The sequence below is a fragment of the Corvus hawaiiensis genome, chromosome 2 (assembly GCF_020740725.1).
Source record: "Corvus hawaiiensis isolate bCorHaw1 chromosome 2, bCorHaw1.pri.cur, whole genome shotgun sequence".
Classification (NCBI taxonomy): domain Eukaryota; kingdom Metazoa; phylum Chordata; class Aves; order Passeriformes; family Corvidae; genus Corvus; species Corvus hawaiiensis.
In genome coordinates this window covers 2,773,765-2,845,853 of record NC_063214.1, presented here as the reverse complement: position 1 = coordinate 2,845,853, position 72,089 = coordinate 2,773,765, and the positions used below count along the sequence as shown (strand labels likewise).

At 40.9% G+C, this 72,089-nt stretch overlaps 1 long non-coding RNA gene across 1 annotated transcript; it reads right to left on the bottom strand.

Annotated features, from left to right (window-relative positions):
• Window positions 1-38,445: 38,445 nt before the first annotated feature.
• LOC125337050 lies at window positions 38,446-47,397 on the bottom strand. The gene is made up of 3 exons (XR_007207930.1): window positions 47,292-47,397; window positions 40,108-40,267; window positions 38,446-38,739 (listed from the first exon to the last, which is right to left on the bottom strand). It is a non-coding gene; the product is annotated as an uncharacterized LOC125337050 (long non-coding RNA).
• Between the last annotated feature and the right edge of the window lie 24,692 nt (window positions 47,398-72,089).

The following is a 72,089-nucleotide window of genomic DNA, read 5'->3' as shown; positions in this document are numbered from 1 at the left end:
ATAACTGTCTTGCACTTTCAAGTTACAAGCCTTTTTGTCAAAGCACTCTTTAAAAGTTACATTTCGAATTTCAGCAGATATTGGAAGCTTAAGAGTGGGGACTCTGAACAACATGTAAACTAATTATTGATTTTCCCTCTTAAGATAGCAAGCTCATTTAAAGGAAAAGAGATAATCCTCTTAATGTTTTGCTCTAAGAACCTCTAGGAACACAGATAAAATAACTTTATAAATAGGTATCCATTGAGAATTTATTTACATTTCAGAGAAACAGGGCCTGATGGAGGGTCTGAGCAATGCTTTTCTGAAACACATTATTTGCTGAAGATCTGCTGCCCATACAGTTTTAAAATATTGCTGTATGAGCAAGATCTCACATGTTTTGTGACAAACTGTCTAGTATTTAAAACTGGTTGGTCCATTTACTTCAGTCAGGTTAATTCTAACGCCTTGAAAACGCGCTTTTGTCACAGTAACACCTCATTGCTCCAGAGGTGGTTTGCTTGTAGCAGATGTTCAGCTCTGTTTACTAATCTAGGAGTGAATATATTTCAAGGACTGGAAGATATTCTTCCAATTTTTTTTGCCTTCCAAAAGCCATCTGTATTTTTTCCTACCTCACCCATCACCTTCTCTGCGTCTTCTCTAATGTATATAATTACTGAAGCACTAAACCCTGTGTTTACTGTTGCTCAGAATCAGAGACACTTATTCTTACATATCCTGTTCTTTCGGTCCTGACCATGAACAAAATCAATAGTTTATTACAGGAACAATTTTTCATCTGTGCCACTTTCAAATTGCACCTCATAGTGCTCTAATATACAGAGATATTTCCTGCCACCTTCATTTATTAGTGAGGGAGTCTCAAAGTGGAGAGAAAAGGTTTAATGAAAGTAGTTTTCCACTTGCAAATGTCAGCTCACTGCTTATTTTCAGTGAAGTATCTCACAGTGTTTGTCAAAACAAAGAACTGAAGCCTGGCCTGATGACACCACTTCATCATGGTGACACCACTTCAGATATACTCTAAACCACTGAATACCCACTGACTTTTCATGGTGTCAATAGAAGGCACAGAGAGGGGAGAAGAACAATGAAATAAATAAAATTTTTAAAAGTCCAAAACCACAAAAAAAACCCCTAGCAAAACCAACAGTTTACAGATGGCTTAGCCTGGTTTGTTTAACACCGTATAAATCAAGTTGCAGTTGACAATAAGACTTCCTGATTAGCTGCAAATGCAGTAATTTAACATGAGATAATGAAATAATCACTGTTTCTGACTGGTGACAGCACTTCTAGCAGTCAACTAACACGTAACAAGTAGTCTGAACTTAGATATTTCTAGCAGTGTCTAAGGAATCAGTAGTAAAACCTGAGTAACATGACAGCCAAATAAACACAGTTGTTGCATCCTCCTTTGCTTCTCTTGGCTTTTCAGTGAGACACCAGGGGCTATTTTTCCCTTTTCCCATTACCTCAATACTACAAGAGTGCAAGGAGTCATTTTCCCCGTGGACCTCCTGTTCAAGTTACCCTTCTGCTCCATGAATTCAGAACCAGACCAAGCCATATCTCATTCAAATAAATGAAAATATCTGCCCAGAATAACAGTTCTGTTCTTTTAACAGGAAAGGGAACCTCCTACCAACATATTTTTTAAAGAAAGAATTCTTTCAAAGGTGTAAAAAAGTGACACTTACTCTGTAAAGACCAAAATGAAACAATTTTTCAAGGTTCTTGGGAAGAAAGCACCTCTCTACCATTTTACCTTTCCTTCAAGAAATAAAGACCAAACAGCCAATCAAGCTGCAATTTCCTCCCCTGTACCTGAGGTGACTTTTCACTCACAATTAATTCTCCCTCTCTGATCAAACTAAGAACTTGCAATTGCTGATCTTTATGAATTAACGCTTCCCTTTTCAGCCACAGAATTTCTGAGCCCACTAAATTCTTTCATTAGATTGACAACTTGAGGGTGAGATCCACTTTAAGCCCACAAAAAATTCACAGTAATATGAGCCAGTTGCCCAAGTTTTCATATTTGTAGCTAAAAAATGTAGTCCATTTTTGTTGTTCAGGATAAGTCCTGATTTCTTACTGAAGATTCTATTAATAATTTATCAGACAATTGGGCAAAAAAGTTATCATTTTGAGAGTCAAGTCAAAGTTCATCATGTCTGTAGCAGTTTTTAATAATTTCTTAATCCCTTATAAAGCCTTTATTAGCAAAGAGTCTAAGCCAAAGGTGCATTAAATTATGTTTGCTAAGTTTGCTACACTGGATACTGGCTGCCCATCTTACATGGTTTTAATCCCCTTTGTCAAATAAAACCATGAAGATTTTTCTTTTAATAGAAAGGCATCTGACACTACCAGGAAAGCACTTCACACAGAACTTCTCAGCTGAATCGTTGCTTATTCCCTAACTGCTTAAGGTTTCAGTATTTACAAAAAAAAGTTCAGGAATATTACTGTCAGAAAAATATTTAAACAACAAACCATGTGGTCTTTCCTATCAGAGGATTTCCATGTTTATGCACAGTTATTTGTAAACTACCTCTGTCTTGCCAGCTTTACATCCATTCCCCAGTAGCGATTACAGAGAGGAAAAAGAAGCAGTGACTGAGAGCGGCACAAGCTCGCAGGCATCTGGTAATTTATGTGTCATGTCTCCCCTCCTGAGCAGTGTTTATATTATCTTTCCAATTCGTTTTGCCCGGGCTCTTAAATTCTGTAGACTATGTGGGGCTAGAGATTATTCTGCTAGACAAAGTGAGTCAATTGGAAAACAAATAAAGAGGAGAATATCAAGTTAAAGAATGCAGAGATTAAGAGAGACAAGGTTACTGAGGCAAAAGGATGTCAAGGGAAGAATTATAGTCCCAGACAGCAGCTCCAAAGTAGTTCCTAAAACCTTCTGTTGTACTAAAAAAGTAACTCCCCACAGTTTGTAGCTCTGTAGAATGCAAAGGTATCATGCTCAAGACATGAGATTTATTTTGTCTGGAGGCTGAGAAGATAAAGGAGCAATTTAAATCTGTTTAAATACACAAGATGGGTGGGGGCAGAGTATGAAGCAGAGAGTACCAGCAATTTAAGGAGCAGGGTTACCATTCCACAGAAATTTGGTATGCACTCAGCCCAGTGGAATTCTCATCCCAGACACAGATAGCACATTCATCATCAGATTTCAAAGGTGCTCTTTCACCGTGCGTGGAACGTGTCAAAGTCATTACTGTAAAGAAGGCAGCAAATTGGTGAAAAAGAAACAAAGTATCTGAGTTATTCTGGACTTTACATGGCTACAACATGCAGATTTTCAGTTTTTACCTTTTCATATTATAACCTAGGGCATCACTAATGAAAAATAGATATCTTGACTTTTATTACAGCTGAGTCTTGATCTGTGCCATGCCCGTTCTGCAGGCTGGCATCCTACTCTGGATGCCACAAAGTGGAAATCTACAGCTTGTGGACAAAACTATGGTGACTCCTTGTCCAGCTAAGTAGAAAATATTGCTCATTTTCGTTACTGAACAACTGTTATACATCTTATTCAATCCAAATTTCGGCTTGGATTAGAACATCTTGGTCTGTAGCATTTCATTTTGAAAAATTTATTAACATTGTTAATGCCTGCCTTTTTTTCTTTCCAGTCTTCTCTCTTTTAGGCAATTTATCAAGTATTATATACTGAGATAAAATTCATCTTTCAAAACAAATATTCCCCAAAAATCCAGCTTTTCCATTTCATGCTGCCCAGCAGTGGAGTTTGCTCTCAAGTCCTGCATTTGCTGGTGCTAAATTTCACAAATGAGGTGTGTGGCCAAAATGTGTAAAACTTCCTAGTGGTTTACATCTGAGTTTGTTCTATAGTACCTTTGGTGTGGGGTGTAGGGTGTCTTATAATCACACACTTTGATTTTTGGTATCTTGTGTTCTTGACAAAATAGCACCTCCAGTGCAAAACCTGTAACACAAATACTGTCCTCTGAGCTTTTTTCTTCTCATCCTGAGGGAAATATTTTTTTATCCTCGTGGCACAGATTTTGCGTCATTTGACCACTTTGCAAGTTTTCAACCACAATGCAAATAGAGTTCATTGATGCTCATGCTTTCAGCCCCATTGTGTGCCTTGCCAGCCCCCTAATGTCAGATGTTAAGGTCAGAGTTCAGCCGGTGTCTGGCTGCTGAGTGGTATTTTGTCCTCTGAACAAAACAATCGCCAGCAGGATCTCATGTACTCTGTATCCATCATGTTAGCACTTTTCCAGCATCCTTATCTCTGCCTCCAGGAAGCCGTGTTGATGATGTTCTTTCATTATCCCAAAGCAACTGTGGTGAAAGGTGAGCGAGTCCTTGATGAGGCTGAGCACACAAGGGGGCCCACGCTGAACAGATACGCAGGATGCCGCACAATTTGCTAAGTAGGTTTGTGTCACGAGGCAATTATTCATTTAAAGCTGTCTGAAAACAATAGCCTAAGTATATTAGGAGGCTCATTTTTTACAGCTTTCCCAGGGATAGGGTCACATAGCCAGAGACTCTTGCAAAGCATTATTTTGTCTGCATGGACTCTGGGCTTCCTGTCCCTTACCAGCCTCTAAGGAATATTTAATGTTGGCAGGACCTTCCCTATCTTCCCTATCTATCATAGTAGATTTTCCAGAGTTCTTCACATATGATTCTTCACAGAAGATGGAATTCCCCAGAATTAAACATTTGTCACCTCGGATGTATCATAATATCTGAGAATATCTTTTTATCTTGTCATACTGGGAAGGAGGCTGTAATCATGCACTCAAAAGATATTTTCTCATACTTGTTATTGGCAGGGACCTCTGATTTGGAGAAAGAAGTCTCTGAAGTACTAGGACTTTCATGGGAAGTACTGGAGCAAATGGGATATAATCTGGTTGTTTGCTTTAACTGGTAAAAAGAGTTTGTCCCACTCTTTCCACCAAAAAAGACTCTTTTAGTATTGGGTTAAGCCAATGGCAAACATATTTTTCACTCAACAAACTTAAAGTGTCCTTTTCTATGTTATTTTTTTTCTTTGCATTTCTCATTGTCTCACCATCTCCATATAAACTATCGATCTCCTGTACTCATCAATTCCTATCACAATCAACACCACATGCTATAAAAAATTTTATCATTACAACATACCTGAGGTGGGAAAGGGAGTGTTGTTCCCTGTTATCTAGAGAAGAGATAGCAGCATGGATAGACAAAGTAGTGTTTTACAAAGGAGAGATGAAGTCTGCAAACATAGAAGGGTATGAACTTCAGTTTTAGGTCACTGGACCATTGAATTATTTTTCTCTCTACCATTTATTTAACACAGTATTATAAGTGTGCTGAATAGTGAATATAATCTGTTGAAAAGTATTTGAACCTTGATAGTGTACCCCACACAAACCATTTTTGGGTATTTTTACCAGAGCCCTCAGAGTGGGACCAGGCTGGAATTACCCTCACTGGCCTCACCTGGCCTTTCCACCTTCAGCTGCAGCACATCAGCCCCAAGAGGGGTTTCAGCTCCAGTCTGAAGGTTCAGGGGGAGAGGTGGGACAGGTTTATTTCTGCTCCCTGGCCTTTGCTCTCTTGTTGTTTGGATTTCCTGGACTAACTTGGCTGCAGAGCACTGGATGGGTTTTGTTGCTGCCATCATCTCGATGCTGCTTGCCTGGATCAGGAGCCCCACCTGTTAGAGCCCTCAGGAATTCATCAAGGACTGAAAGGTAAACTGTGCTGAACTGGGAAAGAATTGGGAAAGGAGAGGCTGAAAAACTAAATACCAAAGCAGCAAGGAACAGATAAAAGGGACTGTGCTGCACTGCATTAAAACCAATCATATTATCAGAAAAGTGTGTGTGGAACTCATGGACAGAATGGAGAAACCAATCCAGCACTGTGAGGTCTCATGCACAGCAGTTGCAAAATGTATATGGACTGTATCATGTAAAGGTTGTAGGATGTAAAAGTAGGTACAATGTGTAAGTAAGTAAAATGCATAAGTACTGTGTTATATAGAAGTTGTAAAAAGTTTAAGTGAGAAAATGTATAAGTAGAGTGATATATATATGTAGTATAAGATAAGCAAGTGAAATGTATAAGTAGGTAGAATGTGTAAGTAGGGTATGATATCAAAGTTGTGAGATGTGTGAGCACAGGGGTATTTTAAACAACAAGATGCTTCTGTGTAATCAGATTGATTCATTGATCAGAAGACAGGAGTTCCTGCAATAGTCTGCCATAAAAATTATTGAATGCTTCCAGATTTTAGATAGATTTCAACTCAGAAGAGTTCAGTGAAAGACCTGCTTAAAAATTCCACATAATACAGTGACTCTTTTATATTTGAAACTTTCTAAAGGGTGTTCATAACCATGAGATGATAGAAATGTTATTGGAAGTGCATGTATATAGCACTGAAAATTTAGGAGCGTTTGGAACAAGTGTTTCAGTTTTAGTCCCTGTCCTCTTCTGCCTCCTCTGTAATTTAGGATTTTATCAGTCTGATTTTATAAACACATGCAACTTCATCTTGTGAACAGGGTTGCTTTCACTGGTGCTTTGAAATTTTGCCAACACCTCCCTTATAATGCCCCTGATAATCATCAGGTAGCACTGTGACTGTTACTGTCGCACCTTCAGCGCTTTGCAGGCATTAAAATTTGGGAGACAGCAATCATTGGACTGAAATTTTCAGGTTAGTGCTATTGCTGTGGGAGGAGGGTCACAGCTTTCACACTGATTTTGGTGGATATGGAACCTAGCACAGAATACTGTAAGATAACCTGCAGTACTGTCAGCTGCTACCTACACACAAATGTAAGCATCTGAGATGGGCCCCTTTCGACTGAATAAAGTTTTTGACGGGGGAGTTAAATATTGTTGAGACTTCTAAAATAAAATTGTTTTCTAGCAATAGAATTTATTCTCTACAACTATAAAGCTAACTTCTAATTTTTTTAAGTAAAAAAATTAACAGAGCAATGTAAATCTGAAGACAGGAAGCCCAGGGCTGGGGTTTGGTAATACCGAGAGACTCATACAGAAGTGATAGCCATGAGCTGTAACATGCCTTGTTTTGACTTCTAGAAGGAGAGGTCTGTGCCTTATCTCTGGAAACCCTGTAGGGATCTGTAGGTGCCTTCTTTTTTATTTTTTTGCTTTTGAACCCCCTATCACAGGCTGAAGAGCAAATTGCTTTTTCAGATCCTATAAACAAATTCTGCTCATGAAATCACGCACTGGAAAGTACCAGAAGACAGTCCTCCTCCCAAATGTTAAGTGAACTGCTTGTATAACATTCACAGACCTCAACAACCCAGTAAAGGGGTGTCTGGCACCTGGAAATTGTTTCCTCTTATATTCTGTGGCTCTGCAATAGGAGGGTGGGACTTTAATAGTATAACCAAGACATGGATGACTTACAGCCCTCTAGTTCTGCCTCTCAAAAATCTCTCAAGTATTCATGATTAATTAATTGGCATGTGCAGTTTGCTATGCAGCACAGGAAGAAAGCCTTAAGCATCACAGACATTTATTTTGGAGTCTGGAGAGAAAACAGAAAGATTATCATTAGGTTTTGAGGTGCATTTGAGATTCTAGTGAGGCTGGAGTGTTCAATTCTGGTTGCTGGTTTAGAAGAAGGAAGGACACTGTTGAGATTGATAAGGGCAACAAAATGATAGTAACTAATTCAAAAGCAACATGTCAGTGACTGAAGTTATAAGGAAGGGATTAACCTATAAGCAATTTAGGTGGAATGTGTTTTTCAGTACACAAAGGGTAACTGACACACAAGATGAAATAAATTGGCAAGGTCAGCATCAAATAAGCAGAGAAATCAAGAAGAAATGGGATAACGCTTCTGAAAAACACAAAGTAAAACAATGCCCTGCACTGGGGGAAAGGCTCCATAACAACAACAGATCACATTCATTCCAAAAATTGCCAAACATAGGATAAAAGTACAAGGGAAAGGTACGGGGTGTCCTTGTTTTTCTGGGGAACATAAAATTATGGCTTCAGATTACAAAGCCTTATAACCAACCATCTGTGGATTGGGATACAATTTCTAGGCAGAGCAGGTGCTGACAGATACTAGGATTCTTTTTACTATTCTATATTACAGCACAGCAGAAGATGCTCATTGTTTCTTTTCCATTGCAGTGTCAGCCAACAATTGAGAGAAAAGTCTTGTGGAGAGAAAGGATGAGAAGAAGCCACTTTTATAATACTGCAGAGAAATAGACTTTGGTATGAGCCATAAACCTCTTTTCACAGAATAGCAACCCCTTTAAATCTCAGACACCAAATAAAAGGCATCTCTGTCATCTCTTTGGTAGTGATTAACATGTGGCATTGAATATAAAAGACACATTTCTATTAACGGAAGGTAAAGTGGACAATGTTTCTAAACACTATGGGGTAATCTAAGGATGAAAGCAATTTGTGGAAGTTAACTGTTAAAAAGGAAATGACAAAGATTTAGAGGAACAGCGAAAACACTCAAACTCCATTGAAAGAGACAAAATTTGTTTCAAAATATTCATATTAATTTATCTAAACAAAGGATGTTTCTTCTCGTGCTAATCCAGCACTGTGATGTGACAGAGAACTTTAATGATTTCCAGAAAGAGCTGGGATTTGAAAAAAATTCTGTGATTGTCTAAGTTGGAAAGAATAAGTTATATTACAGGGAACAGCATATGTCACAGGAATCACAGGAAATCAAGGCAATGCCAACATTTTGAATAAGATATAAGAATTACATCTTTGGAAGAGCTTGCAATGTACAGCAGAGGGAATGAGAACAGCAGAATCAGCCCAGAGGAATTCTTAGGAGAAGTGGGGTGTGCTAAAGCATGTCTTTCATGCTGTTTGATGTGAGAAGGCAAGACAATGTTGTTAATTTTGAAGCAAACAAAGGTAAATGGATGCAAGTCAGGGTTTACTGCTGTGAGAAAAGTTCCTATTAAAGGTACAAACCCCAAACCTAAGTACAAAGTTACAAGAGGCAGTATTTGTAAAAAATTTAAAAAAAAAAAGGGAAGAATATTTACATTTTTATAAGGCCAACCCCAAAAAGTCTGCCCTGCCCGTTGCTTGCAGGAGCTTTCTGATGGCCATGAGGCAAAGAGCAAATGAGTATTGGAAAAGATGGCTGCTGTATTCATGGCACAAGTGGAAAAATTAATAAAAAAGTAGAAAAACTAATAAAATTGCTACAAAGTGCAACACAGCTAAAGAGGAGAAGTTACAGAGGAGATGGGTAGCTTGGATGCATCAGCACTTGAGGCAAACAGCATAAAATTACACATGTTCAATTCTTACTTTGAGAGGATCCTGTTTCTTCAAACTGTCTCTTGGATTCTGATAAATGCATGAAGTATTCTGCTAAAAAATAAAAAAAAATTAAAAATTCCACAGCATAAATATTATGGTTTACAGAGGGACTGCATCATTCTGTGGGAAAAAAACCCAAAACAGTAGAACATAATCATCTGCAGGAAAATCCAATAGGCCTGGGTTAAAGTTCATCCTGTAAAACACATATCCATATTTTGGAAATGGTGTTTGGGGGACAGATGTTAAAAAAAAGACAAGGTAAGAATGATGCTGGTCCAAGTATGCCTGTCTCTAGAGACAAATATAAGCCCAAATAATTTGCAAATATATGTTTGAGGTGATAAAAGAAATCAGTCGCTCCACATTTATGATCCTTTCTCTAAGTCTGTAATTGCAACAATTGCTTCTGCTAAAAGTGAGCAAGAATTTGTTGGGTTTATTTGCTGTTAAATTGAAAATTCTTCGGGGTTTTTTTGGCTGGTTTTTTTTGGGGGGTTTTTTTTGTGTTTCACTCTGCTTATACTTTCTGTATAATTGGCTAGAGAATGATCAAGACAGTTATTGTGGTATGAATGTGGGTTAGGTTGCCCAAAAGTTCCAGCTGAATAGAGAACACATCAAAGGTGAACAGGAGCAAAGAGAAGTGACTTTTCTAATGTCATAGGCCAGGTCAGGCACAGCAGCAGGAATAGCATCCTGCTCTTTGAGCCTTTAGCCTCACTCTGTACCTCCCACACTTCACTGCCTCAAAGGCAGAGCTTTTTACACTTTTCTCTCAGATATGTCCATATGCACATTTGGGCTTCACTTGAAACTCGTGGCTTTCAATGGAAGTTCTTATTCTGAAAGAATACAATTCTGTCAATGACATAGTGTGCCCCACATTGCTGTGTGTGCCATCACTCTGAGCTCATCAAGTCTTACTCCTGCTTTAAAAAAAAACTCAGATGAAAAATATTGCCAGGACTGCTGCATGGTTTTCAAAATATTTTTGGAGTAGTCAAAACAGGAGGGTAAAAAAAAATAATTACTAAAAAGCAGTCCAATAAAAAATGAAAAAAAACCCTGGATTATCTCTAATGAAAACAGACATTCCATAGTTAAAAAAAAAAATTAAAATGAAGATATCTTGAGCAAATTAATAATGTTGAATTCTTCCAAGAATATCTGGCCCACATATATATAATAAAGATGAGACACTGGAGGTGTGATGAGCCACAATTCAAAGTGAGTGGATTTGGTAAACTTTGGGGGGCTTCAGACTGCTCAGAAAAATGAAAGTCAAGGGGAGGATGCTGAGATGGGTGGAGTTACACTAATTGAAACCAGCTAACAACATGGTGGGAAGGAAAGTAGCTGTCAAGACAAGGGAAAGGACCCAAGCGTCCATGAAAAGTAGAAATTAGTAGCTAATTGTAATAGACAAATGCCCAGGTCACTTTATTCACTGCTCTGCAATTTAAAGATTGCCTAATTTAAAGCCAGTATGAGATAATCTATTTTTTATTGAAACCAGAAAGGAGTCATGTACTCAACACAACGAGGCATTTATGTTCTCGTAGCTCTGCCTCAGGTTTTTTTTTCATGTGACCTTGGACAAGTCACAATCTTTCAGTTCCTTATCTCTGAATTGGGGATTATATCCCACTGCTTCACAGAGGTGCCGAGAGATAAACATTTGTTGAGATAACGTGGTGATAACATCTCAGATACAAAAATAAATTAGAGCTATTATCTCCAGGGCAAGGGTAGAGACCTTGCAGGCATTTGCACTGCATTTACTGCTGCACAGGCTCAGTCCTCACCAGGGTCTGTAGATACCATTGTGATACAGATAATTAATAGTAGAAATAACAGTTCCAGTACAGGCAAGTCACTAATACAGAAATAAGACAGGGATGGCAGATGAAGCCCTTCACCCTACAGAGAAACTCTTCACAAAATGTCATTTTAAAAAGTAGTTGTCAAATCAAAAGGTAAAGTTAAGGCCATTACGAATGCGAGACTGAAAATTGTTACCTTCTGATAGAGTTTTATCAGGCTGCTAAAAAAAGGCTTCAATCCCAATTCATAATCAGGAGCCTGTGAGGTCACAACTGTGGGAGCAAAGCTGTACTGAACCATGAACCCTCTTGGATTTGTTCAGGTTATGAGCAGCCAAAGGGATCTGGCCAAATTTGTCTATCCCATCAAAGGCACCGTGACAACTGGCAAGGGTTGGCACACCATGGGGGGCACCAACCATGAATTAGTTATCACAGTAACTTCAGGCAGCAATTTATTTTCAGTCCATTTTCAGAAATACTCCCTAGGTTAGATGTGGGCCCTCTGAAGAAAAAGTTTCAATGAACTAGGTAGATAATAACCTTCATTCCAGCACTTAGAACTACTGAATTATACACACTGGTTCATAAAACCTATAGAAAAAATTGCATAGATAAATTTATCTATGGCCATATTGGTTTCCTCTGCAATAAATTATGCAGGACTTTTGCAGAATGGGCAGTGAGAAGCTATTTTTCTGTTAATCTGGCACAATTCACGAATACTAAATTCACACTGCAATAAAGGACAAGAAAGACTCGGTGTACAATACCTTGGATGAAGAAAATTCAAGAGGTGCTGTGAAGAATGAACCTGTTCCTATAACATATTCATGTGCAGGAGAGCTTAATGTATCTCTGTCTGTAATATACTTAATTTCTTCGTGATGCCAGTCATATGCTAATATTGTCAACTTAATTTTGGCCATTCATAAGACATGGCATCTGGATAAAAACATTGAAAGATTAAATCTTTATATTGAAGGAATCCTATAAATCACAGTATTCAACCTTTTCAAAGGTGATTACTGTCCATTCTGTCTAAGCATTGTTTTAATCCTTAAAAGACTAATATTAGTGTTTCCACAACATCATAAATCAAGTCAAAACCAGAATGAGGCAGACAGCAGATATTTACTCTGATGGCTGAACCTGTCATGATAAATACTAATGCCTCTTCAGCAAACATTGCTATAAATGGGGATAAAAATAAAAGGCAAATCGCTTCTGTGCGTTTAACTGAAGGCTTCAGAAAAAGGGGCTGAAACTTCAGAGGAAAAAATGGGCTGAGGAGACACAGGCTGAGTTGAATGTCCCTATGAATTCAAAAATCTCTCTTCAGCTTGTTTGAAATTACCATATAAACCATCATACGTAATATTCCTATAATTCTTTTTTTTCATGAGGAAACAAATTTCAAAGAAAAAGAAAACAAAAGGGTTTGGTTTTGTTTTAGTGGTTTTTTGGATAACGTTTTTTTTTTTTTTTTTTTTGTAGAACATCTGAGCTGCTGCTTTTATCATTCTTTACAGAAACTAAATTGTAAAGCAATTTTTCATCTCTTTGCATACGGTTATTTGGGAGACAACCTTCTAGACTGAAAAATCCCTTCCTTCTACTTATACTCAGCCAATGACAGACTTTTAAGAGGAAAAAAAAGCAAAAAACCCCAAAACTTTGCAACACTTTTGGAGAATATACATTTGCTTTATGCAAATGTATGAGAGTAATTTGATTTATGTTTAACCCAGTATTGACTTCAGAGTAGTTCTTGGGCTGGAAAGGAGTTTAGGTCACAACTTCTTCTTCTGTCCTAGGCTGCAGGAAAAAAGGGGTTGTTTTCGTCTTTTAAAATCAACACCTGTAAGAAGTGAGACAGGAGTTAACAGAAGCAGATACCTCTCAAACTGTGAGTTAAAAATTGACTGCAAACACATTCTCCAGCAGCATCTCCTTCTGTCTAGGACTTTCCTTTCTCCCATCAAAGAGTTCACCAGTTCTGCCAGTCTCCAAAATTCATCTAGTTGGAAAAACACACAGGGGAAAAAGGAAAAAAGAAAAAAAGAAGAAGAAGAAGAAGAAAAATAAAAGCTGGGCAAGCTTTAATTATTCTGCAAAAGCACCACAAGTTTTCCAATGTTAAATAAGAAATTTTAGCTTATAGTAACTGCACAATTTTTACCATTTAATCCAGATTTTTACAAAGTGAGCCACCTTCAGCTTTCAAATTTAAAAGCTCAGCTTCAACTTTGAAGGTTTGGTCTCTGCAAGACTTAGACTTGCTGTTGTTGGGAAAGGGAAACCTAAAGGAGGACCCATGGCCATCATCTGAGCAGCCACAGGGAGATTAATTCACACCAAACCCACGATATCTGTTCAGGAATGAACCAGCTCCCACCACGAGGGGAAGGGGAAGAGCTGCACAAAGAAATTGGTGATTCATTCTATGCCTTGCTTTAGAAATAACCCTGCAGCATGCCTGGGTGACCTCTCTCGTTTGGTGCATTAACTCCTTTAAGCTCTCAGCTCTTGCTGTCCCCTGCCCTGCCCTGACTACTCCATTAAGGGCCAGGCAATCTCTGGTAGGACAGCTTGTAGCTGCTGAACTGTCACCTCCAGCACTCTGCCCCATGAATGGAACCTTCACTAGCAAACCCTGCTCCTTTTATACCCACAGCCAGCCATCAGCTATTCATGCTCTGTCAAAATTCCTCTTGCATTTGCAAATTTTTTATTGTGAACTCCTAGATTGGTTTAGGGTGCCATTTATGCTCCACAGTGCATTGTGGAGCTTTTCTTCACCGTGGGTTTTTATTTTAAAGATCCAGTCCCTGGAGAGCAAGGTCACAAGACCCACTAACTATTGCGTTTAGCAACACAAAGACAACGCTCTGTTCTTATAAAATTCAGCACAGCTTTAGTCAGGCAGATTTACATAGCGAAATCCCTTGGCAATAGAATTCATCAGCCCCTGGAATTATTGGAAATGAACCAGGGCACACATTTATCAGGGTGTGCTCCATCCTTTTCCACCCTGACAGCCTTGCTTAAACAACAGTTTAATTCTTGCTGTTAGAGGGTGTTCAGACTGCATCAGTCCTACATAATTTAAACTGGAGTTGAGCAAAATCTAGAAAGGAGAGCCTCATTTATGACAGGAAAGGCTGCAAGTGGCTTTTGTTGTTCTGTAAGTTCTGTTTGTTACATTCAGAACTATTCATATTGACAAAGATATTCATATTTTGTGCTATTTTAAGGGTAAGGAGAGCACTTGAATCACTAAAGCTTCAAAGTAACAAATGAAGTTTTGTTTAATATTTCCCTTAGAAAATATTTCAGTGTAAAAATCTTACAAGTGTTGGTGATGGAAAGGCAATATCATGATTTCTAAATGAGTAAGATCTTAGGACTGAACATACTTGGGAATGCCTGTACCATAGTCCTATAGAGACAACTGAAACAATTCTTCTAGAACTGCCCAAACTCTTGTTTCAGAATTTTTTAACTAACTTCAGTGCTACTTTCAGTAGCTTTGAAACAGCAATTTTTAAAAAAGAAGCAGGTTTTTTTCTCAGCAGAGTAGTTGGATGCCCGTGCCATAAGTCTGCAAAGTCATTTAACACAGGAAGAAGGAAAATGTTATAAGTGATCTTTAAGAACCAATGAAGGACTTTATTGTTGTCATTAACATTTGCATCATTGTCAAGAACATAGTTTTGCGTTTTACTTCTCATAACTGTTCTTAGATTGTTGTGCTAATTTCTTAGAAAAAAATAATGGCATAAGAAGTAGTGGGACTACGTATATTATGGAAAATAGAAATTCCTAATTCGTACTCTATCTCAGCTCTATTTTTACTCAAAAATTACTCTTCAAATGTTGTTTGCTGTCGAACTTTTACCCTCAGAAATTTAGAAGGTTAATTATTGTGCAAAATACTGCACAAGGAACTGAAAAAAAAGACTCAATTCCTGAATGGTTCAACAGCCAGTAAAACGAAAATGGACATATACCACAAGAAAACCAAAAAATAATTCAGAGTTGTGCTCCAGTTTTCAAAATCATTACCACACACAAAGGCCCACCCAGAAATGAGAACTGCCCTGCAAAAGGCTCTGTACACAAACAACTTCAGAAGCTGTCATTATCTTGATATAAATTACCTGCTTATCTATGTGATAAGTGTTGTGAAAAAGTTCATATTTTCATCACAGAGATATGAAACAAGTGTAGGAAGGCAGACAGATATTTTAATTTAAGGGAGTAAAAATAGAATTATTAGCCAAGACCTCCAGGGTACCTTCTAACCTAGATCTAGGTCCTGACAGCAGCCAGAGGTAACTGTAGGGGCAGGAAAGTAAAGAGAATACCAATTCTTCCTACATATTTTTATTGGCATGGAATTATATTTCCATCTCCCTGCAGCCTCTGTGGGTCCCTCTGAACTACTGGATTTTGGGTTCCAGCACAGAAAGGGACATGGGATACTTCAGTACCAAGCAAGACTCCAAACCCTGTCCTCTTTGCACTCATTTGTTTAGTGGGATTCCCCTAGGAGAGCTAACATGTGTTTAAATGAAACCACATGGTGGCTTTTTTCTGCTGTATCTTGTAAAATTCAGTGACATGGAATGGAGGAATTAGTTAAAAATGACTTGTGGTTTCGTCATTTTCCGAGCTCCATGATGCTTCCTGCTTTGATTTTCAGAGACCACATGTAGCATTAGAGAACAAACCAACCTTCTCTGTGTTTAACCCTTTCTTTTACATATCAGCAGACACTTTTTCTCTGTAAATAGATTCCCCTATTAATGGTAATCTATTGAAGGTGTTTACATACAGAAAATATGCCACTATCTCAAATTTTTCATACAGAGAACTATGACTGATGATGTACCTCAAGAATATGTCAACAACTGAAAATGTATACAACTGAAAGATTCAGCACAGCCAGTGTTTAAAATAGTTCTCTTTTTTTGTTTTGTTTTATGGCAAAGGATCCATAAAAAGCTGCATCTTGTGGATTGAACACCTTTTTTTTTGGTTGTTTCAGGGAAATAACCTCACTGGTTATTAGGGTTATTTTGTCTCAACATTAACGATGCTCTTATGACAGTGAAAGTTTACAAATGGATAAATGATTGAGGCAGCAAAAGAGACAACGAGCAATAAAGAGTGAAAGAACAAAGAAATAAACAGAGTTTTTACAGACAACTGGTTAATTTTGGTTGGTTGGGAGAGCTGGGCTCCATCCATTCCTTGATAAAGTTAATATTTAATGGATTAAAATTTTGTATTGCAGAATTTGTAGTGACAAGACATTTCTAGAGCTTAAAATGCAACTGGTAATTATACAGAGATTAATTCTGATGAGTGTGTTTTGGAGGTGCCAGAATACCAAATGTAGAAGTAACATTTTTCCTCTTCACTGAAAGGAAAGGGAATATTTGTGTGCACCTCAAACAAGTAAAATATGAAGATGGGTAATGATGGGGGTTTTTCTCTGACAAAAGTATTTGTTTTAAAATGAAATTTTAAGGTTCAGGGTCTGTGTTTACAGAAATGTGGGAATGAAGTGGGGAAGGAGAGGTCCATCATCATCTCAAACAGAAAAACAGAGAAACAAAATATTTCCTTGTACTCTTGTGAAATCTGTCTTTAGTTCAGTGGCTTTCAGGTTTTAAAACTTGCAGATCCCTAATAGTATTTCAGTGAAAAAAGGCACTTCTGTGTACTGAGCCCTGTAAAATATGGTTGCTTTTCCAAGCCACTTGCTGCTAGGCTTAAGCCCACATGTCCCTAAAGCTAAATATCTGATTTTAAGGTGTATATTTCTTTAGTCTGGAAAGCTCAAGCTAGTATTAATTATTCTAGGCACTTGCACCAGAAACTTCTGGACATTTTACTGGTATAAAAATCAGGGTGAGGCGGAAGGGAGTGAGGCTATAACAACCTTGGTTACAGCCAGCTATGAGTAATAAAGTCTTTAATTAAGTAGTGCAAGTGAACTCTGTGAGCTCTTTTGGGATGGGAAGGTGGAGAGAGTGGGATTACAGCCCACAGCACTAAATCAACACACACAATTACAGGCACATATGGTGCAAGTGGAATTCAGTAGAAGTTTGAGACATCTGAGGCCAAATCAGCCCCACTGCTATAAAGTTATCCCATTAAAGGATAGCAGCAAAGGTCACGGCAGCTTGTGCCAAATATAAAAATGGGAAATAGGGGCAGGAATTCAGAGTTCAGGTGTTACCGAGCTTTCAACCTGTTTTATGTCTGCTTTGGGCCTTCCCTTTGTCCAGACACTGCACACCAAACCTGCCCTGACCACATCAGATACAGCACAGCCTCGATTTTAACATCCATGAAAACAGCAGCACAGCTGTGCGCCTTTGCTATGTGGGGTATTGGAATAGATCATGTTTGTAAAAATTAATTGGTGGATATTCATATATTTATAGCTTCCCTATTGCCATTCTAATTGCAAATCAATTAGAATTTTTATCTTCCATAAATAGTAACAAAATACAAACCCCTCATTTCAACAAGGCAGAGTAAAGTGAGACAGAATCAAGAAACAGGACACAGTTCCCAGCTGTGCACAGCAGAAAGTTCTATGTGCAAAGAACAGTGGCTACTAGGGCAGGATGAAAAAACCCCAGAACATTTGCTTTGTCAAAGTCATCTTAAATCCTGAGTTTAAAAAAGGATTCTATACTTAAAATAAAATTTAAAAAAATACACTCTACCCAAGACAGAACACCTCGTCTTTGTATAAAAGAGATCACTACATCCATTCCTTAACTCATAAACTTCAGCCCAGAAGATCGATGGGGTCTTAAAGAGGCTAACCAAACCTTTTCTCAAAATCATCTACTTTAAGCAGGTTATGACTTCCCACAGCCTAAGGGCAGTGGTGGTAGGAAGACAATTGGCATCAATTTCCAACTTGCAGAAGCAAGCTTTCGACTTTCAAACACACTTTCTTCACTGAGAAAATGATATAACTGTGGTTTCTTTTATTCATTATTATCTTTTGCTAGAAACATTTTTTTCCTATAGAACTCAAATTTCTGTGCCATATTTGACTCATGAATACATTCATAAAGATGACTTTTTATTAGCAAAATCCCTAACATTTAGAACAAGTGTTATTAAAATCACTCGTACACCTGGGAAAGCTGAGGAAATTATTATAATGCAATCTTTACATATGGTATTGAGGCTACATTTGCTGCAAGATGACAGAGTAGTACTTATGGACTTTGCATACTGGTAACCACTTAGTATCTGCTGGTATCATCATCACGGCAGACAAACAGTATTTCTGCTGGTCCCAGCAGTGCAACATTGCATTTATCCACTGTAGAACACAATACACGTACCCAAGTACAGAGATGAAAATAGAATTTTGAATCAGTGCTGTACCTGAAACTATTTATTCTTTTGATCAAGGAGTCTGCTAAGAGAAACATTATTGATCTTGGGTTCAGTGCAGCATTGCTTTTTAACTATTTTATGAATATGTGGTCTGGTAGTGCAGGTGATCTTGTTTCCATGCTGCTGTTAGGGGAACGTGCTTTCAGGGTTTCCCTTTTTTTCAGAGTGGTACCTCAGGGATGGAAAGGTTCCCTAGATTAATTAAAAGCTGTTTCAGAGGTGGTGGGGGAGATGAGGCCGTGGAAAGGGACGGGGTTAAACCTTATGGGCTCTCCAGGTGGACACAGGCAGCAGTTTTTGCAGAGGCAGTCTAACCAAGAAGGCAAACCACAGGAACAAGCCATTAAAAAGAAGTGGTAAACCAGAGAGGGAACAAAGCTGGCATGAATACAGACCATTCCTTGGCTGGAATTGTATCTGCTTCTTTGTAGCTCCTTTCTACATCCATGTTTTACTTCATGGAGGTAATTTAGTAGTTAGTTATCATCGTTTCTAGGGCTAGAGGCTGACTTAGGGCTGCTAAGGCAACTGTGATAAATCACATGTGCCTGGTGGGAACAGAGTGTGAGTCAGCTGAGGGGTGATGGATGCTGGGGGTTATTTATTCCAGAGGATGCCAGGGTGAGCTGGAAGTGCAGCTGTCCCTGTGGTGACTGCAACAAATCATATGATTAATAAAATTTGTATTTTAAGTCCAGTGATCTTGAAAAGTCGATGTGCTTTGTACTCCTCCCATTTTTCTCTCGTCTTGTTTAAAAAAGAAATGGCTGAATGTCAATGTATTTAGCAAGCAGGTAGCAAAACACCACCACAAGTGGGCATCTAATAACTAAACTAAAAGTCAAATAAGTACATAGTAGTTATAGTACCCATATGCCTGAAAATGTTCTCTTTCTAATATTAATATGAACACCTCGAATGCAGATAAACTTTATCACTCAAATGAATTTCTGCACCTAATAAAAGCAGTTTACTTCTCACAACTTCTGTTTCCCTTGCAAAATAAGAAAATAAGAGAAAAATAATTGCTTATTTCAGGCAGTCAGAGTAACTCCAGCATCCCCCAGTGTCTGGGTCACCATTTACCCCAGGTTCAGCAGGGTAAAATCAAAATCTGATTCAATCCTGCACGTAGCTAGCTGGAGATTGGTGGGATTTTTGAAAGAGGGGCTACTGCAAGGAGATAAGTTACACATGTCCAGTGCAGGATAGCAAGTTGCTGCTGATTAGCGATCTTCTGTAACAGTAATGCAGCCCAGTCTTCAAGGGATTGCAACTGATCTCTTTTGAAGATACACAATGGGCCCCTCCTTTGACTCAGTCTCTGAGGCTGCTCAGCACACTGGCAGTGGAGGATGAGAACCATTTTGAAAACCAATGTTAAAAATTTAGTTTCAATTAAGGCAAAATTAAGGTAGCAGAGTTTAGTTTATTTGCTTGCTTTGCATTGCTGTGCCAATGCTGCTGCAATTGATAGAGTTAAGGGCAATTTTAAATCCTGAATAGCTGGGTTGTTTACACCCTGATGATTATAGCAACCACAAATTTTGACACTGACTGCTTGCTCAGTTGCATCAGTTGAAAGAATCCCTTCCATGAAATCAGAGAAATCTGCAAAATCAAACTGAGCTATGCCATTCCTCACAGAATTTTGTTTGAACTTAGCTGAGAAGTTTCACTGATGGGGTCTCTGCTGACTTCCAGACATTTATTTCCACTGCTTGCTTATACAAAGAGATTTCTACATCAGAAATGGTGAACACAGTGGTCATAGCCGCTCAGGGAGTAAGAGGCAGAAGAACACTTGGATATACTTACAGAGGACATCTGTGCTGAAGTTGAACTTGGCTGCAGAGGCAAGCAGCGCATTCTCAGTGTCACGGGAAGAGGAATGCTTTGTTCTCTGTCCTGTGCCCCTCACGGAGTCTCTCAGCTCAAACCAAACAACATTGAGTGAATTAAACAAGTTCATGCTCTCCTCCTACTCCAAGACAGCCCCAGCCAAAAGCAGTGGGAAAGAATCATCCTTGGGTTCACCTGTAATATTCTCACAAATAAATGGTGATCAGTGGCTAATTTACAGTCCTGTGTAGCCTCCCCAATTTCTGAGTTTCTCCAAAAGAGCTCCTGTTAATAAGGCACTGCTGCTTCAAGCTTCATCATCAGAACCTCTGCATAGCAACTAGATGTCAATAAAATGTCCAGAAACATTGTTATAATGTGATATGGAATTTACTGAACTGGATTAGAAAAGCAAAGCCTTCTAGCTCCTTACAAATTTTCCACTGTCAGGTCCCAATTGTGACATTTGCTTATGAACTATAAACCACTCCTGTTTTACACAGCACTTAATTTTTTTTTTTCTGAGTGAGAATGAACTCCTGACACATTTGAAACAGGGAGATTTTAAGAAAAAAATGTTGGATCCAAGAGGCTGCAGAGCTCACAGGGCACCAACTATTTGTCTGTTGTGTTTATTCCTGATTAAAATCCTTTCGACCAAGCTATTTAAGCTCTGCACTCCCACCATCCTTGGCTAGCTCAGGCACATAGAAATTTACCAGACAGGTTTTGCCTGATGTTTCTTAGCACATCATAACAGCAGTTCCCAAAGAAGCAGGTTTTCCAAGGGATTTTGGCACAGAAGGAGGAATTGCATCTCTTACTCTGTTGCAACTCCAAATATCTGCACCTCTATAAGTGCTGCTGCTCTGTAGAGCTTTGTGTGTTGTGTTGTGAGTGAAGGTGGTCAAACCCAGCACAAATCCGTGTGCAGGGATGCAGTTTGCCAAGCACAATTTCAACACTGAAGGGTTGTGTGCTGATGGCTGCTGTGCAGCCAACGCACCTGTCAAGACACAGGGAGAAATGACATAAAATAAAGAACTGCTGGTGTAAATCAAATATTAATGAAAGGAGGCCTTTAATCACCTGCCCACAGCTCCACAAGGCACTGTGAGAGTTTATTTCAGACTTATTTACTGAGTTCCTTTCACCTTTTCCCCCTTCATTAATTTGCTGGGAAGTGCTAAATGGAGAGATGGGAGCCTGTTGGCTAAAGATGAGATGTTGTTGTAAGCACTGTTGATTCTGATACTCTTCCTCTCTACTTTCCTGCTTAACTGAGACCTTCCCCCCCACACATACACACACTGTGCACAACGAACAGGGCACTCGTGGCACTATCTACATATTTTTTAACACCAAGATATATTTACTCAGTGTTCTTCCAGCTGCAAGTGTTAGACCAGCTGACTAGTCTTGACTCCTCTCTGGCTCTTTTTATCTTGGGAGATTTGACCACGGCTGCAGGTACAAGGACTTCACACCTTAAAGCTCCTTTAATCAGGTGGTTTATCTTTGTCTGCTTGCTCAGCTCTGGTTAGGGGCAGCTGGGGGAGAGAGTTTGGAAGAAATTGGATACATTAAGGCAGAGAGGCACATCTTTCTGTTGCTGCCTGTTCCTCCCTCATTTTTCCACTCGGTTTTAAGGCTTTGACTACTAGCCAGACACACTGTTTTGGCCTGGGAAGGTTGCATTTTTGGATTGCTTGCCCCTTTTTTTCTGTCCTGTGTTGAGAAGGGTTCAAAGCCAAAAAGGAAAGAGAGAATGGAATGAAAACAGTCATGTGGGGGGCTGTGAAAAAAAACATTGCTGTGAAGCTGGGATAATAAACAGTGACCCATGATGATCATTACTGAGCAGCTACAAAAGCACTGGGAAAAAGGGAAACATCTCTCAGCTGCAATAGAGTCTTTAAGTGACTGGTCCTATGGCAGCTGAACATCCGCTCAGATGGTTGGGAAATCAGCAGGGCTTGAGGGAGCCCAGACATTTTGCTATTAAAAACCTTGATGTCCTCTCAGCACTGATGGCAGGAACACGTCTGAAGGTGTAGAGCATCTGTTCTGTTCCCATTCCTGAACCTGGCTGCAGCCTCAGCACGGAGAACGTTTAACTGTTTCCCCCTTGCACTTCCTGCCTGATACAGGATGCAGTCTCCCACAGCAATAAAGGAAATGATAGCCTCCCATATACATTCAGGTAATAATAAAATAAGAAGTAGGTAATAATAACCAGAGCCATATGAAATATGCACTTCATGAACCAAAATTAAACTGGAGAAATGGCTAAGCAGGAAAGGTCAGGGCTCATAAACTGAACATAATCTCCTGTGCTTTACGCCTCCCTCCCCAAAAGCAAATTAAATTTTAATGATTTTTGGAAGCTCTGACTGCTAAATACCATTTCCAGCCTTCTGTAGGAATGACAGCATAACCCTAAGGCCAGTGAAAGTGGCCAAGACCGTGTGCTTTTACACGCAATGTGTTGGATTATTCCCTAAAGCACGGAACACACATCCTGGTGGGATGATGCAAGCAGTTAGGATTGAAAGCTCCACTCAGAGCTCAGGACATCAAGGTGACGGAGAGGGACCTCTTCAGTGTCCATGACGATCAGAAGGGAGGTTGTCAGGAGGATGGAGCCAAGTGGAAAAGGTAGAAACTGATGCCCCAAAACTTCCACCTGGACATGAGGAAGAACTTTCCAGTGCTGTGACTGAGCACTGGGACAGGTTGACCCGAGAGGCGACGATTCTCCCTCACTGGAGATATTCCAGAGCTTTCTGGACATAATCCTGTGCCCTGTGCTCTGGGACGGCCCTGCTGGAGCAGATGCCCCATAGCGGTCCCTTCCAACTTGACTCATTCTGGGATTCTGTGGTCTCCACTGCTCTAACGCTGACAATGCCATGAGAAATCTCTCCTAGAACAGAAGACAAGGGTGCTGTGTTCACTTCACATAAAATTAAGCATCCACGCTGACTGTAATATGTTGGGAGATAAGGCTTAAATTATTCAGTGAAGGTAATTATTGATAAATCTCAAATACTGCAAATCTTTGCTTCAGAACACAGGTATGCTTTCTTTTTTCTTTATACTTATTTTTCTCACTACTACTCTATCGATATGAGTATTTCATATTCTGAACTCTATTCAGCGTGCATAAATCAGGATGATAGAAGAAAATGAAAGCCTAAAATAGTTTCTAAGATATTTCTTCAGCTTCAGATGAAGTTTTTTAGTCTTTGAGTAGCCATCAAGAAATTACAGGTATTAAGCTGGGAAGTAAAACAGCAGAAAATTAATGTGGGCTCCAGCAAGGAAATGTTTAGGAACCTGGCCTAATGTGGCTGGGATAAAGAAAAAGGGCTTAATTTGAAATACAGTAGAGGCTGTACCTAAGACGAACCACAGGTAACTCCTTACACCAAATATTTCCTCCATGTTCATCCCAACTGCTAAATAAACAGCCAAAATTGGCAGCAGATTTTAAAAGGGTTTTGGTGGCTTATTCAGTTACTTGAACTGGTTATTTGGTTTACATATTTGTTTAAGGCTTGTTTGTTTTCAAGTAAAATGAACACAAAATGCCAGCTAATAGTAGTTTTTAAATTATTTTCAGACAAAAAAAAATCAAACTGGAAGAGTTAAATCTTTCTTAAAGATATTCTGCACTGACTCAGATGTATTACATAAATTTGCATGAAAAAAGGATGGGGTTTTTTGAGTACTATCTAAGCCTACAAAATCATGCCATTCACATTAGAGGGCAACACTTCAAAGTACAAACTTCACCTTTCATGATAAACAAATATTATTTCTGCTGCCAACCAGTACATCACCATTCATTTAAAAATAATCTGCAATGATGAATCTGTCCTGTTTTACAGAAGAGAAATAGAAATTACATTTCACACAGATAGCAGAAAACTCTGGACTAAATCTGGTTCCCAACTCATCCTACTTGGATTGTTGGACACACTGGGAATTAGAATTAGTGTTTGCACTTTCTGTTGTGTAGAAGTATGGGAAAAGTGACTGGCAGAACACAAGAAAGGCAGAGGAGATGCATAAATAAAAGACCCAGGCCTCTTCTGTTGTGAGACTGTGGTGATGACGATTGCAGAACAAGCCTCTCTTTACTAAAATCAGATCATCTCAAGGTCATTATCACACTTGCAAAACCTCTGAGCATCACTGACTTTTCACAGCTTTTGTGCTCGCCCATCTGTCATTGCCTCCTTGTCTTCCTCACACGCCAGGGGAATGAATGCCATGGAAAGTAGCAGGGTAATTAACAGGGCTGCTATTTCAGGAGGTGCCTCCTTTTGTGCAGGGCAGCTCTAATGTATTCTGTAGAGACACACAGTACAGTCAGGAGCATTCCTGCACTGCCAGGAGCGGCAGCTCACTGCCTCAGCCCCAGCTGTACATTTGGTGGCTTGGAGAAACCTTAAACTCAGAAAAATAAATGAAAACAAGAGGATAAGGAGACTTGTGCCATGAAGATGAATGTATTTGGTTGAAGGACTGATTGTCATTTAACTTTCCAGCCCACACACACTGTAATAAACTCACAAATAAATAAGGATTTCCACAGTAAACTCCAGAAGCTGCTTGCTGGTGAGAGGAAAGCTGATGTCTTCACAAACAATTCGAGGGGTGAAGCCACAGGTATGAACGTCTTTGCAATGGGTCTGATTGTCTGCACTGCCTTTGGTGCAGAGCCCAGGGAGCCTGGCTCCTGAAACACACAGGGGTCTGCACAAGCCTGAACTGTGGGGGAAAATGCCAGGTTCAAGGGGGAATGTGGGCTAGGCAGCTCGGGAAGGCTGCACCTTCCTGGTACCTCAGCAGTGGGGAAGGGAAGAGGGCACCGTGCGGCCGGGAGTTTGGGATAAAGGGAGGCTGCACCCTCTGGTACCTGGAGAGAGAAACCCCGCGGGCTGTGCCCTGGTGGCCTCTCTCCCTTGACTCCAATAAAGTTGCAGGGCTCCTCTGTCTCCTTTTTGGACAGAAACCCCAGGCCCTGGTGGATTTTCCTGACAACTGGGAGCTCATCCGGGATCCTTCCACTGTCCGGCACGTGGCGAGAGGAGCTGGAGGCGCCTCACCCAGTTTCGGTGAGCAGCTCCCTTCGGTGCTGGCCGACACCAGGCATTGATTGGTACCCGAGACTGTCCAGGAGAGAGATGAGAGGTGGCCCAGGGGGATCTGTGAAAAGTCCACAGGGAAGGACCACTGGACATGGATGCCCAGAGGGGGCAGTAAGGGAAAGTCAACAAGGGTCCTGGCAAATCCCACCGGTGAGTACAACTTCAGGGAGTAAAACATGGCAGGGCGCCCTGGGTGGGCAGCAAAGGAAAGTCGAAAAAGGGTGTCGGCCACAGGGATGGCAATCCCAAAATACCTCTGAAGGGAGAATGTTGAGATGGTTTGCACATTGTCCCAGAGGCAGCTCAGGACATGGACGCCCAGAGGGGGCAATAAGAGGCACTGAGAAAGGGTCTCGGCAACCCGCCCCCAGAGCGGGCAGTGTGGCGTTGGTTTGGGAAAGGACTGGCCAAAGGGGAGTGTGGAGAAATCTGGCTCAGGCACATAGCAGTGGGAGGCTGTGTGGCAAGGAGAGAACAGTGAGGACTCGCAAGTTCTCTGCCTTGTCTTCAGAACATGCAGTCTGATACAGGGCCAGCTGCAAGCATTTTGTATTCCCAGCTGCCAGGATAAGGAAAACAGGGAGGCATTGTTGCTACAGCCCTACCCCTCCCTGGGCCCTTATGGAGCCAGGGTGGAGGATTTGGGTTTGCCCACTTTTTACTCAGGACTTAAGGGGGTTTCTCTATGGTGAGGAGTGTGAGGCCAGGTGTGGAAGGTGGGATTGGTAGCACGGGCTGGGGCCTGTGGGGAGGCGCAGGACCGAGCTGAGGCTGTGGGGCGGCCGGGGCCCAGCGCCGGGCGGTGCCTGACCCCAGCACCCCCCGGGCAGGGGCTGCAGTGTCCCCCGGCCCCACGAGGCTGCGGGATACTCCGTTCACCTGCGCATCCCTGTGGCACCGTGGCTGTGCCCGCCTGTCGGGACCTGGTGCTTTACAGAGGTTGTGGTGCTGGGAGAGCGGCCCGGGGGCCTGGACGGGTGTGCTGGGGAGTTCTGGACACTGCGGCTGGACAGGGAGCGGCTTTGGTGTGCCAAAAGTGTCACCAAAGGCTGGCCCGATGTAAGAAGGGATTTTGTTTGGGTCACTGGGGAGATGAGTGATTTTGCAAAGAATTTGGTGGCTGTGGGAGGGTGAGAGCCCACAGGCAGCGGGAGCAGGGGCTGGAGAGGTGGCCGAGTGGGCCCTTGCAGGAACTGGCTAGAAAGGCACCTCAGGGATATGAAAGATATGAAAGGAGGGATGAGAACAAGGTAAAGGTACAGGCAAGGATTACGGCACAGATTTTACAACCCCTGACGGGAAAAGCGCAGGGAGCCCCAGGAGCAAAGGGAAGGGGGCGGCCGCCAGGACAGCGATTGGGAAGGCATCAGTGTGCCATTTGTAAAAAAGAGCACTGGAAATGGATTGTGAAGGTGTCGGGATCTGCTGTTGTACCAGGGCTCACCACACTGCAGCCCTTGCTGAACCCTGAAGTGTGTTTCCTAGCAGGCACGGGAACTTGTCTGTCTGATTGGAATTTTATGCCAAAGGGGGAGCAGTTGTCCAGATGCTCTTTTGCTAAGTGGGAAAGACGAGCAGGTGCATTTTATTCAGCCACTGCTGGTGACTGTGTGTGTGTGTGGATGGGAATTCCCACCGTGGGCGTTACCTTCACAGCTGCCTTTGCCCATTCCCTCCAAACGCATTGCACAGGGCTGGGAGAGGCCAGGAACAATGAGACATGGGCACTCAGTTGGCTTGTGCCCACTGAGCTGTTTTATGCTTTTTCTCTGTTTAGCAGTATTCATCACTTTTGGGGTTTTTAAACTCAGTTTAAGGTTCTGCACTGACTGTGTGCAGCGAAACTGAAGGGCTACCATGAGCCAGGTGAGTTCTCTGGCTTGCTCAGATCCTGCTGCTGAGGAGCCAGCGCCTTGAGAAGAGGATGGATGGATGGACCAGGCTGGGAGGGAAGCTGGGGGAGAGTCTGCTCCGCACCCCTGCCCCTGCCAGCCTGGTTATGATGTGCTGCTGCGGGGTGCTGCACGCTGCTCCTCCCTGAGAGATGAGGGTGCAGAACCTCGAGGGCTGCTTGAGGTCACACTGGAGTCCCTGGTAGGGGTAACTTGAGGTCATTGGAGTCCCTGGTAGGGGTTACTTGAGGTCATTTGGGGTTTCTCAAGGTCATTGGAGTCCCTGCTAGGGATTATTTGAGGTCACTGGAGTCCCTGACCAGGTTTACTTGAGGTCATTTGGGCTTACTTGAGGTCATTGGTGTCCCTGACCGGGGTTACTTGAGGTCTTTTGGGGTTTCTCAAGGTCATCGGAGTCTTTTTTAATTGATCCAGGGGTTGCTTGAGGCCATTTGGGGTTACTTGAGGTCGTTGGGACACCTTTATCAACCTAGAAGTGAGACAACGCACACTTGGGAGCTAAGCTCAGCGTGCGAGGTGGTGGACAAGGGGACCTTTCTTTGGAGGCGCCGGGGGCAGTTCTGGGCAATGCCCCCGAAAGCCGCCCACGTGGGGGGGCTTGGGGTGACTTTATGATGTGTATCCCATATTGCTGCCCTATGCCCAGAAATTAATTTTTATGCTTTTTCCAATCAGTTTGCAGCTTGTTCAAGGTTACAGAGAGAGAGAGAGAGACTTTTTTTCAGCTGCGGCAGGAGAGCGAGAGGGCAGGGAAGCACCCAGCTTGCTTTCCTTTCCAGCCAGCTTTCGGCAGCTTTTTTTTCCTCAGCTCCTTTTCCTTCGGAGAGTTGAACTTTTGTTTACCTGGGACTTCATTTTTTTGCCCTTTTCTCTCTGCTGGACAGTTTCAACATCAGAATACATCGGGAGGAATTTCCACCAAGGCCTTGGCGCTGGAAGAAGGCCCACCACGACCCAGCTCCAAGGAAGGAGAGGGAGATCTATGGAAGGACTCTGAATTTTCCCAGGTTTTCTCTCAGCAGAACAAGAGGTTTTATTATTTAGCATCATTATCCTTTTCCTGTGTGTTTGTTAAATAAATAGTTTTTATCTCTTTGTCTTTCCTTTGAGGATAATTTACTTTTTCCCAAACCTGGTGGGGGAGGGGTGGTTGCAGCCTGCCTTCTCTCAGAGGATGTCTTTCCAAATTTGACCAAACTGGAACACGGGGTGAGGACAGCTTGTGTAAGTTCAGCCAATTAGCCTAATTGACCAAAAGCACCAATCAGGAGGATGAAAGGGGATTCAATTCCCTCCCCCCCAGGTCGAGCCCCTTCTCTGGAGCCTGCCCTTGGTTCTCACTGCACTTTGTTCGTGAAAATGAAACCCAAAGAGCTGCTCTCAGCCCCGGCAGCCAGGAGGAACCCAGGCAGCACAGGGGCCCTGGAGCGTGTTTTCTCTCTCTGCCTGGGGAAAGGGCACGGAAAACTACTGGGAAAAGGAGCCGATAGCACAGCAGGGCGCAGAGCTACAACTGTGTGTGCAGAGAATGCAGAGAACGTTGGAAAGGGAAAGGAAAAAGGAAAAACAAACACAGCACCAATTGGAGTCCCTGTGGGGGTTACCTGAGGTCATTGGAGGCTGTGTTAATTGATCCAGGGGTTACTTTAGGTCGTTTGAGGCCCTGACCGGGGTTACTTGAGGTCATTGGGGTCACTTGAGGTCATTTAAGGCCCTGACTGGGGTTACTTGAGGTCATTGGGGTCACTTGAGGTCACAGGGGTTACTTGAGGTCATTTGAGAATTTTTCGTTTGATCCGGGGTCACTTGAGGTCGTTTGAGGCCCTGATTCAGGGGTTACTTGAGGTCGTTTGAGGCCCTGACTGGGGTTACTTGAGGTCATTGAGGTCATTTGAGGCCCTGACCGGGGTTACTTGAGGTCATTGGGGTCACTTGAGGTCACAGGGGTTACTTGAGGTCATTTGAGAATTTTTCGTTTGATCCGGGGTTACTTGAGGTCGTTTGAGGCCCTCATTCAGGGGTTACTTGAGGTCATTGGGGTCACTTGAGGTCGTTTGAGGCCCTGACTGGGGTTACTTGAGGTCATTGGGGTCACTTGAGGTCATTTGAGGCCCTGACTGGGGTTACTTGAGGTCATTGGGGTCACTTGAGGTCACAGGGAGTTACTTGAGGTCATTTGAGAATTTTTCGTTTGATCCGGGGTTATTTGAGGTCTTTTGAGGCCCTGAGTCAGGGGTTACTTGAGGTCATTGGGGGCACTTGAGGTCATTTGAGTCTTTCCTAATTACTCTAGGGGTTACTTGAGGTCACAGGGGTCACTTGGGGTCATTGGAGTATTTTTTATTGATCATGGGATTATTTGAGGCCATTTGAGGCCTTTAGCAGTGTTACTTAAGGTTACAAGGGTGTTTGAGATCATTGGAGGCTTTTTAAGTACATCCAGGGGTTGCTTGAGGTCCTTTGGGCTGACTTGGTCAGGAAGCCCAGTTAGCACAGGCGCTGCCTTTGGACTGTGCTGTCCAGAACATCCACCCAGGACTGCAGAGACAGCAGAGGCAGCAGCCAGGACAGCTGGGCACACGTGGACCCAGCACGCTGGTGTGGAGGTCTCCAAGCCTGGAGATTTGGCCTTCCCAGCTGGAAGAAAGGGATTGCTGGGCTAACATGAGCCACCTGTGCCTGCTTTATTGTCTGTGTTCCCTTGCTGCCCCTGCTGCAGGGAGCAGCCGTGGAACAGCCAGGAGGGGCTGTTCCCACTGTTCCAGCTTGTTAAAAAGGGCTAAGGCAACAATAACTAGGGCTTGTGAAGACAAATGGAGAAATGAGAAGAGGAGGGATTGAGAGGAAAGATGTGTGCTGATGTCTTCACAAACAATTCGAGGGGTGAAGCCGAGGGTGTGAACATCTTTGCAATGGCTCTGTCTGCACTGCCTTTGGTGCAGAGCCCAGGGAGCCTGGCTCCTGAAACACACAGGGGTCTGCACAAGCCTGAACTGTGGGGGAAAAGGCCAGGTTCAAGGGGGAATGTGGGCTAGGCAGCTCGGGAAGGCTGCACCTTCCTGGTACCTCAGCAGTGGGGAAGGGAAGAGGGCACCGTGCGGCCGGGAGTTTGGGATAAAGGGAGGCTGCGCCCTCTGGTACCTGGAGAGAGAAACCCCGCGGGCTGTGCCCTGGTGGCCTCTCTCCCTTGACTCCAATAAAGTTGCAGGGCTCCTCTGTCTCCTTTTTGGACAGAAACCCCAGGCCCTGGTGGATTTTCCTGACACTGGGAACTGCCATACCTGCTATTTTCAGCTACTTGTGGAGGCAATGGAAATACCATACCTCTTTAGAACTGCTCCTATTTGTTAGTTTCTCTTGAAAAATTTTAGCTGCTCAAATTGTAGCAGAGCCCCAAACATTTTTTTTAATACATGAAAAACACCTCTCAATAGATGAACCTAATGCAGCTCAGGAAGCTGCATGTATTCCCCTCATTCACCTCCTCTCTGCTGGCACAGAAGGGAACCTGGATCCATCTCAGCAGCCTTACCTTGACAGCCCTGCATCCCTGGCAGAGCCCACAAGCATCCTGAACCACTGTGCTCCTCTGCTCTGCCACAACCATTTAATCACCGTTGTTAGAGCCCCTGCTGTGGTTACCATTGGAACAGTAACTACAGCTGTAGCATTCTCCTCCCAGGCAGAGGGATATTTGTGCTCTCCTCCCATCACACCTTCAACAGAAATTTCTTATCTTTTGAGATGTGGCAGTTACGTGGGATTTGCTGCTGAAGGTCTCAAATATTTATTTTCTGCTTGCTCTCTTGAAATATCTGAGGTGCTGATGCCTGGCAAAGCTGTGCCTTTGCACCACCAAGCAAGTGGTCCTGCAAGATGGAACAAGATAGTCTAAAACACCCTGGAGAGAAAAAACTATCCAAATTCCCACTTTTTTTTTGATTTTTAACTTACTGTTCATCCACGTGACTCCTTTTCAATGAGATCATTAAAACCTGAGAAACAAACCCTGCATTAATCTTGTATCTTATAACTCCGGCAATTTCAGCTTTTGCTACTGCTCTGCGTTGGACACACAGGCTGGGACTTATTTTCTCCTTTTGATTGTACAATTCTTTCTCACTTGTGTCTTTGTAAAGGTACATTTATACCTACATGGGTTGGCACCGTGAGCTTTGCAGCACATCACTGAGGTTATGTGCTCTATCCATATATTAGAGGTCTCAGAATCACGCAATGAAGGGCAGGCACTGAATTAAAAATTTATCCCAAAGGCAAGATGCTGGATTTCTTGATGATGAGGAATGGTCCTGCATCCCTGATTGTACTTGTGGCTTTGGGGAAAAATATAACTTATGCTGATAGACTGGGATTAGACACATGTGAGGGTTAATTTGATTAGATTCAGAGCTTGAGTATAATTTCCACTTACAAATCCAGGAGGGTTTTACATATCCTTCAGTATTGAAGGATATGTAAAACTGATCATAACTCACTGGAGATAAAGAGGTTTGAAGAGCCCCTCCACAGTTAAATCTTCAATCATTGCTGGGAAAGTATGGACATAGAACTTCCCTACAAAGACAGGCTGAGAAAGCTGGGAATTTTCATTAAGCAGCACTTCACCATGCCTGGTTAGGGGAGCCACTACACAGAGGAAACTAGTCACGTGTGTTCTATTCATTTCATCAGAATTTTACAGAAATAAAATGAGGCCTCTTTCTCTTTATTTGGTGTTTAAATGAAGGACAGTCTATCTTCAGACAGCTAAATTTCAGGTCCATATCTTATTAATAGAGACAGACCTTAAATTCAATATTCCAAACTGCTCTAAGCAGCATTTCTGTCTCTATGTTGATTACTTGAGAGCCTGATTTTCAGTCATAGACTACTAAATGTGCACTTTAGTGCACAGTGTTAGAAACTGGTTCCAAATAAATAAGATGTATGACATGACTTTTCAGGATGGTTTACATGCACCATAAGAAATATGAATATAAAAATTTATGCCATAAATGCTTTTAGAGTTAGCTACCAGCAATGCAACTAAAGCAAACACAAAACCTCAAGGTTTGAGTCCTAAAGAGCTAGAAATTATTCAATTTTTCTATCTAAGTCTCCCAAACAAGTACTGTAGGTCATTTCAATGTTGGCCACATAAAGAATGCTGAAATTCCTTGGTTCTTACACAAATTGTACTGATTGCATCTACTCTGACATAATCCATAATTCCTTTCTTTCTTTCTTTACTGAGCTCTCCTCTCCAGTTACTTACACTTTGTACCATTATTTCACAATCTTTGCTTTGGGTGTTTTGTTGGTTTGGGATATTTTTTTTTTGCCATTTTGGGGGTTTTGGTGGCTTTTTTTTGGGAGGGAAGGGTTGCATGGGGCAGGGGAGCTGCTGAGCATTCTCTTCAAAGAGCTTTTGCCTACAGTAAGGGCAGTTATTAAGTTATTATGCATTTTAAGGGTGTGAAGGGCACATGAAACAGGAATACACCCATCAATATTTACCTGAGTAGGATTTAACAGAGAGGGGGTTGGGAATGGGATACAGTTTAACTTAAGCTTTAATAAAGTTCCTAGTGGAGGCCACATAAAGCAGAAAGACCCAGTGTTTGTCCCCATGGAGAATCACACTGACAGATCTTTGCAATCAGACAGAGACAAAGCAAAAAGTGCCAACAAGCCCTGTCCCCACCTACCTGAGACAGTCCTCTGACACTGCCCCATTTCTGTGCTCCCCCTATTAAATTATACTTGTCTAGGCTGCTTCTGTCACAGATCTCTGGAGCAGCTCCCATCTTTCTGAGCAAGATTACTTGTCCTGTGGCCTTTCTCTCTTTCACAGATGTCTACACCCATATACACCTGTCAGATTTCTATCAGCTCCTTCCTGGGGAGACCTAATCTATCTGTCACTGGCAATCTGCACAACAGCCATGAGAGGCAGGAGCCATCCTGCTAAATGTGGCTTGTCCTGGCTATCTGGGGCCAGGGTAACATTTAATTCCTGGATAAACCAGCAAGACAATGACTATTTTTACATGTATGAAAATGCACAATTTGTAGATATTTCATACTTTGTGGTTACGGCAGCACACATCTGTTCTAGCATGGAGGGGCACACAGACAGAAGGAATCAAGGGGGTGTCACACACAGCACTGATGTCTGCCCTGTGCCTTTAAAAACTGACCACACATCCCATTAAAGGAATCCCGTAAATGTCAGTCAAGGCATAATTAGTGTCTGCAAAGGTACTTCCTGGCAATAATTGATTTCTTAATCCAGATCCCAATCTGCTCCACTGATATTCTTTAATGACTTTCTGAAGTCAGTGATAACAAATTGGATAAGAAGAGATGTTTTTGTCAATGTGGAGGATTCACTGGAGACAGAAAGGCGGAGTTAACGTGGTGCTGTTGCCAGGAGTGACTGAGCAAACAGTGTTTGCAATTACAATTCACCTCCCTAACTTCGTTTCCAGCAAAGCAGCAGCACTTTAATTACGGCAGCCCCAGAGTAAAGCAGAGGGGGGAAGAATTGCTTTCCATCACTTATTTGTTCTTTTGTCTTTCACACTTCTCGGCAAACTCCATCCTACAATTAAACTCTAAGGACTGTTTGCTGACAACCTGTGGTCAAAATATAAGGGAAGATGATAATGATGCTCAAGTCAGGTCCCCTCCTTCCTACAGGGCCAGTTTCTGCCAAAGTGCTTCCTTTGCACAAATTACTGTACATCAAAATCAGATCTTTGGAAGGCGGGGTGTGATGTGAGTGTAGCTGGCAAGTTTTAAAAGCTTGCCATTACAATTGCTTAATGAGGAACTGCATTAATAGCCTGTTTCTCCCACACCTTACATTCAGAGGAAAGGGTAAATTCAGCCACTAGAGTGGCTGGAAAACACTGGTGTCTCATTTCAAAATTCCACTCAAATTCACCCCTAAGAGTAATAAACTGCTGTGGCCTTTAATTTCCATAAAAGCAGTATATAGCATGGGGAGGGAGGGCTGGGCTCCCCTAGGAAAGGGAAACACCAGAACATTTTCAGACATCACAGGGAAAAAAATTGAATTACAAAGATTTGGGAATCTTAATGTCATAAAAAGCAATCCCAAGATTGTTTTATATTGCTTTCCAGCTTATATCTGCACACTGTAATATACCAACATATAAAGTGATTTTTCTTCTACTATTGAAAAATCAAATAAACGAAACAGAGACACTCAAAGGACATTCTACAGTGAGAAAGGATTGCTAAACTTCAATTCTATGAGTAAATTGAGACACGAGACACGGTCCTGTCATTTTAACAGTCTTCTGGCTCTACCTGGCTGCCTCTCTGTGGCTTATCAGCAGAGAAAATGAGAACATTCTGCATCTAAAATGACAGGAGAAACAATTAAACACAGAGCAGGACCCAGGATGAGTTAGAGGAACCTTGATCAGCTTTGGATGCAGCCAAAGCCATGGTCGGCCACTCCCCCTGCCCACTGAGCACTTACTGGTGTATGAAGAAATAGGAGAAAAAAAGGCTCCAAGCTAGAAAAGGTCTGGCTGCTGATTGGATTAGGTGCAACCCTGTGGAGGAAAAGAGGACTTTTCTCTTCCCCTCCCTTTAAAGGTAACACCTGATGAAGTTTCTGGCAGGTACAGGGTGCTGGGGCCAGCTGCAGGGAGCAGGCAGAGAGCCAAGAGTCAGAGGTGACAAAGCAAGATGGCTTTTGCAGACACCCACAGGATTTGTGCCTGTGTTTGTGGAAGTCAGAAAGATGCTGAAAGCTGCTGAGGCAAAAAGTGAGCACAGAGGAAAGAAACGCCCAGGAATTTGGGAATATTTTCTCTCCAGCTGGCTGTACCTCACCCCAGCAACTCTGAGCTCCTGCCCTTTGAACAAGGTTTCCTTGTTCTCATTTGGCATTTTGTTTGCTCTAAATATGACTTTAAAGCTGGAAAGTTGCTGATTGCTCTTGATGAGCTCACTTTGAAGAAAAGACTCCCACCAGGACTTCAGAGGATCATAAACACTTCTCAAACTATGCTGGGTGTTTGTATCAGCAGTCCCAGCTGCTCCCTGTGAGCAGTGGCAGCCTGAGGGTGCCATTCCTGCAGCCCATCCAACCCTTGTCTCAGTCTGGAAGGGCTTGAGGCATGGGGATGGTTATAACTGATGGATATAACTCTTCCTTCCCTCCCAGTCCTGAATTTGACACTTTTCTCCACTCAGGCAGGAATAATTGGATGATTAGGGGCTGTCCCTGTATCATACAGACTGATGTAAAGATTCCAGACCCAATGCAGGTGCTGCAAACATCACCACTCTGGCCCTGAGAGCAGTCAGACTTTGCTTCTCCAGCTGCTTAAAATACCTGTCTACACAATTTTTCCTCCATTTATGAACCCTTCCTCTGTTCCCAGCATCTGGGTTTCAAACTCATACATCATTGCGTTGCCTGTAGTTTTCTTTAGGCTTTGACATGTTAGTGAATCTAATGTCAATTAAACTGCTGGAAATGTCAGCATTTTAATTTCCTGGGAAGCTGCTTGCTTCTCAACACATTCTAATCTTGAATTTTAGCTTTTTTTTTTCAGGCCTAGACCTTTCCTAAGTACACACGGACAAAAGCTCCAAATTATCCTGTGGTTTGGTGATTCTGAGCAAAATGTGCCCTGGGGCTTAGCCTGAGAACATCAACTCATTTTCTTTAGTGACCCGAGACAGATAACCAGAGGCTGGGTTTCCAAAGGTGAAAGGCTGTTGCCAGTAAGCCACTGCAGCAACTTAATTGAATGTTTTCTCCCAGCACCAGCAGCAAAGGCTGCTCTTACTATTTGTTCAGTGTTGGGATTAGGATGGAGTATTTGCCTGACTTGTCTCTGAACAAAAACTGTAAAAGAAAGAAAAAAAAAAAAAGTTTGCAATTGCTTATTGAGTGCCATCCTGACATATCCAAGGGTCATTTGTACAGTCTTCCAGTCACTCTGGGTCAAACCTCATTTCTGCTTTGGTAAATCACACCCAGGATGGCTTTGTTGCATGTTATGTCCTGCCCCACATCCCCAGATCATCAAACATATGAATTAAATAGCACAAACTCCATAGAGACTTTTATTTATTTTTCTTTTTTCCTACAGAGCTCTTGCATATTTTGTTGGGTTTTCCCCTTTTTTTTTCTTCCCAATCGAAGACACATATAAAGGCTTAATTCATAATATTTTGTTTCCATTAGGTTTGGAATGGAATTGGGTGTTTAGCTGAGAGGGGAACCTGGAGAAGGAGTCACCAGGATGTTCATTAATTTCCCAGCAGGGCCATGCAGAGCAGTTCACAGCCTAAACCTGAGAACATTTGCTTTTCTTCCCCGCCCCTTTGCATGCACACCCTCCTAATGGAGATGGAGGAGAGATAATCAGAGAGGGAACAGGCAGCTCTTCACCATTTGTGAGACTAATGAGCCCCTTCATTTAGTCTCATTATAAATATGCCACCTCTGGCACCAGCCTTTGGTTCTGTTCCTAGCTACATCAACATCAATTTTGAGGCACACTGATGCATCACTAACACACACGACAGCCAAACCTCTCCTTTTCAGCACGTTTTTGTCTTTGTACTGTCTGAGACCTTCCCTTCTTCACTGCTCCCCCTCCGAGAGGCAGAGAAGCCCAGACCAAGAAGTAATGAGACTATTAATTAGAGCTTCTCTAAAGGAAACCTATCCTGACTGGGTGTTGTCTCTGTTTCAGCCTTTGTTCCAGCCATGTTCTGTGAGATTAATACTTGTTTACATGGATTAATACAATAAAATCATATCTCCAGCTAGGGAAAAAAAAAAAAAAACACCAGCCTGGGTAAAAAGCCTGATTATTCCTGAGGTGGACAGTCGGGGTTCATTTTGTAGAGACACAACTGTTTTGTCTTCTTTGCTCCTCTTTTCTTTTTTAAAAACCGTGTTTTAAGGCAGTTTGTGAGTGCAGCAAGGGAGAGACACAGAAGTGTTACGTAGGCTGCTCATCAATTTGGGCTCTTCACACGATATCCAGGTCATGGGGGTGGGAATCTGTTTCCTCAGCAGTTTAGAGGTCTGGCTGAAATGAATCTGTGGTCTCCTGTCTAAGAAAATGCATCCCTCTGTTGAGATTTTATAGTTTTACCACAGGAATTGAGGGCTGAGCAGATAATGGCTGATTTTAGCTCAATTAATTTCTGCATTGCAAAATGAAGATGTAACCACAGTGCAGATGAACAGTGCAACACCAGGTTATGTTCCACTGTCGTGGATCAAAGTAAAAGTTGTCCAGGACATCAAGCTGTTGATTTGATCATTACTGTTTATGTAGTGCCTTTTTAATCTAAAAAAACCCTAAATCAAAGCTGATTATACTCTTACTGTCTGCAAAATATCTTAGGGAGACACCTTTCTCTGATATTAAAGACACAATGCTTTTAACTATCTGATCTTTTAAGAAATAAGATCCTTTAACCTCTCAAGTAACATTATATTATTTTAGTTTCCCTGTTAGCAACCACAAGATCTAGCTGAAGTGAACAAGATCTAGCTGAAGGTTAGAAAAACAATTCCCTTAAAGCTTTTAAAAGAATAAAAACCTGGAAACCAATGCCATGAATTTTCCCAAAATGTTAAAAGATCAATTATTTTTTGGAATTATCAATAATTTTCCAAGCAACTTTATATATATACCCTTTTTTTTCCTTAAAGTATGCAGCATATACCAAAAGCTTGGTTTTGAATAAAAACAGATATCCTCATGCAGAAATAAATACAACTGCTCAAATAAATGCCATTAAAATTGTATTTTTATTAAAAGCAGCAGCTAAATATTTCCAAAATAGAAATTTCAAAATTAAAGAGAAAAACAAATGGTCAATTAAAATGAATAAATTAATTAGGTCAAGATTAATTCCTTGCGTTCAAAAATTTGGTACACTCACTCAGCAAGGAGTTTCAGTTATTTTAATGGAGTCTTACTACTAGACTTGTGAAAGTCTCTCTTGCTTGTAAAAAAGGACAAATGGTAAGTGCCAGATCTGTATTGGCAGAAGGATTCTTCCTTTCATCTTCTAAATACAGGCTGCTCTGGCTGGATCTGAAAGCCTGGCCAGGATGCAGCAGTCCCAGCCAAACACTACCTCAACATCCAAATTCTCTTTCCTGAAGGAAACCTGCAGAAAATTTAGAAAAATATAGCTAATTGGTAACCTTCTGGTTTAGGCACAATCTGGACTTAGACCAGGACGAGGAATTGAAAAATAAATATTCTTTGTGATAATGAAGGAAAGATCTGTGCTTTCCCCTACTCCTGGACCTCTCCAACACTCAGCTCTGCTGAACATGATTTGCTGCTGTCTTACAGAACGGAGACAAATGTGGTTGCCTCCTCAAAGGATGCAGCTTCCCACACTTCACTACTGATGTGGAAGAAGAAAAGATCTATTTTATTTCCTTGAGCCACCTAGGTGTGGTATCTAGTCAGAAAATATCAATACACCCAACAAATGTAACCACAAATACAGACCAAGTCCTTGGGTGAGGAGGAGCTGGCAGCTGAATTCAGCCAGAATAGAGGCAGTGTTTGTGAAATTCACTGTTGGTCAGCTCAACTTTAGGGTCTTTTGGACTCTTTCTGGTCAAAGCTTTCAAGAAAGACACCTCATGGTGGTGCTTTCTAACATGCTCAAATAGCCAGGGTGTTGATCTCACCTTGGTAATTCATGGGCCTGTTACCTTCTGGCTATACTGTCTTAATGTAACACCTGTGTTTGAGAAGCGCTTTCCATTTTTTACTGCATTTCTACTCTGAGCTAGCACGTACCAAAGAACGCAGCTTGTTTCCCTAAAAAAGAATTCAAGGGTACTCTCTAGGATCTACTGCAAGGCCTTCCACTTTCATTGGCTTTGGGTAGAAAATTCATTTATTTTGCTTGACATCAGTACCAAAGTCTCCAGCTACTTTCCCATAAAAGTCTAACAAGAAGAACATTAAAGGAAGAGGCTGTTTTGTTATTCCTAGTAGCCCCAATCTGTGTCCTGCATTCTGAAATGACAAGTGATCTTTCCAATTAAAGACATTCTGCTTCCTTGTCCTTCAGCTAAGCAGAGAAAAATCCCACTGTGGACGTGACAGGTTAAAAATTTTAGTATTTTCCAAAAGAAAATTGTTAACATTCCAGCAACCTTGTTCATAAGTTTTATAGGCAGATTTCTAGGCAGCACAAATGTGTGAATCTCCTGCCCTGAGACCTCCACTGCTTCCACCCAAATTTGAGTCTTGCACCTGCCTTCCCATCTTAAAAACTGATGGAAAATCTCACATCCTATCCACAGGAAATATTGAGATAATTGTTAACCACTAAAATCTTCACACTTTGGCCTTTTTCCCTTCTTTCTGTTTTTAGATTCTTTGCACCTATTAGTAAAAAAGTACCTTTGTCAACAAGAAATTTCATCCTGTCCTTAACAAGTGTCACAAGTGTCGCAGAGAATAGGAAACAAAGCTTTGTCATAACAAAACAAAACTGAAAAATTCTTACCTCTCACTAATTTTTTATGTTTTGTGACCTCTATTGCCAAATGTAGATCTTCCAGCCAGTTTGTCAGACACGTACAGGAGATTGGAATGGAGCCATGTCGAAAACCTTTGTATCAGACAGAATAATGCAAAGAAATCTGAAAGCAGTCCAGCTCAAAGCTCTGCAAATAAAAGGAATAGTGAAAGAGGGGGATATTAGGTGGTCTGGCTGAAAATAAAAGGTTTTTTTTATTTCTCTAAAATCCTCCAATTCAATTTATTTAAGCAGAAAAAATCTGGTCTTGTTTCTGTCCTTGGCTACTAAGCCGTAGATGTTTAGTTGCAGAACACTTTACAACATCTATTTCGCTTGACAGAAGCCATAAAACTTTCCTAACTTCCTTAACAAACTTAAAAACTACAATAAAATCTCCAAAACTAGAATTTTTGCCAAGAAACCAATACGCCACTTTGCTGACACAGAAGGAAAAAAAATCAATAAGAGCCCCAGCTAGATCTAAGCAGGCTACTGTGTCCATCCCACAAAAAGAAGCCAAAAATGAGCAGAATCAAAAGACTACCAGTCTGAAGGAAAAACTCTTCTCCAGCCCCAAATTTGAGAGTTCTATGGTGTGAACTGGGTAAAAAATAACAGCCAGTGCATGAAATGTTAAAGTTTTGGGAGTACTGGGAAGCTCCATCCTTTTTTCATCTCTCTGTGGCCTCTTGCAGGGGCTCAGAGGAGAATAGGGAGAGAAATGTTCCAAGGATATAAGGGAGGGAGAAGCAATGAGGGACGAAAATACTGGAAACCTTGGAAGACGGGATATTACCAAACAAACAGCATGCAAAGAGCAAGCCCAACAGTTTCAAACCCTTCTAACAACAGAATTTTTTCTCCCAGTCTCAAGAACTCCATCTTAAAATGGCTCATATTCTTCTAAACAGAAACTTCCTTCTTCTGATGATTAGTAACCTTCTAATTTTGGGTCTAAATTTATTCATTACTCCTTGATAAATAGTTATGTTTTAACTGTCTCTTCCTCTTCAGTGATAATTATCCCTCAGCCTTAGATGCATTTACCAACACCTGTTCACTCAGCTTTCTTCTGGCTATTTTCAGAACCAAGTTCTCTTTTCATAAGAGAGATAATCCATTCATTTCATCATCCCAGGAAGTTTTGTTCTGTATCAGTTTTCCTTTCATTTTTTCTTCTTCAGAAACCATGACCAGAATTATTTGTGTTTGTATTTCTTTCTATATTTTCCTAGATATTATACAATTACACTTATGTATCTTGAACACTGTGAAAATCACATGATTTGTCCTTGAAATTTTGCAGCTCCATTCTGCAGCTCTGTCATTCTCCAAATGATCAGATCAGTCAACACACTTTTATAGTCTCTTTCCCTTCCTGTCACCTCCAGCTAATGAATTCTAATTGAACCTTAAGTCCACACAGAGGTTTTTTACTATGCTCTCTAATCTTAGTATGACCTGGTTTTGCTACTCTTATAACTTTAAATAATACATTTATGCTGTCCACAGTCAAAGATGTTTCAGCTCTAAGTGCCTGAAGAGTTTGTTTGGAAAATATCATATATTTAGGTGGGTTTGGCCTATAAGAAAAGCCAAACCCACTAAATATGTTGTATCTTTCTAAACAAACTCCTTAACCAGTTTTTTAATCTGAAATGTTAATTTATTAGAACACGATAATGCCAATAATTTATGTGTATGTATATATGGGGACCTATCTCCAAATTATCCTCATTAAGCAGTGAATGAGAGGATTTGGATTTTTTAGGGAAAAGGGCTCTGTTCAGAGTAGAATAATTAACTGACTTAAAACTAAGTTGCTGACAAGGACTTCAATTATCAGCCTCATTAACAGGGTGAGGTTATGACTCCAGGTTGGAGTAGTCAGCAAAAAGTGTTACAAGGCTGAAACAGTGTGTGCATGAGGTTCAGGTGTGTATATTTGTAAAATAAAGGTCAGGAGGGCAGAAAGTTCAGCAGAAATGTGTCCCACAGCTCAGTAATAAAATTAAAGAATGCATCTTGCTTGTGAAGATAACCTGATTTGCTATGCAGATGATTTTTTTTCCCTCCATTTTTAGAACCATCTGAAGTCTAATTATTGTGTTCTAACTTTTATCTGAAATTGCTTCGGACTTCTGAATTTCCCCCAGATTTACTTGCAATTGCCTGGGTCTCTGCTATTCAACAGCTTGGAAATTCCATTTTCAAAAACGAAATGGCAAAGCGTCTTCATGCGGAAGAAAAGGCAGACTTTCAGTGCCACAAAGGAAGGTTTCGTTTCTATAAATACTGGCCTATTTCCCATTCAGCTGAACATGCCTGCAGCGTGGGATGCATCTCTCCACAGCAGATCACTCAGACAGTGTCACTGGGGTTTCAGATTTCCTATTGGAAATTGCCAATCAACAGATTTTCACACCCAGTTCATTTTTAGTCAGTGGCACATCATTCTGCAGTGACAAATTACAGGGAGATATTTAGGACTATGTCATAAATTCTGGCAAAAACTCCAGCAACTCTGGGTGGGCTGAGCCTCAGCTCCAATGGATACCAAGTATTTTTATATTTAACCCCCACCCCATGATAAGATATATATTTCTAGATGGATCTCTATGGCACAGCACTAATAAACATGGAAATAGAAGGGATCCAGCCCCACACATAAAAAGCTCCCAAATGCACTTAGGAGGTTTGAACTTTTCAAGGGTATGATCAAAGCTGAGAGGAGTGAATGGAAAGGCTCATATTGACATCAATGGGCTCTGGAACAGGCTTGATGTGTTGGCAGCTAGAGAGATGCTCTGAAACCATCTGAAAATAAATTCAAAGTCTGATAGGCCACTGTGGCAAAGAGATACCATTGCTTCATTCTCTGCCATGTCAGGAAATTATCTCTGAGCCGTCAGAGTGGGTTTCTCATTTTAGTGTTTGTGTTTCTCGCTCATCTCTCACCAAATGGCTTTCCTTTTGTGTGTATGACAATTGATTAGTAACAAAAAGCAACAGGGTCATACAAGTAGCACACTTTGCATCTATAATACAAAATATTCTTGCACACAGCCAAGTGTTTCAAATAATATTCACCACACAACAGAAAAAGCTGAGACAAATCAGTCTCTGCCAACATGAGGCCCATGTACTTTAGCATTCCCTTACATGACATTAGTGAGAAAATTTCAACTTTCCCCTAAGCTCTAATCCACCTTAAAAGCAGCAGTCTCATTCCAACCGATTTGGTGAGATGAATGTTATTTACACTTCAGTTTGCACCTTTTTCTAAGATTTCATAAAAGAATAAATCCACACTTCCAGGGACGGCTGTGCATGAGGAAGTCTGGGGCTGTTAAGAAGAAGTGTTAGACACGTATGGGAATGTATTAGTAAGGGTCACACCTCCATCTTAAGATATTTAAGTGACAGCAAGAGCATAAAAGACAGCAGGATGGCACAGAGAGATTGATTGCATGTGGTTTTTTCTTCTTTATAACCAGGTTTTTTAAGTTGTTAAGCATCGCTCTCCAACAACCTAGACAGATCAGGCTGTCTGGGTGCACCTACATCAATAAGAAAAATAAAGCTTTGATGAAATAAATCCTTTAAATTAAATATATCATTTCCATGCTAGGGCCAGGAAACACCTCATGACAAATGCGTTGACAAAACAGAGGTTAGTTAAAGCAAAGTTGTGTTTTTCCTGGCAAAAATTCCTTAGAGCAGCCAGATGAAATTGAGGGGACTCTTTCCAAAGGTTAGGATTAGGGTAAGGAAACAATTCTGAGAAATCTACTCCAAAATAGAGCAGTGCATTGTGTCACTTTTTAATTCTAACACCTCCCTTTTTCTGCCTTTCTTCTCTCTCGTCCCAGTGTCAGTACTTTCCCCAGCCATCAGAAATGCAACACAGAAAATGTCATTACTGTGATCTCTCCAAACTGATTTGCTCATGGATCCTGCAAGCAAAACCAAAGGGATGAATCTGTTCTCTGGGGTTCAGTTACATCTGTTGCAACACTTAAATCAGTTCATGGCCTTTTACATGGCCTGATCCTCCAAAGAGCTGCTCTGGAGGATAAATCTGTTCAAACTCTGCTCTCATGGCCAGTGCTCTTGGTTTTGTTGGAGATCCCACTGTCATTTGTTTGGCACCATCAGGAGATTCCTTCAGGAGAGCTACCAGTTGGTGTTGGCTTTGCCTTTGTGACAGCAAAACAAGGTAAAATTGTCAGCCCTTAACAAAGAATCTGACTTCACTGGGAACCAAACTATTATTTTTTCTTACAGGTTTTTGGCGACTGCACATGGCTGTGCTCTCCTGGGCAAAACAATCTGGAAATGCTGTAAAGGCCACTCCTCACCACATACCAGTGCAGTCTGTGCTTGAAATCAGTTGCCTTAAAAATCAGCCTGACTCAAACTCTAAACTGCAGGAGCAAAAATAGAGCAAAGGGCTGATGCTTTTCTGGTACCACTGGGTCATGTTTGGGGAAGGCTGAGGGTTTGCCCCACTAAGAAACTCTTAGTCCAGGCTGGGATGAAGGACAACATTTGTCCTTGTTTTATCTGAGTTACCAAAGGATTCAAATGTATTGTTGAGACATTTAAAACCTTGAAACTATCTTCCCTAGTCAAATAACCCTCTTCCAATCTTTCAAGAATTTTCACACCAATTCTTCCTCATTTTCATAAAGGCAAAATAGCTTGGGTTTTCAGCACTTCCAAGATGCAAAGATCCCAAGAAAGCCCAGTTCTGGATGATGGCCCATCAGACAATCTTTTCTGGATGCCCACTTTTCTGCACCAGGACCCTGTGAACTCATGAGGTCTCACCCACAGCCTAATGGGAAATTTTATATATGAAGACTTTCATTTGTTTTGCTTTTGGGTATGAGTTTGAAAAGAATGGATTCAACAGCACAGAAATATTTTATAGGTTCATTTTTTAAAAATTAATCATTTGTTTTAAAAAAGTTCTGGAAGAATGTAAAAAGAAGGGATTTCGTATGATGTTTTTCATTTTAAGTGGGTAATTTTAAAGTGGACATCCTTGAAATGAAGCTGTTTATTTGTGTACAGCAACAAAAATGCTTTTTGTACAGAGTGAATTGGAGGCATCTTTTGATGGATAAGGGTATGACAAGTGTTGATGTTTGCTGATAGCAATCATTCTGCAGTGGATGGAAGAGAAGCAAACAGCTTGGGAGAGGAGAAGCAAGGTCTCCCTGAGGGTTTTCTCTTGTGTGACACAAATTTCCCCCACCTTTCTTGCTACAAGTACTTCTGGCTTGATTTTTTACCAGCCTGTCCAGCAGCTCCTTTCTGCCTATTCACACAGCACCACAAATCAAACAAGAGGTGTCCTATGGAAGCCAGAGATAACAAGAAGAGAGTATTTTTAGCATCAAAGTGAGTTGAACAAATGGATCGTAGCTAAGGAAGCATGACAGCCCTGCTGCCTAATTAAGAGAGACACCAAAGGTGATTTTGCAACGGAGCCAGAATTCCCACTATGCTGGGCCTTCAGATCAGGCAGATTCTTCAGCTCTCTTGTGTTATGCAACCAGAAAAAGCAGCCCAAATATCCCCCAAATTTGGCCCATACCCTGGCCCTTACCTGGCTCTGGCTCTTACCCTGATCTGAGACAGAAAATAAAAGTTTTCTTGATTTGTTTGGTTTCACTCTTTGTTTATCCTAGCATATAATCAGAACTCATTGTTTGCACTCTTTCTCTCTTTTCACTCATAAAAAATGACTAATAACTGCTGAGATGGACCACGGTGGACTGGACTGAACCCCTCCAGGTAAAGAAGAGGACTGAAACTCCCTCTCTGTAGGGGGACAGGTGACAACATTGGCACAAAAGTGGGAGAGAAACCAAAACCAGTATCAGAACTTGAGATTTTTCTCCTGTGACACCATGTGATTATGGATAAACCCTGTCCACTCTTGTGCTCTAAGGACTTTATGGGTGTGCAGATTTTTGAATACTTGTCATGGATAACTGAAAACATACAAAGTCCTTTATTAATCTCTCCCAAATTCCCCACAGTTCTTTTTTAAGAATATTGAATGCAATTCCCTGAAATATCATTTTATAGCAGACAATTTTACCAACACAGAATTTTTCCACAAAAGAACTTGCTGTGCCTGCAAGACAGTTCTCTCCATGCTCTCTTATCCTTTGAATTCCTATTAAATTTGGTTGAACCCACACCAGTTTAAAAAGACATTTTTCTCAGTAGGCCATCCTGTTTCAGGAAGTCCTCAGCTTGCCATGGCTAAGCTTCTCTTTGGAAATTATTATCTCAGAAGCTGCTCCCCAGGGAAATTGCTGCAATCCAATCACCACAAATGTAAATTAAATCAGCATCTGATACAGCCACAGTGGTTTGTGTTTCTCGCCACTCCTCTCTCCCTTTGAGAAATGTAATTCTGAAACCACTGAAATGAATTCTACTGCCCCCCTCCCACAAGGAAATAGCTGCAATGATCTGAGGGCAGATGTATTCTGTAGGAAATGACAGTACAATTTGTTTGTGATGCTTATTTTGGTTTATGACTTCAGCAGATTCCCTTCTGCTCAGCCTCTCTCCTCCTCTGCCTTTGTCCCATATTCTCTGTAGCAGGGATAAAACTGCCAATTTCCCTTTTTGTGTGGGACCCTGTTTCCAACATCCCACGCTGAAAGTTGTACTTCCCTGCATGCAGGTTTGGGAACACTCCTCATACAAGGTGAGATGTAGAACCAGGCAGCAAAACATTCTGAACAGTTTAGGTTGTGCCTCAACTCACAGTTCTGTAAAAATTGTTCAGCTCGGAGAAGAGTGATGCTATTTAGGAAAAGCATCAGGTTTCATACATTAGCAACTAATAAACCAGAATAGGGAAAGGGATAGGTGGGAAGAAGCTGAAGGAATGATGAAGAAAGTTAAAAGTCTTTGGAACTGAACATATCAAGAGCAAAAGTGGGTTACCCAAAATTGTCACTTTGGACTCAGTCCTTACTCAAGTACAAATTCAGTTCCCTGTGGCATATACCTGCTTGTAAGTTTGATAATTCAGACAGAGAGCAAATAAACCAGTGAAATGCCTCCAGATGTGTGTCCCCAGTCACTGATTGGTCTGCATCATGTGTCCAAAGGAAGCCAGTGCTAGAACAAGTTACCTTGAGGGCCTTTTAAGGTTGTTTAACAAGTATTGGGTAGCATGTAGGACAGTGCCGTTCTCTCTTCAAAATAAAAGGTCAGCTGATGTCCACATAACCTGCAGTGATGAAAACTGTGATTACTAAGAAATTTCATACCTAACATTTAAAAGCTATTCTTTTTCAATTTTCATGAAAAAGTGTTGTTCTGCTTGGTGTCAAAAATGTTACCCCTCAAAAAATGAATGATATTCAAACAGTTCCTAGAGAGAATCTTCACACCAGTTACACCTTTGTACTTTGGATTTGAGTATGCAGGGTTTAAAACTGCAGTCACCAGACATAGCATGATCTTACTTTTATGTCATTTATAAACCTTTACTTTATTCACATTGTGTCAAAGTGCATCATAACTATTATTATTAATAATATTAATAATAGCTAATCTTCAGCATTTGAGCAACTGTGATATAAAGAACAGATTAAAATTAATGTCTTCATATTCCTGAAGATCCTGTAGATCTAAAAAGATAAATTAAAATATTGGATTGTTTTTTTCCTAAATGCAAATACACACACACACATTCATTTACTTCTGCTCAGCATGACTACTACTTTCCTTCTAAATGCACATTAGAAACGAATGGTAAGTATTGTACAAAATATGTCTCTTGAGTTATAAGAAAACTTTTAACTAAAATTAAAATAATTAGTTGAATGTGTTCAGGCATCATCCAGGAGTTTATAATGACAGCCAGTGCTGGTGTCGCAGCATAGCACAGTGAGTGAATATAGGGTCTTACATTTTGGAATGAAGATGTAATAGAGCTGGGCCCCCTTTTATTATGTAGGCAGGATAGGCTTTGATGCATTTCCAGATTTTCATCCTGCCTTTCTGAACCTTAGGTCTTCTAAGTATCGGTGGTCTCTAGAATGTTGCTTCTGAGTTGCTTCTTCACCCAGTCTCAGCAAGGAAATGTTAGTTGTACAAAGAATTTATACATAGCGTCATTTAACAGCCATTAAACCAGAAAGATCTGGAAATTTTAGAGGTAGAAAAGACAAGTGAATCAGTTCAGCTGTTACACAATTTCTGGCGTGTAGTGGAGGTCAGAGGAAAAAAATCAGGGACAATTGTGTCAATTGTAAACATGGGCAGAAACGGTAAAATATAGTTAAAAAGTGCATTTAAGTATGCAGCTGTATTCCAATGGATGCCATCATCCAGGGAGTGATAGAGGCCCAGACTGGTAATGTAATGTAAGCAATTAGTTCTGGCAGCTACAAAAGAACTGGTGAAGCAGAAAAATCAGTCTCAAGAACTAATCTGTATCTGCACAATAGCAATGTCTTGATAACACATCTGAAACATGGCAGTTCAAACAGGCAGGGCAGAGGAGCTCTGTGGATGCCTCAGAGAGCTGTCACCCACTAATGACTCCTAGAGCCAGGTGGAAGCAGGGAATTATTATCTGGAAAAGCTGAAAGGGAATACAGGCAAACCACCTACCAATAAAAAAAGAAAAAAATGGAAAATGTGCTTCAGTGGATGAGGTCAGAAAAAACCTCACTGCATAAATTTCAATTTTATAGAGCAATTTTCCCACAGAAAACTGTTGGCTGTTCATCAGTAAATTTAAAGCACGCTGTGCACTCACAGCTCTAACCCCACAAATCAGTTATGTTTAAATTTTTACAGATGCAGCATTCCAACATAATTGCAAATTGTCTAAATGATTATGTTTGTCTGTGATTTTACAGTACCTACAGTTCTCACTGTGAACTCCTGTGTGGACTTTCTGGGGTCTGTAAAGGTTGAGCTCATGCTGCTTCCTGGGACATTAATAGGATCTCTCCATTTGTTCAGCTATTTCTCCCAGAAATAAACATAATATCCTGGACATATCTCTTGTAATATCAGACCAAAACCAGTCCAAAGATGTTGCAGCTTTTAGGAAGAAGAGGGTGGAAGGAAGAAGAGAATCACAAATTAAAAGCCGATAAATCCTGCTACTTTAACAAAGCAATCTAAAAAAGGGCAGGTATTTTTACAAGTCTTTAGCAGGGGATTATTGTACAGGTCCTGATCTGTACTCTGTGAAAGTTATTTTTAAAAATCATGCATGTAAGTTTCCCAGTATAACCTGCACAAGATTTTTACAAGATAGGAATATTTAAGGGCCTACTGCTTTGAAATTGAAACAGAATTTGCAATTGTACAAAGTAAAAATTATGATTGTGGGTTGCAAAATACTTTAGGAACCTATCTGAAATTTATCTTTATTTTACAATAGTTAAACTGGAAAGTCAGAAAAAGAAAACTTCAGGTTATTTGATCCAGTGGATCATCCTTGTTTCAAAAGTAGCTCAGTTCAGCCTCAGGCTCTGGATCTCTGACTGGCATTTATGTAAAAGCTAAAAAGCTCTCTTCTTTCTTCCCTTTGCTACCAACCAGAAAGAGGAAAATGCCTTGCATAAGATGTCAGACCAAAGCACAAAACGCCTATTCAGATATATTTTTGAGAATTACCACAGCTTCTTTCATTTACTTCCTACCTTTTTTGGTTTGAATATCTTAGCAAAGTAAGTGATGAACAACTACAGAGGCCAGAATAATTTAAAAATTCAGCTATGATGGGACATCACAGCATCATTTCCCACAGGAACTTTGGTGAGGGAAGCAAAATGTTGGTTCCCTCACATCCCATAGCAGAATTCCTCAAAGTCACCCCATGCCACTGCCCACACAAAGCAACACCCCGGGAGGATGTTCAGAGTCCTCCCTCTGTGCATGTGGCAGGCATGAGCTCACAGGGGGAACAGAGGTCAGCAACAGCATTGTCACCTCCAAGGATGGGTGGCATGGGGTCACCTCTGGGATCTGTGTGTCCCTCTGTCCCAAAGGGGAGGTCATGAGCTTGACCGTGGTTCCTCTGCTCTGCCTCTCCCCTGTGCTTTCCAGGTCTCCCTCCTTTGACACACACAAATTTCCTGCAGAACAGCAAGAATCACCTTAAATTCTGAATGCTTTCTTTTCTCACCTAGATTAGTGGCCTTCTTGCAAAAAGCACTTTTGTAAATGTCACGATGCGCTGGAATCAATTGTAGTACATACCCTTTAAATAAAACAACAAAGTAATTCCTGAGAGCCGTGGTATTTTAAGACATCCAGGGTAAACAGAAAATTTTGTTGGTGCTTGGGTTTATTCTCGGGTGATCCAACAAGAGAGAAATACAGGAAAAATCTGTGGTAGTAGCAGAGACATTGCTGGGAGGGAGTTTCACCATGTGTGTATTCTACTCCCCACGGAAAGAGAAGATAAAGCCAAGTGTGGTTTCCTAAAAATGTGTGACCAGTGGATTACTTCCTGCTTAATAAAACATAACTAAATGCATCTAAGTTTCTCCAGATGGATATTATTTATGAATCGGAGAAAAGATAAAATTAATAGGGACATCAAAGATGTGCTGAAAAATTTCCTGATTAAATATTATTTGACCTCCAAATGGTCTTCCTCTGCATTTCCTGGAGCAATTTGGCTATTAGTCAACCCATTCCTTCCACAGAAGTGCAGATGACAGGTTTATAAATATCTGAATCAGAGCTGGAATCCCAACTTCACTTCAATTTAAACCCTGTTCAGCAAGGTGACTTTTTTTTTCGGGGACCAGATGCCCTGGCAAAAGAGGGAGGACACGTTTTTTGTGCTCGGGGTTTTTCCAGCACAGCCAAATATTTATTATCCATGGTACCAGACAGAGGAATTGCTCGGCATGCATGACCACAGCACACAACTTTTGTTAGGGCAGGAGTTCTTGTGTGGATAGAAGTCTGCAGGCTGCTGTGGTGACTGAGCCATAAAAGTATTTATCATACTTTGACTTGCCTGCACACTGCAGCTCAGAGCAAAACAGAGATACAGGCTCTGTCCCAAAGCCAAGGGGATTCAAAGGATGCAGAATGACTTCTCCACATTCTTTCTCCCACCCAAACTTGATGTACATATTAGATAAACCTCTCTTTTTCAGTTTTTCCCTGAAAAAAAAACTAAACCAAACTACAAGGATACCCTTGGGGGAGTCTCACTCTTCTATGGTGAACTTCCATACTCTGAATTTTCTGCCACTTCAGTAATATCTCTCTCTCAAAACACAAACGTGCTGGGAGAAGCTCATAGCTGCAAATCCCAGGAAGCCTCTTCAGGCTCATCATTAAGAGCATCCTCTGAGCTGGCACTTCACAGAAATCAGAGGAGAGTGAGTGAGTAATAGCCTGGGTTAGACAGAATTTCATTAAAATAAATGATCCATTCTGTGTACGTTCTGAAGGAGCCTTACAAACACGTGTCAAAACACTTCAGTGACAGCAGGGGCTATTACTCCTTCTGCTAAGCTGTGGCTTTTACTCCTGTAAGCAGAATTCCAGGAACATACCTGCTGTTCCAGAGCTCCACATTCCACACCAAGCAGATCTGGCACAGCAAATTTGGGACTTCTGCTGCAGGAGAGCACGGGAGCTGCAGTGCACCAGGAAAAGAGCCCAAGCACACACAGATGAAAACAGACCATGAGCAGTGAAGCTTCAACACCACCAGAGCCATCAATTGCCAAGTGCTGCAAAAAAATTACCAGCTGTGGGACTCAGAGAATGACTGCAGAAGGATCACAGACATCACATACAGGGCATTCCCACTTTGGGCTGTAATCAAGGAGAAGGAGGGATCTCTGATCTGCATAGTACATTCTGTGTGTTTAGTTAAAGATTTGTCAGATAATTAATTCACTGAATTTTAAGGGGCCATATTACTCTCTCTGAAAGTTGAGATTAATTTCCACCCCAAAACATCTAGCTGTGTTTGCTGAGCTAACTTGATCACTCAGCACTTTTCTGTGCATTTAATCTTTATACACCCATAGATAGAACTTGCCTTTCAAAGAAAAGTTGGTGATATCCTGTAAAGTCCATACATTGCTCTGGGAAGCCCAGCTGCTTCAGGATATGCATCAGAAATGCAAACCAATCTCATCCTGTGCCACAGGTCAGCATCAGTTTCTGCTGAATGCATCCAGAGCCTGGTTATTTTTCAAAGAGCACCTCAAACAGCCATGCCTGATGCTAGGAATTCCTGACTCATCTGCAACAGCCCAGTGATCTTTCATTGCCACAATAGGACTGAAATCCTGCTGTAAATGTGCCCTGGGACAAGCTCTCCTCAATCACATCACTCTTTTATATATCCATAAAGACAGCCATGCTGACTGTGCTGGGATAAATGTCGTTTTTGAGGAGGATGAAGATGGTCACTGTTGTCTGGCTGCTGCAAATGTGTAAACTCTGAAATGGGTCATGAGGCCACACAACTCCATAGGAACAGAGCATTACAGTTTATGCTCTGCACCTCTGAAATTAGGATTCACTTTTCCAAATGTCTCCACTCTTCCTGCTGGAAGAATAAACTTTGCCAGACATATTCCACCCCAGGATTTTTTTGAGCAACCTGGTCTAGTGAAAGGTGTCCCTGCTCATTGCAGAGGGTTTGAAACTAGATTACTTTTAAAGGTCCCTTCCAATCCAAACCATTCCAGGATTCAACAAACATCCCTTTTCAGAGGTTACCTTTTACTACCTATAAGGCTTCAATGAAAGTAGTGTGAAAAAATAATAAAAATTTCTTGTGTATCTATGAGGGCACTCTGAGACCAAACAGATTTAAATATTTGGGTTAATTCTCACAGTAATTTTGTTTTCAATGGAAGGGTATGCATTATTAAAATTAATATTAAACATGTAAAAAATACTTCTATCCACAAAAAATTTATTCTATGGTCTGCATTTACCAGTTCTTTACACGCATCCTTCTTTGCCAGAATTCTGTCAGTCATTAGAGAAATTACATTCTCTTTCAAAGGACACTAGTTGTCATCTCAGGAAGAACATCAGTTCTCTTACCTGTTCTTAGGCAGAAAAAATACAAATGAAAATGTCTTGAACCAGTTACTGGTTCAAAGTGAAAGCCACTCTAAGTTTTAAAAACTTAGCTCCTACAAAAAGGGGTTTTTTTATTCCTTGTTACAAATAGAGTTTGCAGAGTCAGAGTACAGTGAAATTTTAAAACTGCATGTGTGTAATAAAACACCTGCACTTATTGCTGAGATATTTTGCAAGATCTATATCATAACCAGCTCAAAAACCCTGTTTTTGTCCCATTGGTACCTTGACCTACCACTTTGTTATCAATACCAGACATGAAAATAGCTAAAAATATGTATCTGCTATGAGAAAACTCTAATGCCGTGTCTAAAACATTAGAAATACATTCTGCAGGCAGAAAAAGATGTCCTGACCTATCATTACATGAGCATTTTATTTGTTGCTGAACTAAAAGTTGGGATCACAGCAACACCAACAGCCAAGCTGGGTGCACTGCACTGCTACCCCACCCATACATCATGACAAATAATGAGAGTGCAAATACTATTAATTCAGCTGCACAGCTCATTATGATGAAAAATTTATTTGTAGATACCTCCTTGATTAATGCCTAATGCCTGCTTAATCTAAAACACATCCAATAGGGAAGAAACTGAAGTCAATGAGAGGTACCTGACATCGGAGTGAGCACAATTTATCACTCCAGTGAACAGTCCATGGCATTGTCCACTGTGCACACAAACAGGCACAAACATTTCCACAACCTCCCTGGAATAATGAAGTATCTGGGAAAAACACAGAAGGCCAGAAAACTCACAAGGCTTGTAGCGTAGGTATTTGCATAGACAGTAGACAAAGGCAGCTGTGAGAAAGAGAGAGACAGAAGACATGCTGGCTGAAAAGAAAGCGGCTCTGCTCTCTTCTGCTGAACTCAGTGGCATTTTAGGAGTTGCCAAAATTGTCGGTGCTTTCTGCTTCAGCACAGCTACCCAATTTCCTCAAGTGTTTGGAGCTGCAGTTCTCCTGGATTTAGTCCATACGAGTACTAAGGAGCATATTCCTTGTGTTACTATTGTTCATAGATTTCTACTGGGCCTCTTTGGAAGAATTATAAAGGTCTGAGCTATAAAAAGCACTATATTTTGTACTGTGCACTAAGCTGTGTTATAGTAAGTCCAGTCCTTCAAAACTTTTTCAAGTGTTTAACTAGTCTTGAACTTAAGACTAGAGCCTTTGAGGAGTGGCTTACATGTAACAGATCCCATCAATGCCCCATCCAACGCAGGAGAAGCACAAAGTGCAGAATGAGAAGAGCATGTGAACCTGGCCCTCCTCTTGGACCACCCCACACTTCCCATCTGGAGAAATCTCATCCATTGCCATGCTGGTGTTCAACCTTTCATGTAAAGTTAGCCTGGAAGATTCACCTCTAGCCCTGCAATATTTAAAGTTACGTGCATAGAACAGGCTTTCTTATCAAACAAATGATGGGCTAATTTCACTGAAATAACTTTTCTTTTATAATAATTCTATTAATCAAGACTAATAATTTAGTGGAGTCTCCTTCAGTATGCACACAGTTACCCTGAACACCTAATGAGCTCTGGGAGCAGATGCAATTTTCTATTCAGAACAGGAGCCAGGTCCAATACATGGACATCCCCCAGCAGCAGCATGTACCAGCAGTGACATTCCTCTTTTGTACTCAAAAGGGCAACCCCAGCCCCCTGCCAGGGCCTCAGCAGAGCCACAGCCAAGGTTACTCCTTCCCAAAGCATCCTCTGGGAGTGTGTCTGGGAGAGGGCAAACAGGCTGGGCAAGACAAGAGGGCAGTGCCAGGGGAGTGCTCCATGCCCTGCCAAACCCTGCAGATCACCTTCCACAGGCAAAACACATTTTAAAGTGTCCCAGTCTTACACTGTTGAAACCCCTCTCACTGAAGAACATCCAACAACTGCTTTGCAAGCACTCAGGAGAAAATCTGCCTGGAAATTCAGATTCATCAGCTGCCACTTTGCCCTAGATAGAATTCTGCTAGAGTTTCATTTCTATCTCACATCACATTTTTAAACATAACATTTAAGCTAATTAAAGGAAAAAATTACACTATTTTAAGGTTTTCTAGAGGTGGTTGAAATATCTGATTTTAAAATAACCCTGAATTTTGTGGTAGTCCTTTCAGGGAGAAAAAAAAGGCTTTCCTTTTTGCTATATTACCAGCCAAACATTTCTCTTACAGAAGTAAGTGATTAAAGAAAAACAAATAGTGGAATAAATAGAAGATTATTTTTATTCTTGGGTACTTGCAAACAGAAAGAGATGATGAGAATATTAACCAGAGGGAGCTTGAATAAAATTAACAAAAATAAACTAAAAATAAGGAAGAGCTTTTCAATTCCAAATGGAGAAAGAAGAAAAGAACATGCACCTGCAGTAGCTCCAGTGGTCTGCAGCTTTACAAAGCACAACATAAATTACTGAGTAAAATCTGTGAAGCTGTCACAAGACTCTGGTTTCTGAAGTAGCTGCCACTAAAACTCAACTAGAGTTACTAGAGCAGGGAAGGAAAATTAGAAAAGTCAATATGCTGTTGCCTTAAAATAAAGATTTCTTGCCAAAAAAATAAACAGAAAAAAAAATCATTGGACTGGGAAACATTAGAAAGACTTTTTTATTTACAGAGGCTATGTAGGAACAACAAATAGATAAATAGAAAGCCAGATAAAAGCAAGCATATCTTAAGAGAGGAAGGAAACAAAAATCTCATGCTAATGGTAGATTTTCAAGATTTTTGTAATGCATAACTAATCAGTAATTCACTGACTTCTTAAGCCCATGGAAAAGTAAAAATTTTAGTGGTGAAAACCCCATGAGAACATCTATGCTACTGAATGGCACAGAACCTGTTAAAAATATACAGGGCTTTGGACAGGCATCTGCAATAAAGTCCATGAGAGGGTCCTGCAGGTGCCATGACCTACATTCATCAGAAATTTGGTACCTTAAAAGGTAAAATTATTTGGTAACTCCAGGACCTGGCTGCACAGAATTTGGCCAGAGAGGCAGAAGCCACTCTTCAAATGCAAACATTCATGTTATACTTCTGGAGTGTTAAGACCCAGGAGAGAACCCAGAGATTAGAGAAATGACAGTTCTAGTCCATAAAATCTCTGAATATTCAATAATCAGAGTATCTGACTTCTTAAAAATAAGAATTGACTGACCCTGTATCTCCTCACAAGAGTGAAATGTCAGTAACTTCTGTGTTTGGAGTCTAGCACACAATTTTCAGTGTTTCCTTGCCATTTTTTACAAATGACCACTGGTTCTCTACCATTGTTCTGAGATGCTACAGAGGCTCTGAGGAAAAGAAAGTTTAGGAATGACTAAAGAATGAGTCTTTTTGAAGTGGTGTGCAGACTACCTCTAGAACATTACAGTGCTGAAAATAGCTCCTTATCTGCCCTGCAGTTCACAGGGCTGGATGAGATGAACTCTTTGTAATAAAAGGCAGGAGAACCCCTAAGGATATTGGTTTGCTGGGAAATAACGATAGAGAAGAAAGAAGCTGTTAGAGTGAAAGATGGTGAGCTTGAAAGGGGAGAAATGAAAGAAAAACGAATGAAATATTTTCAGAAAGTGACATGAGTGCCAAGAAGGGGGAAAGAAGGGAAGAAAACTGAAAGCTACTGAGTGACCTTTACTTTTAGCACAGAAAAAAAATGTTTCCTTTTATAGTTTCTTGTTAAAATAAGACCAGTAAGGGATCATGAATCTTTATACAGTTTTATGGTTTCCTTTTCAGTGAACCATTTCAGTTTTACACACAGTTTTATAATGCTACTGCATAAGAAACTGAGCTTACCTTTACAATGCCACAATGACAGCTTGTGAAGCTGCAATTACATACATGCACACATTGACTTCTGAGCAAAAAAATTTTTTTAATTCACAAAAAAAAAAAACCTGCTTTGAAATTGAACTGAAATTATATTTCCTAACAGCTTAATAATTAAATCAAAACAGAAAACAGAATGCCCCCCACAACCATATATGCACACAGCTGTAATCACTATTTTTTAGCAGAGGCTGTGCCTTTGATCTTTCCTGGCCCTCTTCCATCTTCTAGACAGTACAATCCCGAAGGAATCATTGTCCACCAGATACTTCTCCATCCCTCACTGGCCCTGGACTGTCTGCCTCTGCAGCAATGTCATATGGCAAACACAGCAGCGTCCTGCTGAAAGCGAGGAAGTCAATAGCCACAGACTTGGTACCTGACTTGTTCTCCCCCTGGAGACAGACCCCTGGATTCCCAGAAGTCCAAAAGAGCTTTTGGAAAAGAGCATGAATGCACCTCAAGTGGCCCTTCCTCACAGCTGTGAATCAGGGCTTGCATCTGTGTGCTGGTCCTGAGGAGGCTGATAGGACCCTGGAGTTCATGAAACCCTTCCTTGTGGAAAACCTTCCCTGACCTTGTTTGAGTAAGCAGGACCAGTTCAGGGTAAAGCTCCTAGACAATAACTGCCAGAATATCTGGAGATTTTTCTAGTTTCCATGCAGTTTACTGGTACCAAGGCTCCAGTGCTAGCCCACCAGTGCAGCAGCTTTGAGCTGACCTTGACACTGGTCCTCTAGCCTGGCGTGCAAGTCCCAGGTCTGATACCAAGGCATGTTTAGCTCTAGCCCTGAAAACCCTTCCTCTGGATTCTGGACATGGCTGCTTTCTGCCACCTGCTTTGCAGTGAATGAGATGGCTCAGATGCCCCTCAGCACTGATTTGGTGTTAAATCTCTGCTGCACTATGGCACTTTCCATGTCTGTGTTGGCTTCTGCACTAATCTGACATTCCTCTGCAGGCAGTGAGGCAGAGAGAGAGAGGAGTCAACTTCTGTCTTATGAGTTCAATTATTTTGGTATGTACTTCATGTTCTTAGGGGTTTTCGTGAGTCTCGACAAGGTATACTTTGTCTTAAAATGTTTTTTCTCCACTCAGGTGAATAGCCAGACCAAATTATGCCTGGCTTCAAGATTAGGCCCATCAGCTAATTCAGTCCTGGTAGTTCCTCAGTTCAAAATATCCTCTGTATCCTCTGGATAGTCTGGACTTCTGGGCAAATAAATAATTAGATAAACAATAAATAAATTAACAAACTCAAGGTTTTATAGCAGTAGAATTCATGTCATGCCCTGCCCTTCAGCACTTGCCATCAGACTAGAACAGGAAAGGAATGGAAATGCACAGATCACCCTCCTTCCCCTCCCCATGGCCAGAGAAAAAAATCCCTGTCCACCTCCCTCATAGAGGAAAGGGTAAGCTTATCCCTGTGGGATGTGGGCTGGGATGCACAAGCAGGGCCACAGGGTGGGTTTGCTCTGCCCAGAGTGAAGAATCTCCTCGATAAAATAGCAATGAAAGCAATGGGTGCGTTTTAAAGCTGCCTCCAGAACTTCTCTATCCCTTCAATTTTATCAAACATGTTCAACAAACATCAGGCTGTAATCTTGACTTTTGAACTCTTATTTAGCCAGGAACTCTGGAGCAGATAAAAAAACCTAACTAGAGAATTTTCAGTCCACTGAAGTCGATGCCACACAATGAGAATCCACATGACACACCAGAGATTATTACATCTTTTGTTCTCCCTTCCTGCTGCATAAAGTGGAGCTTTACCAATGAAGTCATCCTAGCCATAACTTCTACTAAACACATAGCCACTAAAAGGAGAATTAAAACACTTTCATTGATAGATACAAGACCCTTCACACAGTGTATTTCTGGACATGTTATTATAAGTGGCAGCAGCAGTCTATTCTTCTGCTTTTTGATATACTGAGATTCAGGGCTGGCCTCAAAAATGGACACATTGCCTTATAAATTACACAGCATATTGACGTCTGCTCGTGACATGCTGCCAAATTTACAGTGTGTTGATGGCTGTCCCCTAAATTAGATCCCCTCTCTTCTGCCTGCTGCTCAGCAAAAAGGAAGGCTGGACACAGCAAAAGCTGACAGGAGACATTAGGACAGAGGAAACAAAAATCCAGGTGAAAGGCAAGAGATCAGCAGCAAACCCAGCTGCCTCTGCTGTGCTTTTCTGTCAAGTTGCATGAGAGAAAGGAGATTATGGGAAGGGATCCATCCTGACTTGTGTTTTGTTGGATGTGTTTGCTGTCAGCACGGGCCCTCCACAGAGCTGCTCACCTTTTCCACTTATGCAAAGCCTCAGTGGCTGCATCCACATCCTGCTGGAAGAAGAGGGAGAAGTGAGAAGTAATCCATGGCAGAGACCTGAAGCAGCAAAGCAGCAAAGGAGAAAAGCCTCAGGCTGGCTTTTTACCATCCCTGTTGCTCTGGGTGCCAAGGGTCTGCTCTCTGGTATAAATCAGCACCATTTCTGTGACTCTGATAGAGTTGTATCACTGCAGGGTCACAAATAAGTCCTCTGGTGTTTCCACTTCAGGGTATATCCCCCATTATGATTTCTAAATGTAAGGAGAGGCATGTGGATACACTGGCAGGCAGCATTCCTCTGCATTTAGGCACTCTGAGGGCCAAAGAGATGTTCCTCCCACTGAAACTAAAATAAAATGAGCAAAGGAGTTTGCAACTCCTGCAACAAGTAGTACTGCATGTGGTTACTTTTAATGAGAATGTCAAGTACCAGCTCTGCCCAAAAGTGATCTGAACTAAAAACCTCTTTTCTGAGTCAAGCTGAGCAGGACTTAATGTCTGCACTTCTTCCATCACAAATTATTGCCTGAAATCAGTAAGATAAAGTAGATACCTGATGTGCACTCTTCCATCTCCCAGAGCTGGAGAAAAACAATGAAAAATTTTTCTTCCTTTCGTTGTCAGCCTGAAAAGAAACATATCAAACCCCTGGAAACCACTGAAAACAGGTTCTTTCCACTTGTCAGCCCTGCCCCAGTGAGTGGCCCATGAGGTCAGTAATAAACCTCTGGTGCTTGCTGCTGCTGCAGCCCTAATCCATCTGCTCAGCCCTTGAAATGACTCCCATTTCTCTGGGCTCCAGAGGTCCATTTTTCATCATCTCACCGATGGGTGTGCTCCCCATCATCCCAATAATCCCCTACAGTCCTTGAATCCCTCTCAGCACAGTTAAGTGTCCTCAACTGCTCATTGCAGCATCTGAGTGAAACCCTAATTCTTGCTGGAAGAGTTCAAGTAGCTTCAATAGTTTGTTCAAAAGACACTCTTAATTCAAAAATCTTTTGCCAAACATATCCTAGTAGTTAAAAAAACCCAAAACCAAAACCAAACAAAAACCGCAACAACATAGGCAGAGGGGTTCATCATTCTAGGGTTAAATTCTAGGGTTCATCATTGAGGGTTAAAACTCTTGAATCTCTGTGGAAAGACAAGCCTGGTCTGGGTAAATTGCAAATTAGCAGGAGTCTTAGACCCTGAAATCAAAAATTCACCTCCACTTTCAGGATAACACAGGCTGGTGTACAGCCAAAGAGCCAAGTGAGCAGGTTTTGATATTTTATAAAGTAATAGTGCCTCAGCAAACCACTCCAAATAAAAGCAGGTCCTGTCCATATCCTGGGAGGATGAAGACAGCCCCCCTAGGGGAGCTCACATACTTGACACGGGATGAGAAACATTATCTGGAACAAGCACAGGAAAACACTAACACAGTGAAATTCAGTGACCACAAGACACCTGTCACGTAGGATCAGAGAATATTTTAGGTTGGAAGGGACCTTCAAGATCATCAAGTCCAGCCCTAAACTTAATAATTCCAAGTTCACCACTATGCCATGTCTGCAAGCACTGCATCTCCTGCTTTTTGAATACCTCCAGTGATGTTTTCCCGACAAGACAGCCTGTTCCAATGCTTGAAAATCTTTTTGGTGGTGGAATTTTAACCTAATATCCCATCCTAACCTCCACTAGTGCAGCTTGAGGATGTTTCCTCTCATCTTACCTGAAAGCAGACACTGATCCCCACCTCACCACACCCTCCTCTCCGAGGACAGGGTGATAAGGTCTCCTCTGAACCTCTTTTTCTCCAGCTTAAACAACCCCTAACTCACTCAGCTGCTCCTCATAAGACTCATTCCAGCACCTCAATGTCTGTCTTGTCATGAAGGGCCAAAAATCCGAATTATCTCTGAGCAACAAGAATATATAAATATATATAAAAGTATATCTATATTTATAGAGGTCATTTTTAACCAGCATCTGTGCTGCTGCACACCTGTGAAGCTCGGTTGTGACAGATGCACAATATTTTTTGTGTGTTTTATGAGTGAAGAGCAGGGGATTTTCACCTGCAAAGCACTTGGTGGTAAAAGAATGTCTAAACACAGCAACATGAAAGGAAGGATTGATCATTACATTTATGCACTCACCAGTGGGTCCCTCACTCACCCAAAAAAGTGTCACTGGTGTCACTCTTCGCAGGCTTGAGGAGCTAATTGATGCAGCTGCAGCTGAACTCAGTATTTTTGCTGGCAAAAGAAACTGAGGTGGTGTTGAATTAGAATCTAAAGGAGTTGCAGGTGGTCTGAGGAAGACGCAGCAGGGGACCAGGTTCACTCCATGAGCACAAAGCAGTCTCATAACAGAATGGAGAGACACCGTGGGTTTGGGGTACTTCTGAGGACAGGCAAAGTCTCGGAAACCCCGAGGAACTCCTGACCTGGAGGATCAGGAGGTGAACAGCTGGAATACCAACACTGCAACTTAGTGATTTCTCATTTAAAGTCATAATCCACCCTTTATCCACAGCCTGAATCAGAAACTTCAGGTTTGCATTCACCTTTTCATGACATTTGCTTCCAACTCTTGTCCATTCTACCATCCCATGTTCTTTTTTCCCTTTAAGAGCATCTGGGGAAGGGAAAAGCTCCTGTGCTAAAGTGACCAATGGTTCTCTGGATCTGTATGGGTCACCTAGTTCAGGAGATTCTTCTCCCAGATGCTTTATTTTGCACTTCCCAGTAGAGAATTTTATTTAATGCCAATATATGAAAGTAATTGTTCTCATAACTGAAAATTTGGACACTTCAGTTTTTATCCTGTTTTCCAAACCTCACACTAATATAAAGAACAATTTCTTAGAACAGAGCACTGTGGTGCCCCATTAAACTTTGCCATCTTGTAAAACAATGATTTACTTTTATTCCTTGTATATGTATATTTGTATTCTTTATATATGTTCTTAGGATATCTCTTCTCTTACTTGGTGACTGTTTTCATGACAATCTGTGAATGTTAAACCACCAGAAACCGAAATTCCTAATACTTGTCAAGTTTTCCTGTACATCTCCCTGTCTTTTGGTCTTATCAAGGCACCAGTATTAGAAATAAAGATTTTAGGAATCCTCCTAGAGCACCAAAGCATCAGACCAGGATCTGTTTTTCTTTTCTAGAGTCTTTTCGAAGTGCTTGGTGTGAGCTCTGCAGGAGTGGAGTCACTTTATAAATATCTATATATACATATATATTTTTTTTAGATTTAGAAACAAAGCACATCATTAACACTGTATTGTACTGTGAGTTACTACAACTACTTTACATCAGCTACAGAGAACTTGATCATCACCACAAAGAGCTGAGTAGACACTCCTGTGAAGGACTCTGTGCCTAAGGGTTCAGCATCATCTTCCTAGATCTGAAAAAAGCTAAAAAACAGCATAACTCTATATTCAAGTAATTTTTAATTCACCAAGAGCAAGCTGGGGAACTGGTTTTTGTGGATCTATGTTAAATGCATTATATGTACACTAGTAATTCTCAATATATTTTTACTGCACTGAAAAACAATGGCAACTTATAAACTCCCCTGCCCATAGTAGAAAGACTGTAGAGACTTTTAGATAAAGAACTTTTTCTTTCTTTTTACCTAATACCACACAAAAAATTGCATTCAATAGCTGAGCTTAGCAACGCTGCAGGAGGACAGGTTATGAGAAGCTTTTTACTCATGAGACACTAATGCTACACACAGGAAATAATTATATACAGCAATGGGAGGAATGTGCAAAATTACCAAATATTTATTATTTTGAATGTATGTTTGCAATCATAAATCACTCCTCACCTAAGAAATTGAGTTTCAAGCTCTAATTGTCCTCAACTAAAGCACTACCTATGGTGCAGGCAACGAAAACCTTATAGCACCCCCACAAAAAATTATTATACTTGATTTACACCTTTTTTCATCAACAAAATAATCTTCCAGCTCATAATATTTGATCAGTTAGTGTAGAAAGCAATACTAGAGCTGTATGGGTGAAATGTGGGGATATGTGTGTATATATATATGTTTATAAAAAAGCAATATTATATCATGGGTTGAAAAGAATAAGGGTCTAGGTAGACAATTCATGGCCAACTCAACATCTATTTTTTCGTGGATTTTTGACATTTATTCCAGCTCTTAATTATCACATCTGTTCTCTGAAAAAATATACTTTACCATGCTGAACATGTTTTGGGAAACAGAGGGAAAATAAAGGAAAAAAAAAATTATCACTGAGACTAAATTTTCCAAAAACTCAACATTTCTATTCCCTGCTTCCCACAATGAATCACACCCAGTTGTGTTTCCTAAAGGTAAATTTCCACAGAACCAAGATATTATTTAACATCATAAAAAAGAGGATAAAATTTGGGGATCAGTTTGTTACAAAGTTCTCCATATCACTCCTAAGTCACAATTCCCGGTTCTACATTTTTTAGATGTAGAACTTTTTCCCGAAGTGCTGTTTTTTAATAAAAGTAGAGGACAATTTAAGCATACTACTGAAGGCTGACTGAGATAATACCCTTTCCACATTCAGCTGAAACACAGAGAATATTTCTGTGGCATATTCATAAAAAAGCAAAAAAGGCAATAAAAATGCAGTACAGTTCAAGCAGAGATTTACAAGTGGATAAATTGCAATCAACATTTAAAAGAAAAAAAGAAATAACTGAAACACTACAAACCTCACATGAGCACAGTTTATAAATTTAAGGATTATACATGAGGCAAATGAAAGTACCTATAAATTCTCCTTACATTTAGGAAGTATTAATGTCAAGGAGGTTGTTCCTGGTAAGACACCCCTGCAAGCACAAGGAATGGAGGAGGCATTGGAGAGGTCAAGGCCACAAATGATTCTTGAAGGGAACTCACAACTATCAAAAATCCCATATTTAGTTTAGAAAAATAAAACCCCATCCAGACAATATCCAGGAAGTGTTTTTGACATATTTTTCATGCAAATTGATGCAGGTCAACTAATTTGATGCCTGTGAAACCGTATCATCCCTAAATAGCTTTTGCTAAAATAACAGAGGGCTTTTTAGCTACCACCCCTCCCAAAGTGGTAGAGAAAAGCTTCTGTGCAGCTGTAAGACAGTGCCTAAATGTTTAAGATGCTACAAAAATCCAACACTCACTGGTGTCATTATTGGCAGGGAGAGAGAGGGCCGTGGTGACAACACACTTGACAACTGGCTGAGCTGTTAACTGCAATAAAATTATTTGGAACACAGAGGCCTGATGTTTCTGTTAAGGTGGTTCTTACAAAACTGTTACGCAGCAGAGCTTTGAGAATCATAATTTTTTTGCCAAACTATGTCACTCTTGAGTGTGGAAACACTGAAATACAGAACAGGAAAAGAGTTCTTGAAAAAAAAACATACGAATGAGGATATATAAGTGTTTGTATGTATATACATACACGTGTTCTGCATATGCAGACAAATACACTGAATTATTTTCACATGGAGCTGCCAGCTGCAGCTCCAAAATCCTGAGGTTTGTGCTGGATCTCAACTTGATTCTGAGTGCTGTTCCTGTCAAGGAACTCAAGTGAAATCCCTAAAAAGAGACCACAGCCTCTCTCCTCTAGTACTGGGTGACACAGAAGGTCCCAACCACTCCCTTAGAAGCCCACATGGGAACAGAAGCATTAGAAAACCTTGGAAGTAAGGTTTGCAAAAAAATTTTAAAAATTAATTAGAGATGCAAGTTCAAACCTACTGAAAGTGAAGAAAATCGTAAATTAGTAAATTTTGTCATTTCTAACGGACTCAAGGCCATTAATTTTAAGTGAATTAAATGGGAAGGTGATAATGGGTGTTGGAGGAGAATCAAATGCACCTAGGGAAATCCTTGCTTCACCTTGCACAAATGATGATTGTTTTTCTGTCCTCTTCATGCAATTTAATGTGAAAAGACTCTGAATTACTGAACTTCCACTGGACAGAGTGGGAGCTGCTTTTGCAGCATGTGATGTGCGTCCTGCCTAAAGTTCTAAGCACCAAAACCCCAGCACTAATGAATTTTTTCCCATGATGGTTTGAATGACTGTTTGGAGGTTCCAGAACTTAGAGTGACTCCAACTTTGGTGAGTTTAATATACAGGAGGAAATACGAAACACCTGCCCTTCCAAAGCCACAGCAACCACATGAAATATTTTGCTAACATGCTCTGTATTTTTAGGTGGACTTTGCACTAAGTATATAGAGGATAGACCAGCCAATCCCACCCTTTCCCATTTTCACCTTCTAGATCACACTGAGAATTCCATGAGTCTGTAGATATCCCTTTCATAGATTTAACTCAGGTTGCAGCCCACTGGAATTTTGTCAACAGAAAAAGTGCAAGTTCCTCAAACTGCACCTGGCTCAAGTGACATGGGTTGCACCCCTAAATATATTTATGGATTGTCCTGGAACTCATTCTGGTAATTTTTACAAGCTCAAAACCGAAGGGCAAAGTCTATTTGCCAGGACACTCTATTCTTGCCACCCCATAAGTGCTTCCATCTATTTTATAGCTATATAATCCAAAAAATTCCACCTAAATGTCTAAAATTAAGATGCCAAGTTCCAATGTTGGCATTTTGACAGAACTGATCAGTTCTCAAAGTTGGTTTAGTGAACACTGGCATGGAAATTTGTGTAATTCAGGGTCTGAAGAGTTTTCATTTTCCCTTAAATATTAGAATTCTGAGTCAGACAGCATTCCCCAGGCTGCACCAAGATCTCATCCCTTCTTGCTGAGCTAGGTGAAGACACAAGAAGCCTGATGCAGAGAGGAGGATGAATTCCTGAAGTACCAAAATAAAAATCCCATCATGCACTAAAAAAATTAAAATGTTTTTGGACATAAGCCATACCATGTTAGGCAAAATATTTCACTTTTCCCATGGCAAAAGCAGCTCTCTCTTCTCTCCCCAAACTGTTTTGTTTTGTTTTGTTTGTTTTAAAAAAGGAAGTGTTAGTCAATGTCTCCGTTAAAGATAAAAACTATTTAAACCACTTTTTGCCATTTGTACGTACGGATGGTGTTTTATTTTAAGCTCTTCCAGAGTTTGCCTCCTTCAGATTACATGTCCAAATCTGTTACAAAAAGTCAACCAGAGGAGCTGGACCTTATGGCTACACTCTGCTGCTCAACTCTCCTTAACAAGGTCTTCATTAAAATAAGAAATGTCTAATTAAAAAAAAAAAGGTAGAGGGAAGCGTCCTGTTTTTCTGTTTTGTTTTCATTGGATTAAGGTGCACGTAAAAGTAATTTTCAAATAAAATTAGGTTAGAAAAAGAGAGTAATTTAGGAAGTCTGCAGACACAAATATTAAATCTTCTCTTTGTTAAAGTCAGCAAATCCTCTAAGGAATTATTCTAATGTACAGAAATTATATCTAGATTAGGTTGTGTGATAAAATAACAATAGGCTCACGTTAACCACAGAAAGAAAATCAAGCTCACCACTCTCACTGCTCACAACAAGCTGGAATATGTTGAGAAACTCACTTCTCTAAAAATGAGCCCACAGGAGTTTTGATGCCTGCAAAGATACATTTTTAAAAATTACATCTGGATAAAACCCATACCACTGGAGGCACCTGGTCCACCTCTTGTTGCTTTACTTTTCCCCTAAATAATGGCTGCACAATATTTCATAAGCAGACAGAAAAAAAAAGAGCTCTGTCAAATTTAATACTAAGGACCATGTTCATAAGTATTTTCTTCGTAAAAGTTGGTATGCCTCTTTTAACTGTCTTTTCTGTTTTTCAATATTTTCTAGCTTCTGCCTACATCTGCAACAAATTTGGCACATAATGTTCACAGCTTTGTATAAGGCTCGAGTGCCTTGTATTTGCACTGATGGAGTATATGATTGTGTACAGATGCTTGTTTTCCTTTTCCAACTAATTTTTCCTTCCCTATCCAGCCTTCTTTTGGCAGTGTTTAAAGTAGAAGGGGGGTGAGAGGTGAAGGAAACTAAAAAGGGTGAGGTCTTGGGAAGAATTACGTGGAGTGTATGCGGAATAAACTTTTGCAAAGGCAGCAATTTGCTGTTTAAAAAGAAAATCAAAGTGCCTAGTCCTATTTACACACCCAGGGAGAGTCCGTAGGATTCAGTCACCTGAGCAGCTGAGAGAGCTTGGATTTCACCACATCCTAGTGCAGGGCACTTTCAGCTCCCCCTGTTAATAAATAATTTTAATTTTGACTGCACATTTATTTTGTCAATGGGATAAACAATTTATGAAATTCAGATGAGCATGTACAGCTGGACAGAGCACCAATCACACCAAATGCTGGATGGGTTTGGGGCAGGAAGCAGCCAAAATCCATACCCTGGCAGCATCCCCCTGTCACAACTGTGTCACATGATAACTTGTGGAAATGCTGAAAGAATGAATAACGTTATGATGGATTTAATGCCAGACATCTTATGCTAGAAGGCAATTTTGGAGAGCAGGGTGCTGAGAGCTGTGTTGTGTTCTACACAGTGCAACAACTTGTCTCAGCCCTCCACAAAAGAGGCATGAATTTTTCCACTCATCACTTTGGTTAGAACAAGGCCCTGAACAGAGAAAACATGAAATCCCAGAACTGCAACTCTGTTTCTGGATTCTACCCAATCTGGAGGTTTAGATTAATCACGCAAGCTCAAATTTCCACAGCCTCAGTGTTCTGGGGTGCCCTGAATTTTAATGGATTAGATCATGTGAGGATTGCCAGAACTTCAGAAGTTCCTGGTGCTCTTAAAACTAAAGACTTAACTAAAGGCAGTCCAAAACAAAACCCAAGTGGCTGAACACCAGGCAAACAAACCCCACAAACCAGGCTTTTACGACACTGTCTGGATGTTTCCCATCTGCAAAAATGACAGCAAATTCCTGTCCCAAGACAAGATTATCATCAGATATTTACTCAGACTGTGGATGAAGATGACTGACTTCAAAATTTTATGAAATGAGTGGTCCCAAGGAGAAAGGGAGTGACATTGTGAGATGCTATTTCACAAACCTCCTTGCTTTCAGAATTGTTTTCCTTCTCACATCCTCAATTTAGCTCTGAAAAGCTGCTACCTTAGTTAAAGCATGGAAAAAAAATTATCAGCACTATATTTTTATTGCCTTTTTTTAAATGTACACAAACTACACATCTGGCTGAAGCTTTCATCTCAATTATAAGGTCTCCACAGCTTCCTGTGAAGAGAAGAAAATTCATATTCAGGCCAGAACTTGTCCAGCAGAGTTCAAACTCTAAAAAAAACATTTCTAGCCAAGGTCAAGGAATACAAAGTGAGTCTATGAAGGCAGGTTGCAAGGAAGTCAGTAGATCTGAAGGTGATGGATGACATCTGTAGGTACCTGTCCTCTGGTTACTCTTGGAAGAATAAGTTTATATCACAGTTGTCAAAGATGAAGCCTTGGTTTAAGGAGTTCATGCTAATCAGGCTGTGACTGACATTCTCCTTGGGTCTCCTTCCAGAGAAACTCCACGTGAATCCGAGACACCAAGGAATCTCAAATGAGGAGAAATTTGTTTGGTGATTTTCACTGACATTTGTTCTATAACAGCTAATTTTGCACTGATCATTTTATACTAGCAGGTCACCCCTTGCCACAGGCCTGCTTAGACTTTGCCACTCTCTTTGCAGAGAACCAGACACCCACAGGAGCTCAAAGGTCTCCTTGGGAGCTATCAGCTCTCTGTGGTGTCATTTCCCAAATCAGCAGATCCCTGCTCCTCTTCCCTCCTCACAATTTTATTCTGAAACCTGGATCTGCTCTGCAGATGGACAGAGGTTGAATGAGGAGTCTGTGGCACATGGAGCACAGAGAAAACGTCCTCAGACCTTCCCTGTCCTACAAATATGAACAGGTTTGGCTGCCTTGGGGTCCTTCCCAGCTTTTGGAATCATGAGCTGCTTTTCCTAGACTGAATGTTCCTATTGTCTCTGTTTCTGAGGCTCCTAGATGTTGCTAGGAAGCCATGAGTTCAGCTTAATGTGCTGCCCTGATTTAATCTAGATAATATTTCCACTCACTTATGAGTTGGAATTACTTAAAGTTTTGTTTTCAGAGAGGGTGGTTTGTGGTTTTTTCTTCTTGTTTTAAATAGGGGTTTGGTCATCAAAAAAACCCCACATTCTCACTGAATTAAATTACTTCTGATTTAGGAAGAAGTGAACACACACAAGGAAAGACACACATCTGGAAAATACAGGAAATGCAATTCAAGTGCTCTGAGTAGGTGGTTCAAGTTACTTTTCTCAGGTAGTTATTCTCTTGCTCCCCTTCTACTCAGACATTTGTTAACTGCAGCTTCAACATCAAGCACTTCACAGAATAGAAACAGAAGTCTTTTCAGCCTGTAAATAAGCATGCAAACCTTCAATTTGCTATGTATGCTAAGAAAGGATCTCTGCTTTCTTTACAAAGGAAGGCAACTTCTACCTGGTTTGTCTGAAAACAAATTTCTGTCTTCTGCTTGCCATTTGTGCTTTTGGTGCTGTGAGTTACATAGAACTCAATTGGAACAATCTGTTTCCTAAGAGGTTTCAATCTGCCAACTTTTCACAGCATTTTCATTGCCTCTGAATCTCTGTATCCTTAAGAAATTTAACTAATCCATTACAAATTTCATTTTGAATAGCTATGCTGCTGCAGAGAGAGTGGGTACATGTGCCTACCTTTGGCAATTTCCAGTGCAAATTGCCATTTTTCAGTAAGTGCAAGTCCATTTTTGTACCAGTGAAAATATTTGCATTCACATTTTCAGCCTCTGTATTTCCTGAAATACTGTGAATTAGTGGTATCTCATCACCCTACAGAGCTCCCAGTTCCCAAGAAGAATCATGTTTGCCTTAAGCGAGAGCTAAATATTTCAGTTCACTCTTAAAAATGTCAAATAATTAGAAAGTAGTCCCCAGAATCAATCTGCATTTGAAAATAATTCAACAGTTTGGCTGTGGCAGAGGCAAAAATTTGTACCATGGAGCTTTGCTCTGCATTGTGACTGGAACCCAGAGCCTCAAACACATCCTAGAGCTGGATTGTGTGACTCTTAGTCCAGCCCCCGCAAAGGAAGCTTGTCCTTATTAAGGATGCCTTTTAAGCTTTGTTACAGTCACAGTTCTTAATATGGTGGTAACCCAGGGATGAATTTTTGCCTTTGCTGACTCATCTTGCCCCAGGCACCAACAGGGAATGAGGTCCTCCATCCCATCTGTGCTTCCCCCACAAATGTATCCCTAAATCTTCTCTTACAGCCTTTCCTTCCCAAAAGGCAGGGATCTCTCTCCCCTTTGCAGCACCCCCAGGACAGAACCCTTTGCCATTAGCAAGGAGTTGGCTCAGAAATTAGGCTGGAATTTGGCATTGTTCCCTGTTCCCCTTGGTACCAATCTGAATTGAGTTCCTGTGCTTCTGCAGGGAAGAAAGAAATCAAGAAGGGATTTTCTCTCCCAGATAAACATCAGACAGGGACTCCCAGTCTCACCATCTGCCCTTTCCAAAAGGAGCCAGCCATAAGGTCAAAAATCTCTAAATCATCACTCTTAGCAGCACCTTCCCCGAGTGCCAGCCGTGCTCATGAGTTTCACAAGCAAAGGGAAGAGACAGGATAAGAATCCATCACAGTTTCAAATCCACATTTATCCTGAAGGCCCAGTTTCTCATCTTTTGTTGGCCACCTGGTTTCCGAATTTGAACTCTTTTCAATCGGCACAAACAATGAGATCCTAAATAATTCACTAACAAGAATGAAGCTGCTTGAAAATAAGAACATACCTGCAATTTCTCCCTCACCTTGTCTCAAAACCATTACAGCTATTAGCAATAGCTGTATTTCATCAGCTTTTAACTTTATTTTCTCTTTTTGTTTGTGGCTTCCTGAAGTTGCCATTGGTTAAAATTCAAAACATAAAACAATGGTGAATACAACCATGCAGGATTCCTGGGATGTCACAGGAATGGGTTTTCTCTAAGTAATTTTTTTTGGAGCTCACAGAACCCCAACAGCTCAACATCTGCTGGTCCTGCAGCTCCACAAGAGAAGTGCCAACCTTATGCCAACAAAAACATCACTGCTGAATCAGGTACCTGGCTCAATCCACTCCACCAAGAAACAGCAGAGCTGTGCACCTAAAACTATTTTCTTAGTGTGAACAGGAGATCCTCAATACATTTCATGTACATTTCACTCACTAAAATATTCACAGGCAGGTCAATTTTTAACTCACAACTTCCTAAAAGGTTTCAGAAAACTGGAGAAGAGCATGATGGTATTTGCTTTAGCATTCAAAAATGCCAGAACACACCTAATTTTCATTCCTCATATTTGGGAAATACCTTTGCTGTTCCAGCTTGGATCTGCATGTTGGAAGCTTTGGATTGAAATTTTTGAAAATCCTGCCTGTAGTTCCTGCTATTTTAACACTGACTTCTGATTGTATGTAAATGCAAGCATTAAAAAAAAAAAAAAAAATTATTGGAGAATTCTGAAAAATAAATGCAGAAGGGCCATAACAAAAGAAAAAAAAATTGAAATTGCATTACCTTTCTCAAAATCAAATCTTATTGAATGTCTGTAAAAATAGCTGTGTTAAAAACT